The 71214-nt window shown below is 42.9% G+C and overlaps 5 protein-coding genes and 1 long non-coding RNA gene across 8 annotated transcripts; 2 read left to right on the forward strand and 4 right to left on the reverse strand.

The window, feature by feature from the left end:
- The first annotated feature begins 7985 nt into the window (after positions 1-7985).
- LOC4347936 (U-box domain-containing protein 33) lies at positions 7986-13867 on the forward strand. 2 transcript variants are annotated; one of them, XM_015759480.3, is made up of 9 exons: positions 7986-8312; positions 8472-8590; positions 8703-8812; positions 10861-11299; positions 11395-11517; positions 11689-11990; positions 12063-12234; positions 12613-13284; positions 13398-13867. In XM_015759480.3, the coding sequence occupies exons 1-9, from the start codon at positions 8042-8044 to the stop codon at positions 13551-13553; spliced, it is 2364 nt and encodes a 787-aa protein (XP_015614966.1). In that variant the 5' UTR covers positions 7986-8041; the 3' UTR covers positions 13554-13867. The 2 variants fall into 2 exon arrangements, with proteins under 2 accessions (XP_015614966.1, XP_015614965.1); XM_015759479.3 differs by having other exon boundaries at positions 11689-12234.
- An 8026-nt stretch (positions 13868-21893) lies between these two features.
- Positions 21894-23159, reverse strand: LOC4347937 (probable pyridoxal 5'-phosphate synthase subunit PDX1.2). Its single transcript, NM_001422961.1, has one exon. The coding sequence runs from the start codon at positions 23087-23089 to the stop codon at positions 22148-22150; it is 942 nt and encodes a 313-aa protein (NP_001409890.1). The 5' UTR covers positions 23090-23159; the 3' UTR covers positions 21894-22147.
- A 5313-nt stretch (positions 23160-28472) lies between these two features.
- Positions 28473-29631, reverse strand: LOC107279128 (uncharacterized). Its single transcript, XR_001540474.3, has 2 exons — positions 29456-29631; positions 28473-29348 (listed from the first exon to the last, which is right to left on the reverse strand). It is a non-coding gene; the product is annotated as an uncharacterized lncRNA (long non-coding RNA).
- A 6189-nt stretch (positions 29632-35820) lies between these two features.
- LOC4347940 (G-type lectin S-receptor-like serine/threonine-protein kinase At1g34300) lies at positions 35821-38544 on the forward strand. The gene has a single exon (XM_015759224.3). The coding sequence runs from the start codon at positions 35884-35886 to the stop codon at positions 38323-38325; it is 2442 nt and encodes an 813-aa protein (XP_015614710.1). The 5' UTR covers positions 35821-35883; the 3' UTR covers positions 38326-38544.
- Positions 38545-41323: 2779 nt separating this feature from the next.
- Positions 41324-44357, reverse strand: LOC4347941 (serine carboxypeptidase-like 15). Of its 2 annotated transcripts, none has more exons than XM_015759539.3 (8): positions 43568-44357; positions 43390-43491; positions 43214-43297; positions 43019-43114; positions 42649-42720; positions 42293-42525; positions 42142-42187; positions 41324-41834 (listed from the first exon to the last, which is right to left on the reverse strand). In XM_015759539.3, the coding sequence occupies exons 1-8, from the start codon at positions 44231-44233 to the stop codon at positions 41751-41753; spliced, it is 1383 nt and encodes a 460-aa protein (XP_015615025.1). In that variant the 5' UTR covers positions 44234-44357; the 3' UTR covers positions 41324-41750. The 2 variants fall into 2 exon arrangements, with proteins under 2 accessions (XP_015615025.1, XP_015615024.1); XM_015759538.3 differs by having other exon boundaries at positions 42959-43114.
- A 6829-nt stretch (positions 44358-51186) lies between these two features.
- On the reverse strand, positions 51187-57366 carry LOC4347942 (serine carboxypeptidase-like 2). Its single transcript, XM_015758825.3, has 3 exons — positions 57028-57366; positions 52380-52456; positions 51187-52288 (listed from the first exon to the last, which is right to left on the reverse strand). The coding sequence occupies exons 1-3, from the start codon at positions 57359-57361 to the stop codon at positions 51281-51283; spliced, it is 1419 nt and encodes a 472-aa protein (XP_015614311.1). The 5' UTR covers positions 57362-57366; the 3' UTR covers positions 51187-51280.
- Positions 57367-71214: the final 13848 nt, after the last annotated feature.

Genomic DNA, 71214 nt, shown 5'->3' on the forward strand with positions numbered 1-71214 from the left:
TAAATATGTAGTAAAATTAAGATATATAATAAAAAAATTTAAAATATCCAATCAACATTCTTTAAACCATCTTTTAATTTTGTAAAAGAAAATATACTCCCACTATCCCACAATATAAGGCGCGCACATATTTTAAGACTAACACTTTGTATAATATAAAATAAATTTTATTTGTTAAAAATATATCATTAGATTGAAATTTAAAATTACTTTCATATGGTTATAATTTTGTTACTATTAACCTTATAGTATATGAAAAATTATAAGCTAAAACTTAGTTTTGATGACCATGCCAACTTTCACCACGATTTATATTATGGGATAGAGAGAGTATCTAATTTGTGATCCTGTTGTATTTTTTAAATCTATTATATAAAAAAATCCATTATACTTTTTACAAATGTTCTACTAAATAGAGAAGTCGAAGAAATTTTCATCATTAGATCTATCAACCCATCCATAAATCCAATCCCACCCCTAACCCACCACCTCCTTGGCATCCTCTCCCCGTCATCACCTACTTAACATTCGTGCGTCCGTCCCTCCCTCTGTCTCCTATCTCCTATCATCGATTACTCTTTCCATCTTTTTGTTTCTACCCAGCAAAATTTAAGATTAAATAAAATCAAACATTATATAACTAACATATTATATTATAAGTTTAAGATTAAATAAAATCAAACATTAAATAACTAACAGCTTATAATCTATCTATCTATTATAAATTAAAAGTTTATTAAACCTTCTACAAACGCCACCAATCCGTCACGCGGTATTCCATAAACGCACCTATATCACTACATGACACACCAATGAATTAGAGAAAATCATAGATATTCTAAGAAAAATGTATTTATTTTTAGTTAAATTGACCGACCCAATATTTTAGACCATTAGATTATCATACTTTAAAAAATAAAAAAGTAATATATCCTTCCTAATCCCCAGCCGCGTAAGAGATAAAATATGTATGTTCGTAAAGTTCACATGGAAAACGTACGATAGAAAATACGTATGCACTACAAACACTCCTAAATCGTCACTCGACACTTTAATAAATTAGAGAAATCAAAGAAATTCCAAGAAAAAAAGAAAACATCCGACCTTAAATTTTTAATTAATACAGTGGATCTATTATTTTTCACCATTAGATCCATCTTTAAACAAAATCCAACAACCCATCCATAAATCCCATCCCACCCCTACCCCACCACCTCCTAGGCACCCTCACTCCATCATCACCTAAGTAACATTGGTACGTCAGTCCCTCCATCTATCTCCTATCATCTGTTATATATACTTTCATCTTTTAATTTTCTACCTAGCAAAGTTTAATATTAATTAAAATCAAACATTAGATAACTAACATATTATAATCCATGTATCTATTATATACTAAAAGTTTATTAAACTTTTTACAAACGCTACGTATCCATCACGTGGTACTCTGCAAACATTCCTACATCACAACATGACACTCTAATTAATTAGAGAAAATTATAGATATTTATTTTTACTTACGTTGATGGACCCAATATTTTAGACCATTATATTATCATACTTAAAAAAACTAAAAAAGTGATCTCTACTCCCTAATCTCCATCCACGTATGCAGAAAAAAAATGCATGCTTTCGTAAAGTTCACCGGGAAAATGTATGATAGAAAATAAGTATGTACGTAAAGTACACCACGTACATACAGTTCACGGGGGAAAAACGTTATAGCCCAAAACCCAAAACAAACTTACCTACGTATAGTATGATGGAAAAAATATACAGTACAAACAACATACGTAGTGGAAACCTGAAAATCACCATTGGATCAAAAATGAACGCATGAGATTTGTCCACATCACTACATATTTTCCCAAGTATGATTGCAAAAGAAATATGGAATTAGGATATTCCATGTAAGAGAAAGATAAAAATATATTACTTCCTTCTTTTTTTAATAATGTTTGACCATTCATTTTATTAAAAATATTAAACAAAATATATAAATATCTTATCATTATTGTATTCATGTTAGGTTGCGTATAACCTCTTACCCACTGTACATAAAATATTTATGGATGGACAGCCTCTCAAACTACATCAATCATATTAGGCTATATAGAATTTAGTGGAGCTTCATGTCCCACCCAATTCATCCTCTAATAAATCATGATAATATATATGCATTTAGAAAAAAACCTTACTTTTACTTTACCTTACTTTTACTTTCGGTGACATGTTTTCTAAAGAAAATTAGTCTACCTTCTTTTCAAATGATGAAGAAGATTATAAATAGTTGCTTATAAATATCGCTTAAATAAGATGTAATATAAAGCTAATAGGTTATAAAATTATAAAAACAATTAATGCCAATGAAAACAATAGAAAAATTGTGGCATATGTTCTCCAGTTAATATTTCACTCTTATAAGTGTCTCAAACATAGTGTACGACGCATGCCCGCGCATTCGCGCGGGCTACTTTCCTAGTTGTATGAATTGGCTATTACATTGGCTATAGATGATTTGAAGCTAGCAGTTGGTTATACTATTAAACTTGCTCTAACCCGGTGGTGTTCTTTTGTAGCTAAAAGATACGGATTTTTTCCTCGATTTCCATTAGCGTGTTTTTCAAACATTAATTTAAAATATCAAATAAATCTATTTTTTTAAATTTGTAATGATTAAAAATCAATTAATCACATGTTAATAATTTTATCATTTTGCGTACCCTAGCTTTATCTTCGTCGTAGTTAAATTCAAACGGAACAACGTGTACGTCTGCTGCCCAAACAATTAGTACGGGCTGGTTTCGCTGTAGCCTAGGGTTTAGGCACAACTCAATTAGGCCTTGTTTAGCCGGGGAAAAATTTTAGATTTGGTTGTCAAATCAGATATACGGATACACATTTGAAGTATTAAATGTAGTCTAATAACAAAATAAATTACATTAATTACATATTTCGCCAGGAAACTACGAGACAAATTTATTAAGCCTAATTAATCTGTCATTAGCAAATATTTACTGTAGCACCATATTATTAAATCATGGCACAATTAGGATTAAAAGATTTGTCTCACAATTTACACGCAATCTGTGTAATTGGTTTTTTTCCTACATTTAATACTCCACACATGTGTCCAAACATTCGATGTTAAAGCATAAAAATTTTTGTTTGGGAAATAAACATGCCTTACCAAACTCCTCCCAAGGTCAAAGTTTTTGCTTGGAGAAGCTCTGCCTTCAGCGCAAAGGTTAAATCACAGAATTTCTGATATTTCAGCCAATTGCTGTAGTTGCAACCAACCTGAGACAGATTTCCATCTTTTCTTTGGTTGTTTCTTTAGCAGACTAACCTGGAGAATTTCTGAAGCAAATCTTTCTACTGAGTACTGACATTTTCTCTGATAATGTTTCCCTGGCTCACATCATTGCTTACATTTCCTCAAATGGTTCTAATAAAATTGATCTCCATAAATCTTTGATTATCTTGTGTGGCAGCTTTGGAAGGCCAAGAATGATCTGAAATTTCAGGGCATCTTAAAGGAGCCGACCCAAGTGTGTTTTGCGGCAGAAGCTATGATAAATTCATATATACTCTTTTCTCTATAAATCATAATTTGCAGGTGGAGCCTCAGGAGGAGGTATATAAAAGAAGAATGGAGACTATTCCGGAGGGCAATAAATATTATATAGATGCAGCTTGGGAGAATCAATTCACAAAGATTGGTATTTTCTTCCACATGCCGACAACACACAAATGCTCTTTTTATTAAAGCCACAAGTGAGGTGGCTCAATCTTCTTTGCTGGCAGAATTGGCAGCATTGCAACTTGCTATGGAGATTGCCAAATTCTTCAACTTTGCAGGTACTAGTTTTTTAACTGATAATTCAGTAATAGCGGATACGATCAAGAAAATAGACTTCAGCAATGAACCAGGCCATTGAAGCCTCAGACCTTTATGGAGCCAAATTCAAAGAGACATTCCTGAAAATTTGCTTCAGGTGGCATGGAAATCTAGAACAAGTCTTCTGTCAAATCCTGTTATTAGCTGTCAAAATATTTCTCATATTGCTTACCCTACTAGACTCTCTCTTCTATCAATTGTAAAATAACTCATGTTCTATGTTTCTACTAATAATATTTCCTGGTTTTCAAATATATATATATATATATATATATATATATATATATATATGTGTGTATGTATGTATGTATGTATGTATGTATGTATGTATGTATGCCAAAATCTGGCCTATCTATACCTAATTAAAAAATACTTAAGGCTTCCGCCTTTTTTTCCTTCCGTCGCCCCCCTCCTCCCACCCGGCACCCCCATCTCTCCCCCTCCCCCAAATTCGTCCGCTCCCCCCTCCCTCCCTTGCCCCCCCTCCTCCCACCCGGCGCCCCCATCTCTCCCCCTCCCCCAAATCCGTCCGCTCCCCCCTCCCTCCCTTGCCCCTCCTCCTTCCCGCCTCTCTCCCTCCCTCTTGGCGCCCCCATCTCTCCCTCTCCCCCGCAGACCCTCTTTTCCTGGCGTTGCCCCTCCTCTCCCGCCTCCCTCCTTCCCTCCCGGCACACCCCCACATCTCTTCCTCGCTACACATGCTCCCCCTCCCCCTCGACATCTCTTCTCCCTGGTGTCCCTCCTCTCTCCTGCATTCCCTATCTCTTACGCATTTAAGAAAAACAGAACCTCCTCGTTCGGGAGCACGTTTTGAAGTACTCACTCGGTCATGTTTACCACAAGAGATCACCGTTGTTGTTTCTCTCTATCAGGACCATGTTGTTGTCGACCTCATTCCCATTGTTCTGGTTTTCTTCGTTGCCAACCGCCACCATCTATGGATGAGTCATATTGTCAAACACACTCGACCACCTTACTCACCACTGTTTGATCACTGGAGCACCGTCGTCCATCTCCCTTTCTCTTTTGTTTATTGTGTTGGTTAGGGAAGACGATAGATAATATTAGTCGGTTTCTCCTGCTTGTTCAAGGAAAACATAATCCTCTCGTTTAGGAACGAGTTTTGACACACTCACCTGGTCGTGTTCACCACTAGAGCTCATCATTGTCATTTCTCAATCTATCACGGGACTACCTCGTTGCCCCCCTACATCCCTCTTGTTCCGGTTTTTTCATTGCCAACCTCCACCATTTATGAACGAGTCACATCGTGGGATACGTACTACCACTTTCCTTACTGTCGTTTGGTCGCCGGAGCACCGACGCTCACCTTCCCTCCTCTTTTGTTTCTCGCCTTGAGCTAGGGAAAACAATGAACAACGTCTGTTGGGCATTATTCCTTCTTAGTCTACCCAACCATGCTCCTGGACCACTCACATCATATTAAGACAAATGGAGTATGAATAGAACATGAAAAATTCTATTTTATATCAATGAAAGAAGCACCCGTTCAGAATTAATGAATCAGATTTTCATACGTGGGCTAAAATAAGTTTTTTTTCAATTTCTAACTAATTTAAGTTGTTTTTTTCATTTATATTATTAGATTTAGCACTATTTGATCCACTAAAAATTATTGTAACATATAGTTTTCTCTATATTAAATTATTTATAGCTAAATTTGAAAATATGATTAAGTTATATAATTTTCCTGATATTGAATTATCATTCCCGGCAAAGTTATTTATAGTTTCATGTTGTTATTTATACGTTTATATTTCCTTCGTCATTTATGCCCAACTAAGCTTTTAGGGGTAAATAGGGGATTTTCTCCTAAGCTTGACTGGAGCCACCACCACAATGAATCTTGGAGATTGTGGTAGAGGAGGACACTAGCGGACGCGAAGATCTCATAGAGGTGGAGATCTTGGTCGAGGCTGCAGAGGTATATATCCCCTAGGAGGTTGAGCTCGCAGTGACAACAGAGGGTAAGTAATGAGAGAGAGTAGGGCAAGGGAGAGCGGGAGGATGACGACATACAGGGCCACTATTTTATTAATCTTTTCACCGACTAGATTGTCATGTAGGTGCACATAAGTGAAAACTCTCCCAGCTTGGATATTAGGGAGGATAAAGTGGATAATTATAATAGTTGAGGAGTGTTTCCTATCCCGAATTTATAGTTGAGGGGTAAATTTTAGACAAACCTGATAGTTGAGAAGTGAATAATTTTAAGTATATGTACTTTTCTCTTTCCACCACCAAGGAGATTGAATTGTCGCCATCAAACATTAATTCGATCAAGTTCTGTATGATCGGTGATGAGTTGATGGGTAACCTCTGGATCCGGATTCCAATTTTACATGCTTCTCTAAGGAAGGATTCTAATTTGGCATCTTCTCTAAGGAGATTATTCCTTGCCACTAAACTTCTCCCAAGTATTATCTATGGTTAATTTAATCGGTGCCACTACGAATTCCACAATTTAAAGATCTACCATTACTATTCACCTATTTGGAACATTACTATTCACTTATTTGGATCATACCATTACAATTCTCTCTTACATACATATATCATTTTCTACACCCTGGACACCATTGTATCCAAATGCAAGCTATTGTATTTCAAATTGCCCAAAATACCCATTCTACATCTCTTCTCTCCCACCTCACTGACATTTGGGCCCCACACATCATCCCCTACCTCTTTCTTTCTCTCGTTACCTCTCTCGTGGTCTCTCCTTTTCCATATGCCTGAGGAAACATGGCATCGTGGAGGACTAGGTGGCTAGAGGGGGAGGGGTCTCACCGCCTTGAAGATACCAACATTGGGTTGTGTGCATCTGAACAGGTTGTCATGGGGGACCTTTTCTCGTCGGAAGTGGAGGACGGGCTTGGAGTGTGCAAAGTGGAACTAGGCTGGTGGAGGGCAGCGACAGTGGGTTTAGGTTTTAGGTTCAGCGTTGGACAATGATGACGCCATGGAAGCAGAAGAGGGTGGAGGAGATGTTGTCCAAGAACCTGGTGGCGGAGCTATGCCTCTCCAGGCTCTACTCCATCGTGCCAAAGATTAGCAAAGTTTCCTTTTCCTTCTTCACTTGCAAGATTGCCTCTGATGAAAGTGATTGTGTTGCAAGTAGATGGACAGATGAAGATAAGGGCTAGGGGCATTTGGGTAGGGGGCGGGGGAAGAGGAAGATAAGGTTTACTTTTGGCAGAACTATGCCTCTTTAAGCTATATAGTATGCAAAAAGATACTAGTCCAAGAACATCCTAGCCGTATATAATGGCCAGTCTAAATTTTACAAAATACAAGTGGCACTGAGCTAGTTTGATGAACATTCGCGTTCTCGCAACGAGTACGCACGGCTTATAGCACAAACTGATGAAGATGAACAAACTAGCTAAAAACTAGACAAAAAGTAGATGCGAAATCAAAAGAGCGATTCAATTGGTTAATTGTGTTGAAGTCTATTGTTGCCTCAATTGAACCAGTCATGAATCTTATAAAGAGGTTGATCTTGTCTTCTATAAAACCCTTTCATGGATTACTCGGATAGAAATCAATTAGAATTCGAAAAACTTAACCCAAATAAGAAAACCTGAGACTGGTTAAAATTAGATTTAGAGTTGGAGTCAGTCGGTTTGACCAGCCACATGCTGCTGATTAGACCAGCCCTATGGCGACGGTCAGATCGGTCTCGTGTTGGCAATTCAGATCTTTTTTAAAATCGATCATAGTTTTCTATTTCGTGTGTAGATGTTAAATTTAGGGAGAACTTTACTCCACCAGTAGATTGGTTGGGTTGGGGTTGGGTTTGCAACTTTGCATAGCGTCGCATAAAGAAAAAAAAGATCGATCGGGATTAAAAAGGGAAAATAGAGGAAGAAATGACTCATCTGAATCTGAGAGTCGTGTCAGAGTGGAGAGGAAAGAGCAGGAGTTGACCATGAACTAGTCAACGGCAAGCACTGTGGATGCTGTGGAATATCCATGTGTTTATGCCATTTGCGTGCCTTGCCGGCGCGCAAGTCTTTGACATGCTGCAATTAATTGAGGAGGAAAGCTCCCATTAGCAATTGCAATCCCCACCGAGAAAATTGACCCAAATTGCCCAGCCAATCGATCCATCCATCCATGGAGATACTTAGCCCGTCGCCGCCGCCCAGCCCCGGCCCCGCCTCCGCCTCCGCCTCCGCCTCCGGCTCCGCCATGGATTCCTTCATCCACAGAGGTGCCGGCTGGCATTTCCCCCGCCGCGACAACGTCGACGCGCGGGTCCATGTCGCCGTCGGGAGGTCGCCGGAGAAGACGTTGGGCCTGCTGCGATGGGCCTTCCGCCGCTTCGCCTGCGCCCAAGTCGTCCTCGTGCACGTCCACCAACCTTCTCCGCTCATCCCTACCCTCTGTACGATTCTAGTGTTTCAATTCCTTCTTTCTTTCTTTCTTTCTTGGAGTATTTATTTATTTATGAGTTAATTTCTCGATTCTTCCTTCTCCGCCGCTCACGGCTCACCCATCACATCTTCTTCTTCTTCTTCTTCTTCTTCTTCTTCTTCTTCTTCAGTAGGCAAGATTCCTGCCGCTCAAGCCACCGAAGAGCTCGTGCTGTCGCATCGCAAATCCGAGAAGGACGAAATGAACAAGATCCTCCTCACCTACCTCACTTTCTGTCACAGGGCACAGGTAAGTGCTACTCACCTTCTTCTCCAACCTTTTTTTTATCTAGGAGAAACATCACAGATTCAATTTTTATGGGTGTGCGACGCTAATTAATCGGGCTTTTGCTCTGCCACAGGTTCAGGCAAGTCTTCTTGTCACGGAGAATGAACAAATCCATGATGGTATTATCACTTTGGTCAAAGATCATGGGATTACAAAGCTTGTCATGGGTTCTACACCTGATACGTATGTACTACTTCAATTTTCATCAATTGCGTGCTAACAAAACACCCTTCTTGATAGTGCCATCTCTATAAAACAATTCAAACTCTCTGTTCTACACAAGGAATTCTACTGTTAGTTCAAATATATCGCTGCTAAAATTCGTGTATCCTGTTCTTACAAACCTGCTTCAAACCAGCCGTTTTCAGTCCCCACATGCTGTCATGTTATGCATTCTTTATTAATGGTCACGGGCATATGGCTAACAGCAGGTCCTACTACCATGATTTGAAGTTTCATCTTTGGCCCCTAGCTGATGGTCCAATCAGTGGCGGCGCCAAGAGTTTTGTGAAGCCAAGGCGGGTCTAACTGAAACTATTACACTCAAAACATGTTCATTTTCCATATATCACCATTAAAATTTTCTACCATTTTTTTTTATAGAAATGTGACCCAAAATACTTGTAAATATGTTTATGGATGAAAGGATACTACGACGAGAACGTCCAAGCTTAATTCGATGATTCACTAATACGCTGAAATATAAATTTACTAGGTAAAAGCTTTTATCAATATCAATGGAACATGGAAGAAAATAACAAATACTATTCATATTCAGAGAAACGTACCCACTAATACACCTATATTGTGTCTACATGGACATGTTCAATACAAGTAAATGTCCGTGTGATTTGATAACGACAGTGAGTCTAGTACTTGTGGGGGCAGGCAGGCCATAGGCAGCTGAGGCCCAAGGCCCAATCGCCTCCTGCAGCATGGCTTGCCGTATTTAATTAATAACATGCAAATCTTTCCCAGGAATTAATCTGTTTCAGCCAAGGATTAGCGCTAGATAATATGGGTTCATCGCTGTGAAGCCTGGGCATCCGCCCCTGCTGCCCGGGAGGTGAATCCGCCTCTGGGTCCAATTACGTTGTTACTAATACCCGTTCTAACTTGCTGTTCTTGTGGTTGTCATGTGTATTCTTCATCAAAATTTCAATACTGAACAAAGCAGCTATCAGTATTGGAAAACTAGGTAGTCTAGTCCCCAAGTATCTACTTCAAGCTAGAAAAGTTCAGCCCAAGAACATAACAGAAATTGGAAATAATACTAATAACTCAAATTAATCTAATACTCTCTTTATCAACTTATGGAGCATGAAGGAAAACAAGAAACAAAAAAACTTGATCTCAGGTGCTCGATAGACTAGATATTTTTTGTGTGTATTCTACACCCTTCATTGCTCGTAACCATTCTTAGTAACAATTTCCAGCACTGGCATCTTCCAACAGCACCTCGATGGTTTTGAAACTTTGATCTCCCAACTTGATGTTAACATTGTCTGCCCCAACTTGATGTAGCACCAAAATCTTGCAACCAACATCAACTGGACAATGCACCACATGCTCCTCACCTAGGATTGCAATTTCGGATCGAAATTTTGGTAATTCCGGACCCCCCCCCACGCGGCAAGTGATTATATCGGCCGTTTTTTTTTTGTTTTTCTCAAATTTCTGTGAATTTGGTCAAAATTTAATCAAATTCAGTTAAATTATGCTAAAATTTAAAAAAAAATCGGTCCAAAAAGTGCCAAAAATCCTGATTTTCAGGAATTTCGGTAGAACCAAAATGAGCGAAATTTCGGATGAAATCAAAATTGAAAACCCTGTCCTCAACCACCTTATGTCAAGTATTCCCGTGCTCACTCACCTAGATCCATCATTATTTGTTTAACCATGCCTCATGAATCCACATAATTTCAGTAAAAAGTGAGCAAACTTGAATACAATTAAACCCATTGTCAATTACATGTCACATCAACTTGTTGATATGAGTATCATCTAACGTAATCTTACAATTTTGTTCGGAATGTATGGTTATAATGATCCCAAGAAATAGATCATCTAACTGTAATGATATGTATGCAGATGGTTCCGTAGTGTTTGTGGGATCCTATGATATGTACTAGGATATTGACATCCCATAGTGACCACTATATTCCCTTTCTTTTGTTTTATTTCGGGGTGGGTGTCCCTGAAAATTTGAACTCTCTCTACCTGTAATGCAGTTGCTTCAAGTTGAAAGCGAGCTATGGCAAAGCATCTTTTATGGCAAGGAATGCCCCATCATTTTGTGAAATCTGGTTTGTTTGGAGAGGAAGACACATTTGGACCAGAGAAGCAGCTGCAGCCATTGGCAACAATATCTCAGTTTACAATGAAGATGATGTTATGATCAGGAAAAGAATCAGGTTCAGCTCTACTAGTAACAATGCTGAATCCATACTTGATGAAGGATACATTTCATACGAGGCACAAACACCTGCTGATCGTTATGAAATCACCATTTCAGATAATGGTCAACCGAATGATTATGAATCTCTTGTTGATGCCAACCATTTCTGCAATATTATTGTACCAAATTTGCAAAATGCACAGTCTGCATTTAACTCAACATTCCAGCCTGGTTCTTCTGTAGACATGGAATCATTAGTGTTATATCCTCAGGTGCTCTCCTGCTACATTGACATGTTCATTGATAATTTTGTAATTAAAGGATGATCCTTTTTTTCAATTTAAATACTGATGGTATTATCTGTCAGGAAATCTTGGATAAAAATTTCAAGCAGGTCATTCTAGAAGCAGAGAGATCAAGGAAGGATGCTTTTGTTGAGCTTCTCAAGCGCAAAGATACAGAGTCAAGAGTAGCCGGTGTTATTGCCAGGGTATGCAAACCACTTATCCTATCTTGTATTTTAAACTGCACGGTTCCTCTGCAGTATAACATTATTGGGAAACCAAACGGAAGTTTTAGATTCTTTAACATTGATTTTGAATAATGTGGTGAAAATTACATATGCATTCCTTTGTTGATCTGGCTTGTGCTTCTTGAGCAGGCAAAAGCTTCTGAGTTCGCTCAAAAACAAGAAATGAAAATGCGGGAGGAACTTGAAGCTTTGTTGACAGCCACAAAAAAGCAGCATGAAGATCTTGCAGAAAATAAAGAAAAGGCTACAGAAGGGTTGGACTCTTCGATGAGAAAACTAGCCATCCTAGATGCACGTGCTAAAAGCATAGCTTTTCGGATGAATGAAGCTGTGGCAGAGCTGAAATTGATTCAATCTTCCATAGGAACACTCAATCAGGAAATTCCCAAAAGAGAGAAGCTAGAACTTGTACATACTGACCAGGTTGAAAGGTGTGCATATAACCACATTATGTTACCAAATTGCAGTTCAACTGTTTGTGCTGATGACTTGTACAACTTTAGAGAATTGACTTTGTCAGATATTAAAGCTGCAACATGCAAGTTCTCAGACAGCTTAAAAGTACTGCCACGAGGTCTTGGATGTGTTTATAAAGGAGAGATTATGAACAGAAGTGTAATGATTTATAAGTTGCACTCGTGTATCATTCAGAGTTCGATGCAGTTCCAGCAAGAGGTACTCTCTGTTACCCTGTTTATCATGCTGGTTGATATATTAGTGATACATAGCTCAATGAAACTGCTAAAAGTTATTTTGCAGCTCCACATATCACTTGAAACTCTATGGGGCTTGTTGAATTATGTAGGATTTGTTTTTTTTCTTCTATTTATCTAGATAGATTACTTGTTGTGTCATTTGTCATAATAAAAACCAAAAATTATCTCTTTGCACTATGACCAAGCAGGAGATGATGTGGGCCAATCATTCCAAGTATATGCTTGCTTGTCTTGTTTATCACATAACTTATCGTGCTAAGTGTTTATAAAAACCTAGGAGCATATAGCAATAGCAGTTATTTAGCAGAAGGTAGTTATTTCACATTGTTTTTGGCAGGTCCACCTCATTAGCAAGGTGAGGCACCCTCACCTGGTGACTTTGATTGGGGCATGCCCGGATGCATTGTGTCTTGTCTATGAATACGTGCCAAACGGGAGCCTTCACGACCGCCTTTGGAGCAAGTGCGGCATTCCTCAGTTGCCATGGAAAATCCGTGCACGTATTGTTGCTGAAATCTCAAGTGCTCTATTCTTCTTGCATTCCTGTAAACCTCAGATGATTGTCCACGGTGACTTGAAGCTTGAAAACATCCTTTTAGATGCCAACCTGCACTGCAAGATAGCTGATTGTGGTATTTCTCAATTATTCATGGAAGATGCCAAGGACGCAGACCCGGAATACCGGAGAAGCAAACCATTGACACCCAAATCTGACATATACTCCTTTGGGATTGTGATACTCCAGTTACTAACTGGGAAGCAGGCTGCAGGCCTTCCCAGCGAAGTAAGGCGTGCAATGTCCAGTGGAAAGCTATGGTCATTGTTAGATCCAACAGCTGGAGAGTGGCCTCTGGAGGTGGCTCGAAGGTTAGCAGAGTTGGGGCTCAAGTGCAGTGAGGCAGCAAGTCCAGAGCTGCTGACTCCAGAAACTGTGCGAGATCTGGAACAGCTCCACCTGATGAGGGATAATAGACAAGTGCCCTCCTTCTTCCTGTGCCCGATCCTCAAGGCAAGAACGAAACCTAAGAACATCGATAGGGCAGAAGCCCATAAGTAACCCAAAATATCTACTAATAATAATGCGGTAGTAATGTGTTTTTTTTTTCATTCTAATTTGTGCAGGAAGTGATGCATGATCCCCAGGTGGGGGCGGACGGGTTGACGTACGAAGGGCGCGCCATTTCCGAGTTGATGGACAATGGCCCTCCAATCACCCCCAACCACGCCCTTCGTTTTGCCATCCATGACTGGCTCTCTCAGAGATCAACTCCTTTCTGATTTTCCCCAAGGATCTGGATTTTGTATGTACACATTGTTTATTTCATAGTCAGTCTGTTTGTTAGTAGCACATGCATGATGTAACGAAATAATAATAGAGTAAATATTTCAAGTTTCATGTATCGAGCAAATGTCACTGTACATATAGAGTGAGTTAGGAGCTATGTTCAGGGCAGTCGGAGTATCTTGCTAGTTGCCCGTTTGGTCTAAGTAGCAGTTGTCATGGGGTTGACAAACTACCCCCTCCGTTTCTTTACTTATGTAAGATGCTTTGATTTTTTTATCAGTTAAAGTTCAATCAAATTTATAGAAAACATAGTTACATTTTTAACACAAAACAAATATATTCAATGTTAGATTAACAAGACATTTTGGTGTTGTAGATGATACTAATTTTTTCTATAAATGTTGATTACTGTATGTTACTGAATGAAAACATATCTGACAAGTGCATGCACAACAATCTTTCCCAAATCAGGGATATATGAAAAGAAAAACAATAGAAACCACGCCCAACATAATGAAAGTCATATTTGGAGATCATACCTGAGGTCTGGTCTGGTAGGATCCTAAGAGTACTTTAATTATGAGTTTTATTATGGCAATGTTCGTTTTTGTCTAGACTGGCCATTGCCTAAAACGTCGCAGATAAATTAAATTGTATTTTCCTAAGATGATGTCCGGGTTAAACGAAAAGGAAATGTGTGCTCGCATGAGAGCTTTTCTGATAATCTTCCACGGTCAACATGGAGATGTGGACTGAGTACGTCTTGAAAATCTTTAACTGCTCTTATGCACTGGTTGATAATTTCTTTGTGGTCTCATCTCATTGACCTTTGTGCACACTACGTCACTAAAAACGTCATTGATCATTACCTTGTGTCTTCTTGAGAAGATGAAAGAAGGTACGACGTTCAGTGACTTTCCAAGGGATCAGTGAACTGGTGGAGGGTTAGAGCAAGTTTAATAGTATAGCCAATTACGGGCTCCAAATTATCTATAGTCAATTTAATGCTGATTTATATAATAGTTACCTATAAATATATACTACACAAGTCATAGTTGGTCCCACCTGTCATTTACATTTGCATCTTGAAGTCTGTGCCGCAGCTGGCTATAAATTTGTAGCCCGCTACTCTTCTCTCTCCTGTTTTATATTCTCGAAATATGTTTATAGCTGTCTTATAGTCTGCTATTGTACTGCTCTTAAGGCAAGATAAGTTCTTGATCTCGGCCACAGTGCCAATTCAAAACAAGTGATCCACCAATGTTGTAAGACAGAGCCGATGTATAAAGCACAAAGACTCCATCAATGTTGTAAGCCAGAGCCGATGTATAAAGCACAAAGATAATATGCACACCTTATATAATGTGTGTGAATTTTTATTATAAATATTTATGTACAGGTGAATTTTCATTAAAATATTTTTTTACTATATTCTAAACTAAAATTAAACTTATTTTGTGTCCTTTGAAAGCTAGTTTATTTTCTGATAATTACCTTTGCAATATATAAATTCTAAAACAAAATATTGTATCGAAATGAAATTCCTCTGAAAAAATTTAGAGTATTTTGACTCCCCATAAGGATATTTTACAACCCCAAAACAAATCCAATAATATTAAAATTTTATTCTATTCTATTATTTATATATATATATATATATATATATATATATATTCATTCTAAAAGTCCTTGTAAATTGTTTGATTTTTTCTATTTTGAATGGGTTTTAAATACATCAACATTTGTTCAATTTTCAATTTATTTCAAGTCCATTTTTTAATTCTTTTTGAAGATTTCTATTCTATGAATCATCCATGAAATGCTTTGATATTTGCAATACGTTCTAACTTTTCTCTCATGAAATATTGAAGTAATGGTCATTGTGTTTTTAGCTAATTATCACTAAACTGGATTGTCTTATAACAAATATACATTTCTAGATTGTTCCACATCAAAGAATTTACAATGTACGTTAGCAAGTTTTAAAAAGAAAGGATATGGTCTTTAATTCCTATATGGAATCGACTTGATATATTACTAAGGTTGTTTCATTGTTAAGATTTCTAGGTGCAACCCATATGCTTATCGGTATGATGTTTAACAGACCACACCTTTATTTTCAATATGTTGTCTATAATGCTACATGAGTACATGTTATTATTAAGAAAATGATATATCACTTACATTTTTTCTCTAATTTATTAGTGACTTCATGGATCATATGTGTAATTTGGATGCTATGATCATCTTTCTCAAGAACATTTATTTATCTCCTAAAAAGATCATTTTAAAAGTATCAAGAACAATTTGTATAGGTACATAGCGCCAATATGCATGTTAAGAGAAATTAATTAGGTTGGTAGAAAGTCGTTAAATGCCTAATGTGATATAAGTAATAGATGGAGGTATGTTTCTGTTATTTTCCCATATAGATAATTTTAATTTTAATTATCAAGGAGATAAAACATAGAGAGAAAAGAATGACACACGTTGCACACGGGGCAGGGAGGGAGGGAGGTTTGGGATGTTTTTTTTCTAAATAACTAATCTAACGACCTAAAATAATGTGTCAGATGCATCATATACCACAAAGGGGAGGAGAAGGAGGGAGGGAAGGAGGACTTGGGTGTTCTTTTTAAGAAAAAATAGATTGAAAATAACGTGTCCAATTTAAGTCAAAACCAATGGTAGGAATTTTTTTCCCGAAATTTTTAAGATTTTTCTCTAATTTAAGAGGAGAGGGAGGGGCGAGCAGGAGGCCGCCGCTACTCCTCACCAGACCTCCTCCTCGCCGCTATGGAGGTCCCAAGCTCAGGGGCCAGATCAGGCCCCCACGCCTTCTTGTCCGCCTCACGGGACAGGACTAGGGTTCATGAAATACGGTTAGATTCCAAAAAAAAAAAAACCAATGTTCGGACGTTGCTCAAATGTTGTTGCTGTCTAGAAATTCGATAAGTTTCATCCTAATTTAAATTTCAATAGATAAATAATAAAAAATCCTATAAATAGTATGATATTGGTAGGACCTATTGGGATATAACTTTTTTTTAAAAAAAATATGAATTCCACGCATTTTCATAGGACATGAGAGGAGAGGGAGGGGCGAGTAGGACGGAGGAGGAAGACACGGCCGTCTCCGCCGTCACGCTGGGGAGGCACAGCCCCCAGTCCCCCATCGTGCCAGTGACCGCTGCTGCGCCGGTGAGACACGGCCCCGCTGTGCCGTTGGCCGCCGCCGCCATGTCAAGGTCTCGAGGAGCTGCTGACCCGCTGCTGCGCTGGGGAGATATGCCTAAGGCTGGCAGTGGCGTGCGTGGGCTGATGCAGCTGCTGGGCAGGCCCGCACCACTTACCCACTTAGGCCTAACCACTTAGGAGTAAGTGGGCTGATGCGGCAAGCCCACCACGTCCGGCGGCGCCACCACAACCCACATCGAGGGAGCATCAGAAAGAGGAGGGGAACGAACAAGTTCGTCGCTGTTGCGGCTTGAACCCTAGCCGCTGCCGCCATGGATTTGATGACGCCTCCACCGCCTCCTCCTCCGCCGCCTTTGCTGCCATCTCCACCTCCGCCGCCATTCCTAGTGATCTTGCAGACTTCCTCCAGCACCGCCGCTTCCAATGCGTCCTCCAAGGGACCTTCGTGGTCATCGCCGGTCATGGGCTCATGGCGGCGCACTCATCGTAGCTCATCGCACCCACTCCACCTGTTTTGTCAATTTCTGTGGGTGGTGCTAGACCAGCTTCTGCTTCAATCCTGTCGACCTCTATGCATGTGAGTTCTTGAATTTTTTTTCCCTGATGTGGATGCAGTGAAAGGGAGATGCAGATGCAGTGAATCTGAGTAGGATGAATCCAGAAAGCAAGGATGTAATTTTCAGATTCAAACCATATTTAATTTTGTAAGGATGTACGCATCACTTCACTAAAAAAAGAAGATTATTTAGCTCCTGCTTGTTTGTGATTAGTTGCTTTCGTGCATAACAATGTGCAGTTTTGATGGCTTGCCTTTACATAACATGCTTGATGGTCACCTGGGATGTAAATATGTGATATGCCTGTTTGAGAAACATCATTGAATCTTGTACATTAATCTTATATCTTTCTGACTTTGTTTTGAGTTATATGAATAGACTGTTCTATTTGCTGTTCGATTCCTGTTCAGCATTATTATGTATAAACTCGTTACTTACACACTGCTTTTTTTTCACACATGAAAACAAGTTAAAAAAATAATTTACATGTAACTGCTTCTTCTTTTTTTTTTTGACTGTGTAACTACTTTCGGCGCTCACTTTGAACACACAAGATTAGCCTTGGATAACTAAGTTTCAGCACTAAAATAATTATCTGTTTTGTTCATGAGTTTTAGAGCCCCCTAGATTTTAAGCTATGTCAATTATATAATGCAGTCGCTTGGCTGTCAAATTCCTTTTTATGACAGAAGACAGTTTGGAGATGTGCATATGACTGTGTGCTTACATTTTGCTTAGACGGGAGCACACCTTTACTGACAGACAGATGGTGATGTATTCACACCTTTACTGACAGACAGATGGTGGTGTATTTCTTTCTTTGCGTTAAGTGGATTATATTTTCATGGAATTCGATGTTATGCAATTCTGTCAGTATATGCAGGGGTTCCTGAGAAGTTCCTGGAGAAAGTCTGAACATTGAGGTTATGTGCTGAATGCAGCCTCCAAATTGTCTGAATGTTGATTTATTTTATATTCTTTGCCAGCGTAAGAAAATTATATTCTTTGCCATGAATTGCCCACATTTTTTTACCAAGTTTTGATTATACCATTCTAAACTTCCTATGCAGAACTCAATTATGTAGAAATTGCAGGTTGTTTTCTCTCTTTGGTGCCTGCAGATTCTTCTGATTCTTTATGGTTAGTAGGTTGCTTGCTAATATCCTGGGATCTTGTTTTTTTTGCTGGCCATATTTTCGACTGAACTAGTGCAAGCAACATGCATCCTTTGTTCTTTCAAATATTCACGAAGTAGTGCTTCCTGATGAAAAACTCATATATAATCATGATTTGTCAATATCCAGAATCTGAAGATTTGCAAGCTTCAACACCATCAGGCATTGAAGTAGAGCACAGTCTTGTGTTATTGATACAATCGTTAGTTTGATCTTCATTAGGATATTCATAATGTCCTATTATTCCACTCATATCAATATTGTAAATTCAGTGAGCAATGCAACGGTTCTGTGACTTCTGTCATTCTATTTGCCATCTTCAAAATCTTGGAGGAAATATCGTTGTTTGGGATTGAGTGCTTAGTCTGAATTCTTCTCAAACATTTCTTGTAATTGATGCCACTGTGGTTTACTACTACTTACAAACACTAGCACACAAATAGTAAGCTGATTATCTGATCATGCATGTTCTTTTAATCTGGACAAAGTAGAACCAGTGAACAGGTGGGCAAGGCCGCCAGAAGTTTGCGGGCTTGCATGTGGGCTGCTCGGCACCACTAACTTGTTGCGGGCATAGCGGCCACGGGGCGGGCACGCCGCAGCCGCACCACTGCCAGCCTTAGATATGCCGGCGGGAGAGAGACGAGAGAAGAATGATAGTGTGAAGGAAACAAGGGAGTGCCGGACTTAAAAAACCTGGCGGTCCAAGCGCTCAGCACGGCTCGGCTCAGCTCCGATGAGGTGTCAGTTTTTTATAAAACCAACACTTTTATCTCATGCACAGGTGTTGGTTTGTTAAAATATTCGGCACTTTTATTATTGGTGCTGGTTCCCATTAAAAACCATCACCTTTGAGGCACATTGATGAAAATGGCAACCCGTGGGCGTGTGGTCGGGCGGGATAAACAGTATAGCATTTCTATAACTAGCTGGGTGGACCACGCAATTGCGCGCTTAGCACCTAAACACAATTATAAATTTTTCGGTATAATTTTGCTTAAAATTTATTAAATAGCTATCTTGTTGTCGTAAGACTTTAAAAGACCAAATCTTATCATCTCCGTATTTCCAACTATATATTAAAATTTATTAAATAGCTATCTTGTTATCATAAGACTTTAAAAGACCAAATCTTATCATCTCCGTATTTCCAACTATATAGTTCTTAAAAGTCAGACCAGCTGCTACCTCTTACTTCTGTCATATACTTCTTTATTTGCTTGCTCGATCTACCACTATTTCTATTCATTCTCCTTGAAACCTTTAAAAATTGGATCTTATAGTTTCGTTTTTATAATTTCTAGAAGTCCCGTCAAACGTTGTCATTATGCTCTTCTACGGCCCGTCCACTGTCTTTTCTCTTTAATGTCATTGGAATTTTAAAAATTGAACATAATTACCGTTCGGGTTCATTTTTTTACTTTCTAGAAGTCCTACCAAACCGTCAGGGGCTTTGCTATTGTACTCCTCTATGGCTCGTCCGCTGCCTCCCTTCTTTATTGTCATTGAGATTTTAAAATCGACCATGATTATCATTGTTTTTTTTACTTTTTAGAAGTTACGAACCTTAAAAATTGGTAGTTTTTAGAGCTTATTGTCTTATTGGGTTTCATTTTTTATAGTTTTTAGAAGTCCCATCAAACGATGCCACTATACTCCTCTAAGGCCTATTTGCCACCTACTATTTATTGTCATTGGGATTCTAAAAATCGAACAAAACTATCGTTAGAATTTACTTTTTATTTTCTAGAAGTCCCACCAACCGTTGGCAGCTCTGTAACTATACTCATATACACCCTGTCCGCTGCTTCTACTTTTTATTATCATTGAAAATTTAAAAAACGAATATGGTTATCAATGGGGTTTATTTTTTTACTTTCTATAAGTCCCGGCAACCGCTTTGCCTATTTGCTTCACGGCCTGCCTGTCGTCCCTCCTTTTAATCGTCATTAGGATTCGATTTGGTGTTTTATTAACAGTTTTTATATGTCGTATTAACTGCCACCACTCTACTCCTTTGTAGGCCTGCTACTTAATTTATCTCGTCAAATGTTTTAGATGGTCTTGTACATGCATAGATCATACTGGCGAAGATATTGTACCTTAAATTTTATTTGCCATGTCTTATAAAATACAAATATGCTTAGGCCAGGGCGACCGACGGGGGTGGAGCAGGATCGAGCGCTCCCCCCCTCCCCGTGCGCACGTTCCCCTGGCCCCACCACGTGTCTCAAAAAATATTTCACTTAATGTACTCATAATATTTCACAGATCTAATGTTGCAGTGAATTAAAATATTATTTTACAATAAATCACCTACATATTTTAAAAACCCTCTATTAAGGAAAGTCGTTTTATTTTTTTGTTCCACTAAAAATGTTTCACCTAGTGTACTCACAATGTTTCACTACGTATAGATCTAATGTTGCAGTAAACGAAACTTCTTTTGCAACAAATCACCCACATATTTTGAAAATTCTCTATTAAGGGAATTCGTTTTTATGTTCCACAAAAAATGTTCCACCAAGTGTACTCACAATGTTTTACTATGTATAGATCTAATGTTGCAGTGAACTGAAACATTCTTCCGCTATTTGCTAAAGTATTATTTTTATATAAGGTGAAATAACGCCCGATTTAATAATAAGCTAAAAAAATTTCGCCGGAATATATCCATGTGTGGTCTTGTTTTGAATATTTAATTGCAACGAATTTAATGATGTAATCGGATCATGATTTGGATAAATAATTTAAGAGAAAAAATAGTTTAAAGTGGTTTTGCACGCATGCATGGCTCTGACGTTATGCTGACGTTAGCGTCCGATTTTTTCATGCTTGGATGGGGCGCCCGATCGGTAGTCTCGTCCTATAAAATAATGTATATCTATGTTGATTTCTTCGTAGCATACTTGTTTTGCTTCTAGATCGATTGTGGGCTATCTCCGCCCAATGTCTCTGCTATCTTGGCATGTGCATACGGCATGACATGCATGCAGTGTTCTCCCTCTTTACTATCAATGGCCATGTATGTATGGCACGTATATTTTCCAGCCACATATGAAACGTAGATCACTATAGTTCAATTTGCACTCTAATTACCATCTAAACATAGATTAATGTAATTTGTCTGATTACTGTCCATAAGACCATAGCATCCATACTCAGACAACCTGTCCGACTCCTAATCAATCAACATGTCCGACTTCTATTCATTCAACATGTCCGACTCCCATATTTCCTATTAGATCAAAGTTGCTTTCTATTTAGACTCAATATTGTCATGAATAATCTATACCACTAAAATCTAGTACAACTACGATCTAACGGTGTAAATATTTATCCTTTTATCCGATTAATGTGGGAATTTCTAATCCCCACAGTAAACGTGGTGTCTTCTTTTAAGGCTGTTTTAATAATATAATAGATAAATAGATAGATAGATGTGCATGGTCCTTTAGTGATGTTAGGGGCATATTAATTACAGCCGTTTACATTGTGGAAAGGAGGGAGTATATAGTACTATATATACACTATGTTTGTTGTTTATTTTCAATATATGACAACCATCGATCACAGATATGGCAGTAATTATGAGGAAGGAATTGGTGGCAGTGGTGGCAGGGGACGGAAAGGAAGGATGGCACTCTACGTTGCTAGCTAGTCGGAGCGGGCGGCGAAGCGCTCGACATGTATCTTGGGGTCGGAGAGGTTGATGCCAACCATGGCCTCGCCGAGCCCACTGCTGACCTCCGCCAGAATCTTGGGATCGCTGTAGTGGGTGACAGCCTGCACGATGGCACGGGCGCGCAGCGCGGGGTCGCCGCTCTTGAAGATGCCGGAGCCGACGAAGACGCCGTCGCAGCCGAGCTGCATCATGAGGGCAGCGTCGGCGGGGGTGGCCACCCCACCTGCCGCGAACTGCACGACGGGGAGACGCCCCAGCTGCTTGGTCTGCATGACCAGGTCGTAGGGCGCCGCGATGCGCTTGGCGTAGGAGAAGACCTCGTCGTCGTCCATGCTGCGGAGCGCGCGGATGTCGCCCATCACGGAGCGCACGTGGCGGACGGCCTCCACGACGTTGCCCGTGCCGGCCTCGCCCTTGGTGCGGATCATGGCGGCGCCCTCCCGGATGCGGCGGAGCGCCTCGCCGAGGTCGCGACAGCCGCACACGAAGGGGACGCGGAAGTTGTTCTTGTTGATGTGGTGGGCGTCGTCGGCGAGGGTGAGCACCTCGCTCTCGTCCACGTAGTCCACGCCGATGGCCTCCAGGATCTGGGCCTCCACCAAGTGCCCGATGCGGGCCTTGGCCATGACCGGGATGGTGACGGAGCGCTTGATGTCGCGGATGAGGCCAGGGTCGGACATGCGGGCGACGCCGCCCTGGGCGCGGATGTCGGCGGGGACGCGCTCCAGCGCCATCACAGCGCAGGCGCCGGCCTCCTCGGCGATGCGCGCCTGTTCGGGGGTGACCACGTCCATGATGACGCCGCCCCGCAGCATCTGGGCGAGGCCCACCTTGACGGAGAAGCTACCGGACTTGTGCGAGAGGCCATTGGCGCCGCCGTAGAGCGCCACGACATCGGTGCCGTCGGAGGCCATGGGCGTCAGTGTTTGTGTTTGTGTGGCAATAACAACTCAACGATAGATCGATCCAGCTCCGCCTCTTCTTAATTACTAGCTAGCTTCTTCCTCAGCAACTTATATATATATACCGATCCGATGGACAATACTAACGAGAAGCAAGCAGAGCCACACACACACACGAATGAAAGTGTGCGTGTGCGTGTTCGTGTGACTGGGACGACGGCTACGTTCCTCACGTTCCTACTACTAGCTAGTACGTCTACTTGTTAGATGGACATGTATGTGTGTCATCGATAGGGGAAAAAGCAGGAATATGGATGGGCTGCGCTTGGCTCAGCTGCCTCCACCAATGCTCGCTCCCTCCTTCCCTCCCTGCTGCATCATATCGCACGCATCCACAGCCACGCTAGCAGATTCCATCCCATGCACATCACAACAACAACCATCCCAATCTTAGCGTCGTCACTTCATATATCACAAAGCCAACTATCTTTGGGCCTTCCCTTCTACTTGCACAATCAAATCGGGCCCAATTCTTGCTACAGAGTATTACACAGGAATAAGTTCACTTTAGGTCCGCCATTTGAACGTTGAGTTTCTTAAAACGTATTACCAGATATAACGCGTCCATCAACTTACAATACCAAAAGATGCACGAAGATCTAAGCACTAGTGCACTACTATGCCCGGTTTCAACTAATGTGATGAGGTTGAATCGATTGAGTCAGCATGAAACCCACGTGGATCTAACACGTCAGCTGCCTAGTGTTATGTTCTCAATTCATCCTCAAAAAATCAACACCAGAAGGAGAAGCACCAATAACCGATCCAGAGAGTACTGCTCAAGTATTGAATACAATTAAGGGGAACAAGCAAGTAGATTAGGAAGAGAAGTAGAGAACGGGAAATCAAAGAACATAGTTGGAGAGAAGAAATCAGCAGGAAGGAGGAAGAGGTCGGAGTAGGGAGAAGTAGGCTGCAGCCTTCAATCTGTTTATCATCGATGCCTCTTCCTGGTAGCACTTGCATTAATTCCTTTATTTTTGCCAGGACGGCCGAAGGATGAGTCGCCAAATTTTATTAAGAAGAAAGAGGGTATTACAACTTTTACACGATCGACATTATACTGTCGAGAGGGACGCTAGCCGGGACCTGCGCCCCCGAAGAGAAAGGAAAAACCGCAGAGTACGACTGTTCCACTATGACGCCTCTTTTAAACTCTGCACTTGTTACAAATCTAACCTACTTAAAAAATCTGTAATTTTCTGTTCGTCGGATCTAGGTTTCGTCCGCCTCGTCCCGCCATCAAATCAATTCCGCCAGCGCACAACAATTTTGGTCCGGACTCGGTGTTGCGCGCCTCTCTTGCTAATCTCATGCCAACCCCGCGCCCCAGATCCGCCCCCCCCCCACCCCACAAACAATGCCCACCCATAATGTACAGATCGTTGCTCAGCTCAAGTAGCGCATCGCTCATCCTCATTCACGTCGCATGCTCTCTTTCATCTATCGTGATCGACCTCCTCCGCCAGCCACTGCGACCTTAGTCGTGCGGTGCCGCTCCTCATCCCGTCATCTGCCCCTTGCCCTTGCATATAGGCCGCCTACTCCTTCCCCATTTCCTCGCTTCCCACCTCATAGAAAGCCCTCAACCATGCAGTTCTCCGCCGAAAGTGGCAAAAATGGGACCTCCTCATTCTGCTACCACATCGTTCTTCATATTCTCTGGAAAGTCAGAAAGTCATCCGTAACTGCCATGTACCTACCGCTTCAAGCTCTACGGTGCCACGGATGAGAGAAAGAAGGGAGGAAGAAGAAGGGAGAGAAGAGAGACCGACATGTGGGCCTCGCATGAGGTGGTTGCCATAGCTGCGCGGCATCACAAATATCCCCATCCCTATTTTCCTGAGGCATCATTCTTCCTCCCCGAGCAGCAGCAGAACGACGCAAATTTTTCTTCGTGAATGCAAGTGCATGGAGAAGAATCCTCGCAAAAAAAAAGTGTGTGGAAAAGAAGAACAGTAACTTTTGGGCGTTATTGGGCCGAAAGGAAATATGGGACCTATGGGCCGACTTGTGTAGTGTCCTGTCACACCCCGAAGTTCTCCTCCCAAGCCTAAATTTAATTTATAAATGACCCCAAGAAAATACAGGTGCAAAGCAAGAGTAAACCCTAAGAAAGTAATGCAAATAATAATCGGATTTGGCATGTGGAATTTTTCTTGAGTTCTACATGTCGAAATTCACTAACAGGATTTTTAGTGGAATTTTCAGAGCTTTAAAAATAATTTTAACCAATTAAAATTGAGCAAGCAATATTTTAATTCCAGGGAAAATCCTTTTTCCTTTTTCTTTTTTTTTCCCTCTCTTTTTCCTTTTTTTTCGAATGGGCCGTCGGCCCATTCTCTCCTTTCCTCCCCCTCCTCCCTGTTGGGCCGGCCGCAGGCCGAGGCCCATCCAGGCCGTCCCGCCTCCCTCCTCTCTCGGGGTCGCCGACAGGTGGGGCCCACCTGTCGGGCCCGTCTCCCTCCTCCAGCCGACGCCGCGCCCGCAACCGCCGCGCCCGCAACCGCCGCCGCGTCCACGCCTCCGCCTCCTCCGGGCCACGTCGACCACGCCCGCGCGTGCGCCGCGTTTCCCGCGCCCACTCCCCTCTCTCTCCCGCCCGCGCCCGCGCCCGAGATGGCCGGGATTCGATTTTCGAATCCCGCCTCTCTCTCCTCCCCCACTTCCCCCACTTCGGCCGGCGGAATCCCGCCTCTCCCGGCCACGTCCGGCCCTCCCCTCCCCTATTTAAGCTTTCCCGTCGCTCCCTCTCGCTTTTTCCTTTTCTCGCCGAACTCCCTCGTGCTCCCCATTGCTCCCGCGCCGTGCAACCACCCGCCGCCGCCGTTTCCGCTACTCCGGCCGCCGCTAGGCTCGCCGCCGCACCGCGTCGTCGCCGCCGTCGGGTTCGCGTGGCCGAGATCCACCCCGTCCACCCCTCTTTCGTCGAGGTCCGTCGCCGGAGAGCCGTTCCCGTCGTGCGACGGTGAGGGTCGCCATGTCCGCCGCCTTCGGCCGACATCCCCGCCTCCTATGGCCCCTCTCTTCCTCTCTAATCTCTTTCGTTTCGTTCTTTAGGTCGTCCCGGTCGCCGTCCGCCGCGTGTCGACTTCCCTCCGTCGCTCCTCGTCGCCGGACGCCGTCGTCCCCTTCGGTGAGGACTCCTTCCCCTTTCCTTTACTTCCTCGATTTCCCCGTGCGTCGCCGCCGCCCGCGCTCGCCGTCGCCTTTGGTCGTTGCCGCCGTCCACTGATGCCGCTTTCGCGTCGCTTTTGCGCCGTCGCCTCCGCCGCCGGATGCCGTCGCTGGCAACGCGACGCGCGCGTGCCGCCGCCGTTAGCCCCGGGTCGGCCGGTCGGCTTTGATGCCGAGCCGAGCCCGGCGGCTGCCTCCACCGCCGCCCGTCCGATCGGCCCGAGGGCGATCTGGGCCGTCGGTCCCGTGGACCGGCGGTGGACCACCCGCGTGGTCCCGGTCCACGGTGAACCGCTCTCCCCTGAGCCGCTGACCAGTGGGCCCCGCTTGCCGGCGCCGCCCCGCCTTGATGACGTCAGCCCTGGAATATATTGCGCAATAAATAATTTAAGGTTTTTCTTGTATAGTAATAAACACAGTGAATCTTCTAAAATTCATAACTAATTCATCCGAGCTCCGTTTAAGCCCATTCAAGTCTCAGTAAATCAAGAAAAATGTGTAGAGTCCATTAAAAATGGTTTCGTTCTCTGTTTCAGTAGTCTTATAGCCTGTTTGCAATGTTTGCTTTGTATGTCGCTACATTCCGGTTCCTCCGACGCTCCGGTGTACTTCGAAATAGTCGCCGAGGTTCCTCCAGCAGCAGAGCAAGGCAAGTCATGCTTGTCACTTGAATATGTTGATCCTATATTGCAAATGCTCTATTGCTTTCTGTCAAATATTGCATTGTTTTATAATGTTACTATGGGTTGTTTACCTATTGTCGTAGCCATGCTATTGTTGTACCTTGTTTCTTTGTCAACTTGGGGTTCTAACATGATTAGAGTTAGGACTAGGGATTGCTTAGCCATGCTTAGTTCAACTAGTTCACATTGGGGAAAATCCTATTAACGTTTAGACTGTTGGTTCTAATGGTTTTGTTGGATTAGTGACACCGCTTTGGTGTTGGTTAATTAAAATAAACCACATGGTGGGCTGTGGGTGCATGGTTTTGCTGGTCGCACCCATGGCAGTTAAGGACCGGTTCGCGGGATGCCCTGGAAGAACTTATCGTACTTACCACAAGCCAGCGTGGGCAACGGCTGGGCTTGTAGTATAGCTTTCCTCTAGTCGACGCATCCAGGCAAGGGTGGGCGTGATGGAGCGGGGCGGGCCCTGCGACGGCCTCTGTCGCTTCCGGATTCACCTAGGCACGAGAGGGGACTGCCCGCTGCCTTGCGAGGAGTGGGTGTGAAACCTGAGGTGTGGTGTGCTTGGCTAGAGGGGGTTATGCGAAGGGTCCTGTCACGGCCTCTTTCTGATATGCCGTGGTGGCATGTCGGCGCACGGAAACGTGTTGTGGGGCTGTGTCTTGTGGGTACAGTTGTACACCTCTGATCAGAGTAAAACTATTCGAATAGCCGTGCCCGCGGTTATGGGCGGTCAACCAGATTCACCGTGATTAGTCTCACCCTAGTGTAATCTTTTGAAACTGGATAGTTTAGGTGGATGGTTGGGCCTGTTGCAACGTGGGATAGCGTTGGACAGTGGATAGTTAATATTAATTAATTATTACAACTGTTTAATCTTTCAACTTCTGTTTATAAATGCTCGCTTTATGCAAATGAACCACTTTAGCTCTTCTTTGATGATTCCCTGCATCATGCCTCTATTCCGGTATGACTTGCTGAGTACAGTGGGTAGTACTCAGTCTTGCTCTACTTTTCCCAACCCCAGAGTTCGAGTATGTGTCAGATGAAGGTTTCTCCGAGGAGTAGGCTTCGTCCGTGCCGTCGAGGATGCCTGTGGAGTGGTGATCCCGCTGCGGTTCTAGTCAAGGCTTAGCTCCTGTTGTCTCTCTTTCTTTCCGCTGCATTTATGTAAGACTTTTATGATGTTTGTAAGACGTGGATCTGAATGTCAACATTGTCGTTTGTGTACCCCGGCTGGTCCTGGACGGGGATTTTAATGCACATTCTGCTTGAAATTCTATTCGGGAATTTCTGGGCGTGACATGTCCCTAGGGAATAAGTTCATTTGAGGTCCCTTAACTTGTCAACGAATCCGATTTTCGTCCTTCAACCGCAAAACCAGATATAACGGGTCCCTCAACTATCAAAACCAGTGCAGATGAGGTCCCTCGGTGGTTTGGACGGCGGTTTTGGCTGATGTGGCGCCTATGTGACTAATTTGACTAGATCTTCGTCCCATGTGGCATTGACGTGGCGCTTACATGACAATTCGATTTGAAAAATAATAGTCATGGACCCACACGTTAGTTACAAAAAGATAGTAATTTAAAATGGTGGGGCCACATGTCATTCTTACTCCCCTCCTCATCTTCCTCAGCTCTTCCAATCTCCCCTCTCTTCATCTTGTCTTGTTCCTGCTCTTCTTGATGATGGTTGTTATGCAGGAATTCAGAGACGAAGAATTAGTGCCCTGCAGCTGCTGATTATGATGATGATGATGAGCAGTTGTGGATTTAGGGCTGGATATTTGTAGCAGGAGATATGCATAGGCCGAGAGTGTTCTTAGGATAATTGTATCATCTCGATGTAATTGACTGAGTTAAATAAAAACTTCCATTATCTAAAAAGGATACTCTGCTGCTGCTACTACCGTTGACGGTAAAAGAGTAGGCGGCTCGCAGATGCTGCCGATTGGTGGTTGAATCGGGTCGATGTCGTCGTCGCACTGCCGGAGGGGAGCACGGTCATAGCAATGCACGTTCATGTGCCTACCAAGCGCCTGCTAACCGGAACTCCCACCGGCAGAAGCTGCACATGTAGGAGCACGGCGGCCACAAGCAGCCGCCGAGGTGCTCCGCTGCGTCCTGCGAGAACACCTGTTCCTCCCACGACGGCTTGACCCCTCCGCCACTGGCATGAGCTACCGGCCAGCTGGATCTAACGCCGGCGTCGCTGCCTGCGTCCCACAGATCCCAGCAGTGCTTGGCCATGCGCTCCATCGCGACAGCGTCAATGGCCAGGCCTCCCCTCTCCCCTCCTATGGGTAAAAAGCCACCGATGGATGGAGAGGTCCTTGCTGTTGCTCTCTAGCGATAGAAGAAGAACATGAGGAGCGTGTGAGTGGGGAGTGAGTGGCGCTGGATTTGGGGGCGAGGCTGCAAGCGGCGGCGAGATGTGGCGGTGGAGTTGGTACCTAGGATTGGAGTAACGGGGGAGAGGACGAAGCGGAGGAGGAGAGCTCATGCACGATCTCAGCGCGGACGACAGCTAGGTACCGCCGTGCTTGTCGCCGGGAGGATGGAGGATGGAGGCAGAGGATTGGAAGAGAGGGGAAGAGGGTGAGGTGTAGGAGGTGGGTCTCACTATTTTTTATTCTGACATGTGCGTCCGTATATTTTGTTTTATTTCCAAATTTTTATTTTGTTCCTTTTATTTTTTTTTCATCAAATAGCCACGTAAGCGCCACGTCAATACCACGTGTGATGAAGACATGGTTAAAGACGCCACGTTAGTCAAAACCAGAGACAATAATATCGAGGAATCTCGTTTGCACGGTTTTGTAAGTTAAGTGATGAGTTGTATCTGGTTTTTCGAATAAGGACAAAAACCAGGCGACGATTTAAGAGATCTAAAGTGAACTTCCTGTCGCTGGAGGCTGCCCTCTTCCTATTTTTCCAATCCTCTTCACATCGGGGAAAGTTCCGTGTGGTTAGACCTAACTGCTCAATGCTTCAAATGAGATCTGGGAGCGGCCGGTAGCCCTGGCGTCGGGCTGGGACCGGGAGGTTCAATGCCTCGTCAAGGCTTGAAAAATTAGAAAACAAAATTGCGAAAAATCAAAAGAAAAATCAATGCTTAATTAGTAAGTACCTAGAAAAAATGTCCATTTGTTGCAACGGGTAAAAACATTTTTTACATTATACTTTTTATTCTGAGGAAAAACTCATTTCCTTTTCAGTCCCAGTCTAACCTGTTACCTCCGTCTGTTTGGCTTGCCTCTCTTTGGCTAGCCTACAAGTAAAGCCGTAAGCCTAGCTCGCCTAATCGACTGATGTCTTCAATCTCTGGAAGACAATCTCGTGTCCAAACCATCCTAGAACCGATCCTCCCCATCAATATGTGACTGTCGTCTTCAATCTCTGAAAGACAGATCCTCCCCATCAATATGCGACTGCCGTCTTCAATCTCTAGAAAGATATTTTCGTCACCATACAATGTTAGAACCGATCCTCCCCAGATTGAATTTTTCTCGATCTCCCAAAATTGATTGTGGACTTATGATACACTCGTACTATTTTCGTTTTTATCAAAATCGAAACGAATCCATAAAATTCAGGATAAAAATGAACTTTTAATGGAGATTACATGGTGACTTTTAAATGGAGATTAGATCTGGTAAATTAAAGCGGAATTGAAAGAAACAATAGTGGGGAAAATAATGAGGGAGTAGTGAAGAATCTTTTTTCAGTCAATTGGAGGAGGGAATGTATGGGGAGGAACCTAAACCCTGAACCCAGATTAACGTGGCAGCGACGCTAGGGGTTAGATAAAAAACGAACGAAAAAAGAGCGGATGAAAATGAGGCAGAAAAAAAGCCGGATGGAAAAAAGAAACGAAGAAATAAAAAAAAAGGGACAGAAAAAAAAGAGGCGGACAAAAAACACGAAAAAAAGAATCGGAAAAAAAAGAAAACAGCGAAAAATCACGGGAAAAACTGAATCGGAAAAAAAACAGACGGAAATTTTTTTATGGAAACCTTACGTATTTTTTAGTTAGATAGACTATAAAGAATACCCATGCGTTGCAACGGGTGAAGGTTATTTAAATTTTATTATTGTTATACGGTTTAGTTAATGTGAAATTTACTGTGAGAATTCGCTTGGATATGTATTTTTCTAGAAAATCATGAACTACAATTAGGAGTCCAATCATCTCAAGTTAGTATACGAGTTTTTTTTAAAGAGATTTCTTATACGACTCCTTATGTATTTCCCAAAGCGAACAATCTAGAAACCTGACTCAAATAGATATCCGTATTTCCAAAAGCGAACGAACTTAAAAACCGACTCTTACACGGATAACGTACCAAAGTGCCGGCAAAAACATCTTTAATTTTTATAATAGTAGAGATATAGATTTGGCTTTCTTTTATTCTAACTTATCGTCCAACTACTAATTACTAACTACGTGCGTACGTGTCTTGAAATCTTTGATTGCTCTGTTATATGACTGTGGGCTACAATTGTTAGGCCCCACTCATTCTATGGCTCTTTGTACCATTGCTACAAAATATCAAATAGATGTTAGCACAATAGATACCGGAAGTGTTAAAACCGGTACCTATAAGCATTTTCCCACCTCTACGGTCCGAAAATATAAAAAACCGACACCTTTATTATAGGTGTCGATTCTGTAAAAAAAACCACCTATACTAAAGGTGTCGATTTTTTAAAGTAAAACGACACCATTAATTAATTATAGATGTCGGTTTTTTAATGAAATGACACCTATATTAATTAAAGGGGCTGGTTTTCAGAAAAACCGGCACCTTTAGAATCGAGCCGAGCCGAGCCGGAGGAGATATTTCTTCTCCCGATGGGGCCCACACATTTCTCCTAATGACACATTTGAGTGGATTAATAGGAAAGATTAAAATTGATTTCACCCGTAACAACGCTTTTGTGTGGTGGAAAAACTGAAAATAGTCATTATTAGCCTTTCTTTATTAATTATCTCGATCCATCGGCTTACCTTTTTCTTCTGTGTATCCTTACGCTGCCGTGGTCGATTGATTGGTTATACTTCGATGCATGCTACAAATTATATTTACCCGTGCGTTGTAAGAAAAACTCTTAATCATCTTTTTTTGGGCCATATACAAGAAATGATGTTTTTAGGGCCCATTTAGTTCACGAAAAGAATACTTTTGTGTTACACACATGTTTGACCGGATATTAGAAGGGGTTTTTGGACACGATTAAAAAAACTAATTTCATAACTCGTCTGGAAACCGCGAGACGAATCTTTTTAGCCTAATTAATCCGTCATTAGCATATGTGGGTTACTGTAGCACTTATGGCTAATTATGGACTAATTAGGATAAAAAAAATTCGTCTCATGATTTCCCCTCTAACTATACAATTAGTTTTTTAATCTATATTTAATGCTCTATGCATGTGTCAAAGATTCGTTGTGATATTTTTAGGAAACTAAGCCAGGCCTTATCTGCTGAGTTGGACTTCCTCTTCGTTTTTTTCACGCAATTCGATTTAGGCTCATTTGGTCTGCTCTCTATTTTTATCTATCTATTATATTATTAAAACAGCCTTGAAAGGAGGCACTAAGTTCGCTGTGCGGGCTAGAAATTCCCATGTTAATTGGAGAAAAAGAAAAGAAAAGTCCAAGTAAAAATATAATCTAAAAATAGCTGAAATTCGGAATTAAAAGTAAGCAATATTGAAAAAAGAGTCCAAATAGGAAAGTAATACGAGATTAATCAAAATTCGGAATAAAAATAAAATAAAATCTGAAATTAGCAAACCTTGAAAGGAGGCACAACGTTCGCTGTGGAGGCTAGAAATTCCAACATTAATTCGAGAAAAAGAAAAGAAGAGTCCAAGTAGAAATATAATCTAAAAGTAGCTGAGATTCGAAATTAAAAGTAAGCAATATTGAATAAAAAGTCTAAATAGGAAAGTAATACGAGATTAATCAAAATTAGCAATAAAAATAAAATAAAATCCGAAATTAGAAAAAAAAAGAGTCCAAGTAGGAATACAATTTAAAAATAACTAAAATTTGGAATTAAAAAAGAAATATTGAAAGAAGAGTCCATAAAAGAATCCAATACGAGATTAATTAAAATTCGAAATAAAAATAAAAAAAATCAAAATTAGAAAAAAGGAAAAGAAAAGAAGAGTTAAAGTAGGAGTACAATTTAAAATTAGCTGAAATTCGGAATTAAATATAAGCAATATTAAAATAAGAGTATGTATAAGAACCCAATAGTAGATTAATTAAAATTCGGAATAAAAAAATAAAATGAAATCCAAAATTAGGCAAATTAAAAAGAGAGTTAAAGTAGGAATACAATTTTAAAACAACTGAAATTAAAAATAAAAAAATAAAAATATCAAAAGAACACAATATGTAAATAAACTAAATTCTAAAATGAGAAAAAGAAAAAAAGATTTCAACTAGGGATACAATTTATAACTAAAATTAGTGATAAAAAATAAAGATTATTGAAAGAAAAGACCATCTGAAACACATGATGAGATTAATTAAGTAGCAAGCCTATACAGGAGCAGAGTGGTGGCGGTTGATGGGACATCTAAAAACTATTAATAAAACACCAAATAGAAATTCCAAATGACGATTAAAAGGAAGGACGATGGACAGGTCATGAAGCAATCGGTCAAGGCGGTTGGCGGGACTTCTAGAAAGTAAAAAAAATAAACCCCAATGATAATCATATTTTATTTTTAAAATCTCAATTAAAATATGAGGCAGCGGGCGGGTCGTATAGGAGTACAATGGCAGAGCCACCAATAGTTGGTGGGTCTTCTTGAAATTAAAATATGAATTCCAACAATAGTTATGTTCGATTTTTATAATCCCAATGATAATAAAGAGTATGCGGCGAACGGGTCGTAGAAGAGTATAGTGGTAGCGTTTGATAGGATTTTTTAAAGGTTCGGGCTTCTAAATATTGTAAAAAAAAAGAAACCCAACGAGACAAAAAACTGTAAAAACTATAAGGTCCATTTTTAAAGGTTTGGGCTTCTAAAAAGTAAAAAAAAACCAATGATAATCATGTTTAATTTTAAAATCTCAATGACATTAAAGAAGGGCGGCAACGTGTGAATCGTAGGGGAGGACAATAACAAAGTCGCTGACGTTTTGGCGGAACTTATAGAAAGTAAAAAAATGAACGTAAACGATAATTATGTTAGACTATTAAAATAGTAATGACAATAAAGAGAAGATGCAGTGGACGGTCGTAGAGGATTATAATGGTAGCGTTTGACGAAACTTCTAGAAATTATAAAAAAGAAGCCCAACATGACAATAAACTCTAAAAACTATAAGTTTTTATATCCAAATTTTAAAGGTTTCAAGGAGAATGAATAGAAACAGTGGTTGATCGAGCAAGTAAATAAATAATAATATAACAGAAGTAAGGGCTAGTAACTGGTGTGACTTTTAAAAACTATAAAATTAGAAACACAAGTATGCTAAGTTTTGGTCTTTCAAAATCTTAAGACAATGAGACAACTATTTAATAAATTTTAAGTAAAATCATATTAAAAATATATAATTTTATATATATGCTAGCAGCGTAATTGCGCGGACCACCCATCTAATTTCTCTGAGCGTATGCTGTCTAATCTTCCTATCCCAAACATTCAGAATTGTTGGGATTTTATTTCACCGGTAAATTTGGGTAACCGTAAAATGTAAGCGTACATGTAGTGTTAACAAAGGGGAAATGATTGAGATCACGCAAGGAGGCAGGAAACAGCGGTCAGGTTGGCTGCTTAGGGCACCCACAATGGTTATCTATAGGCTCTCTATAAGATATCCATGTCAGCATATTTTCCTACTTGGAAGAGATTAAATGAAGAGAGAGAGCAAAGCTATCTACTAACCTGGAGATAGTCTATAGAGAAAAACGAGACAATGTATTAGAGAGCTATAGATACCTATGTAGACATACTATTGAGATGGTTTACTTATTAATCTAGTCTATTGCTGAGATGTACATGTTTTATAGATAGCACCTTACTTTACCATTGCGGGTGCTCTTAGCAATGCTGACTGGTCCGATCAAAGTCAACGGTTTCGTGTCCAAGTCTAAATCTAGCTTCCTGCAGCATTGTCCTCATCGCCACCACCAGACCACGCACAGCACAGCACAGCACAGCACACATACTAGTACTATATGACAAGTCCACGGAGAGCATCTCTCTCAATAATGTAACCACCAAACCGGAGTAGCGAGTGGCAATTATTTTGCAGTAAAAATGGAGAGTAACAGAGGTTTAAGTTAGTTATAGTAGCATGAATTTGGAAGCAAGTCAGACGGATGGACGAAAGCATGCAGATGCAGTTAATATATTACTATATCGCTGTTTACCTGTATTACAAATGTTTAGTAGTACTCCAGTAATTATATTCCCTCCGTTTCAAAATATTTAACACCGTTGACTTTTTAGTACGTGTTTGACCATTCGTCTTATTCAAAAAAAAATTAAAGTAATTAGTTATTCTTTTCGTATCATGTGATTCATTGCTAAATATACTTTTATGTATACATATAGTTAAACATATATTAAAAAGTCAACGGTGTCAAATATGTTGAAACGGAGGGAGTATTTGAGAAAGCGTTAATATTGATTGTGATTAGCCGCCGTGGGCAACAGGAAAGGCACATGGATTACGCGCGCGATTGAAGAAGAAATTCCAGTCCACAGTCAAGGCAATGAATATTCAATTTACATGATGGGCAAATTGGCTACAGTGTTGTTGACTAGACTCGAGGTGAGGAGAGTCGTCGGTTCGATCCCAAATCCAAAAGCAAGAAATCCAATTCCCTTCCCCAATCCAGCAAGCACAACCATGGCGGCCGCTGTCCTCCTCCTCCTCCTCCTACCGGCCCTCGCCGCCGCCCAGGCCCAGGCCCAGCAGATGCGGACCTTCTCCGCCAACGACACCAATTGGAGCCCCGCCGAGAGCAACCGCACCCTCGTCTCCAACAACGGGGACTTCGCCGCCGGATTCCGGCCCTCCCCCTCCTCCCCAGCCAAGTTCTGGTTCGCCGTCTGGGTGAGCGCCAACGCCAACGAGTCCAGGCCGGTCGTCATATGGTACGCCCACAACGACGACCACTCCGCCGTGGAGGGCGACGCCAATTCCGTGCTCTCCATCGACGCGGCGGGGAAGCTGTCGTGGAGCGACAACGGCAACAGCACCACCCTTTGGTCCCGCAACTTCAACTCCACGAGTGCCCCTTTGTCTCTGAACGACTCGGGGAGCCTCGACCACGGCGCCTGGTCCAGCTTCGGGGAGCCGACGGACACGCTGATGGCGTCGCAGGCCATCCCCAGCATTAGCAACGGCACCACCACCACCACCAGCATCACCCTGCAGTCCCAGAACGGCAGATTCCAGCTGTTCAACGCCCTCACCCTGCAGCACGGCTCCTCCGCCTACGCCAACATCACCGGCAACACCGCCCTGCGCAACCTCACCGCCGACGGCACGCTGCAACTCGCTGGTGGCAATCCCTCCCAGCTCATCGCCTCCGACCAGGGCTCCACTCGCCGCCTGCGCCGCCTCACCCTCGACGACGACGGCAACCTGCGCCTCTACAGCCTGCAGTCCAAGAAAGGGCAGTGGCGGGTGGTATGGCAGCTGGTGCAGGAGCTCTGCACCATCCGGGGCGCCTGCCAAGGGGAGGCCAACATCTGCGTCCCCCAAGGCGCCGACAACACCACCTGCGTCTGCCCGCCGGGGTACCGCCCGCAGGGCCTGGGCTGCGCCCCCAAGCTTAACTACAGCGGCAAGGGCAACGACGACAAGTTCGTGCGGATGGATTTCGTTTCCTTCTCCGGTGGCGCCGACACCGGAGTGTCCGTCCCCGGCAAGTACATGACCAGCCTGACGCCGCAGAACCTGGCGGACTGCCAGAGCAAGTGCCGGGCCAACGCCTCTTGCGTGGCCTTCGGCTACAAGTTGGGCGGGGACCGGACGTGCCTGCACTACACGCGGCTGGTGGACGGCTATTGGTCGCCGGCGACGGAGATGTCGACCTACCTGCGGGTGGTGGAGTCGAACAACGACCCGAACAACTTCACGGGGATGACGACGATGATCGACACGGTGTGCCCGGTGCGGCTGGCGCTGCCGGTGCCGCCGAAGCAGGGGCGGACGACGATCCGGAACATCGCCATCATCACGGCGCTGTTCGCGGTGGAGCTGCTGGCGGGGGTGCTGTCGTTCTGGGCGTTCCTGCGCAAGTACTCGCAGTACAGGGAGATGGCGCGGACGCTGGGGCTGGAGTACCTCCCCGCCGGCGGGCCGCGGCGGTTCTCGTACGCGGAGCTGAAGGCGGCGACCAAGGAGTTCTCGGACTTGGTGGGGCGCGGGGCGTACGGGAAGGTGTACCGCGGGGAGCTGCCGGACCGGCGGGCGGTGGCAGTGAAGCAGCTGGACGGGGTGGGCGGGGGAGAGGCGGAGTTCTGGGCGGAGGTGACCATCATCGCGCGGATGCACCACCTCAACCTGGTGCGGATGTGGGGGTTCTGCGCGGACAAGGAGCAGAGGATGCTGGTGTACGAGTATGTGCCAAACGGATCGCTGGACAAGTACCTGTTCGCTCCAGGCACCGGCACCCAAGGAGACGAAGAAGAGAGCAACAAGCGGCCTCTGCTTGACCTGCACACCCGCTACCGCATCGCTCTGGGCGTGGCGCGCGCCATCGCGTACCTTCACGAGGAGTGCCTCGAGTGGGTTCTGCACTGCGACATCAAGCCTGAGAACATCCTTCTGGAGGACGACTTCTGCCCCAAGGTGTCCGACTTCGGGCTGTCCAAGCTCACCAGCAAGAAGGAGAAGGTGACCATGTCCCGCATCCGTGGCACCCGCGGGTACATGGCCCCCGAGTGGGTCATCCACCGCGAGCCCATCACCGCCAAGGCCGACGTCTACAGCTTCGGCATGGTTCTGCTTGAGATCGTCTCCGGCCGCCGCAACTACGGCTTCCGCCAGGACTCCGTCGGCAGCGAGGACTGGTACTTCCCCAAGTGGGCCTTCGAGAAGGTCTACGTCGAGCGCCGCATCGACGACATCATCGACCCTCGCATCGTCCAGGCCGAGGCCTACGACGACGACCCCGCCAGCCTCGCCACCGTCGAGCGCATGGTCAAGACGGCCATGTGGTGCCTTCAGGACCGCGCCGACATGAGGCCCTCCATGGGCAAGGTCGCCAAGATGCTCGAGGGCACCGTCGAGATCACCGAGCCCGTCAAGCCCACCATCTTCTGCGTCCAGGACGACTGATCTCTCCTAGGAGTACTCCACTTCTTGCCACGAGAGACACACAAATTATCTTTCTTATTTATTATACTAGTACTAGTTCAGATCAGATCAGAGCAGAGCACTGCATATCCTGCGTTGTCTGATTTGCCTGCTGGGCTCACGACAGCAACTGAGCAAGGCAAATGTACATGATGAGTGGATTACGCTTCAAAATGATACGCACCATCAAATTCGTCGGCATCTCTCTCGTAGGCTCAGCGCAGATATCATGACATATATTTACCTTTTTTTTATTAGTAAATTTCATAAAACTACATATACTTTGACTAAATTATCATAAAACTACATATTTAAGGTCATATATCATAGAACTACATATTTAGCAACAAATTTATCACAAAACTACATAATTTAGAATAAAATTATCACAAAACTATAAATTTTAGGATTTAAATCCTTTGCACTAATGTAATGTTTGAGTTATAAATATCCAAGTTTTGTGATTAAATTGACATTAAACATATATGTTTGTGATAACTTTATTACTAAATCTGTAGTTTTGTGATATTTTACCTTAAATCTGTAGTTTTGTGATAAAATTAGTGTTAAATCTGTAGTCTTGTGATACATCTTGTTAAATCTGTAGTTTTGCGATAATTTGATCAAAGTATTTGTAATTTTGTAAAATTTACTCCTTTTTCTAGGATTTTGCCCCTTTGCTTTAAAATAGGAAAACCGGGTTTTGACCCGTTGTTCGCCAAACAGGTTTTACGTTTGCGTAGACGAAGCCGCAGTAATCGACGAAGAGCTGTTCAAACTTCAAAGTCTCTACGCTCCCCTCATTTAGCATGTTGATCATATTTTTATAAACTAGTATGTTGACCTGCGCAGATTGTGCAGCTAAAATCATTATATTTTCTCTCATATAATAACATACATGTTTTCTCAATGTATTATTCAAATATATTAAAATGACAACATAATTTTAAATTTTGTATTAACTTTATGAAACTACTAATGTGTAATTTTTATATTGTATTTTATATACGTGTTAGTTATTAATTATTTTTAATATTAAATTTTAGTTATTTGTAAATTATATTCGACTCTAGACTCGTCTTTCAATATTTCTTTTTTGAATTCCAAATTTTCGTTATTTGTCAATTGTATTTCTATATAGACTCTAGGCTCTTCTTCCTATATTATTTATTTTTAATTCTGAATTTTTATTATTTCTAATTGTATTTCTATGTGAACTCTAAACTCATCTTTCAATATTCTTTAATTTTTAATTTCGAATTTCAGTTATTTCTAAATTGTATTCCTATATTGACTTTAGACTCTTCTTCCCATATTTTCTTTTAATTTCGAATTTTGGTTATTTGCAAATTGTAGTTTTATATGAACTCTAAACTCTACGTTAATTTTATTATGTTTATTTGGAATTTGAGTTAGTTTTAAATTTCTATATGGACTCTATACTCTACTTCTAATATTCCTTATCTTTAATTCCGAATTTCTATTATTTCTTAATGGCTTTCTACATGGACTCTATACTCTACTTTTAATATTCCGCATTTTTAATTCCGAATTTCTATTATTTCTTAATTGTATTTCTATATGGACTCTATACTCTACTTCTAATATTCCTTATTTTTAATTCCAAATTTCCATTATTTCTTAATTGTATTTCTATATGGACTCTAGTCTTCTCTTCCAATATTCCTTCGAATTTCAATTATTTCTAAATTGTATTTCTATATGAACTCTATTTTTCTTTTTCTCCGATTAATATGAGAATTTCTAGATCGTGAGAGCGAACGTGGAGGCTCCTTTTTCTATTCCTTTAATAAGTTAATAGATGTATTGATTGCAAATAAAGTTGCATGCTACTTCATCTGTTTCATATTATAAGACTTTCTAGGATTTCCCACATCATATATATGCTAATGAATCTAGACATATATGTGTGTCTAGATTCATTAGCATATATATGAATATAGGCAATGCTAGAAAGTCTTATAACATGCAACGGAGGGAGTAGTTATAAAGTTCGTACCTAAACTTGATTCTGAGCCACCTTAAAATTATTATTCATATTCCTTGCTGTCTTAGTCTATTTATTATTACATGGTCAATTATTAACATAACTTAGTATTGCTTGTTTAGACAATTTTACACTCCATGTTTGGTATATGGATGTGAATGTGTTGGTCAGTCGATGTGAGTGATTGTTGAAAGACGGGTGGAGACATGAGCATCACCCGCAACATAAGACTTTTGCAAATACCAAAAACTTAATAAAACAAAATAATTTCGACTGGGACGACATGGATACAATATGTGTGGTTCTATGAAACAACAAGCCATCGATTGTAGTAAGTAAAGGACCGAGTCAAGAAGCTACGCAGGAAACAATCAGAGTATGATTCCATTGCTTGAGTGGGTATAGACCTGATGCATTAGGTAACCTGAGTGGGGCAGCACCTGTCATGGTAGTTCTGCAGTTGTTACTGTTTGTGATGGAAGATGTGTTCGATTGATCAAATGCCATGACAAAAATCTAAAAGGCACCTAAGTATATATATTGTGTAATCCTCCTAGTACCTCGAAATACCAGGAGTCCTTGCAGTGGGTGTCGCAATGCAAGGGTGACTGAAAAATAGGGTTGTGACAAGTCTCATGTGTTGTGTGCGTCACGGAGTGCGGGATTAAAAGCGTACATCCCTTGCAATGTGAGTAAACAAATATATTCGAATAGTCATGCTCGCGATTAAGCGTCGGGACTTGTATTACTCTTGAATAGCCTTATAAATTTTAATCTTGCTTTGAATAGTGTTGGGAGGGATTGTGTGACCCTGCCTAATGTGCGGGAAGGTTGGAATGGTGAAGAATACGGAAAACTGGATGCAAGGGTAAACCGGATGAAGTGAAGCTTAGGGAAGGTGGATGAACCCTCGTTGATAATCGAGGATTTCAACTTAACATTGTTTTCAGTTAAAACTGCTAAGTCATAGGGTTGTAAAATGAATTATGAAATCTAGCTTTATACAAATAAGTACTGATGATTCAGAGAATGATATCGTAAAACACATTGGATTTCCGGTGTACAAAACTGGGGGCCACACTGACGGCGTAATAAAATGTTACATGTCTATTTACATTGACGTGTAGGAGTATGCTCTTCGATCCATCATTTGCACTGTATTGAACCATGTTTTGTTCTCACTCTCCAGATCTTACACATGGGACAAATCTTCATGCACTTCGTGAAGAAACAGACATATATAATACACGCGCGAGTATAGTCTCCGCCGCAACCCAAGAGAAAAGCATTCAACCGTGATGGGGAAAAAAATGTCGCCACAATTTTAGCAAAATCATAAATTTCTTGTGATGTAATATCTCCATCCTGGAATTTTCTCTTACACATATATGCACCATCGTCAAAGAGGATTGCCAGAAACCCACCTTGCAAGCATAGCAAGGCATTGCTTTGGCATGTATTCTGGAGCAGTATGTCCACCACCCTACACAAATTAACACCAAAATACTCTTTTTAGTTACTGAGGGCCTGTTCACTTTGATGCCATTTTCAACCATATTATTTTTTTAAAGTTATAAAAAAAATATCTACGTTTAGTTTGTTGCCAAATTTGGTCAATACATAAGAAATTCTGCCAAAATTTTGACAATATTGCCATCTTACCAGAATTTTAGTATTGCCAAAACTTGATAATATTTATTTTGGCTACAATCTAAACAGACCCTAGATCATGCGTACCAAGATATTAATGTGTTGCATCCCTTGAAGGAAGCTAAAACGCTGGCACATACCTTGACAGTTGCGAATGTGAGGTTATTGGAGTATGACCTTATATATCTGCACATAAGACAGACGGATAATATATCTGGTCAGAGACAGACACAGTACTCGCACACGTACTCAATTAATTTGATGGTATCGATGAATACTGTGTGTCCTCACCCTGCAACTTGTCCATCCACAAACCATGGTCTCCACTCATCCACGACAGAGAAATTCAGAGATCTAATCCAGGCTTGCGTGCCGATGAAAGGGATAATCATGTCATGATCACCACTGTAAATTAGGCTTCTGTAGCCTCTAGTTGTCAAATCCAGATGGTATCTTACTGAACTTTTGATGTCATAAGTGTACAGAATGTCGTAGTTGCATCTTTGCCACGAAGGAACTGTTCCCTGCATTGCAGAATGAATACAGTGGATCATTGCATTGTGTTGTGTTATGCTGTGTGACAGAATGATCGAACCTGCATGCAAATTACTGTTCAATTGAATGATGATGAAGAGATGTGTATATACCTGGTGAATTCCAAGGGCCTCTCTTACTGTATCATTGTTGGCCCATATTCTGGACATTGTATATTCTGCCGTCTGCATGACATGAAGAAATACCAAATGGTAAGATTTGGTCGGCTAACCAATACTACCCACTAACATATACTCTCACAGTCCCATATTATAAGATATTTTGAGTGTATATTATGGGACGGAGGATATATTTTAATTAGATAGGATATATTAGTACAAGGCTGTTCAGATTTTTTGGGACGGGAGGGGTAGCTAGTACTCGAAGAAGATTTGATAAAGAAAATAATTAGGGTCCACTGACTCTGCATTCTGAAGAAATCTCAGACAAGTGAAAGTCTTGGAGTTGGAGTATCTGCCGTACCCCTGAAGTGAATGGCTTATCGATGCGCGGATTATGCGGGCTTGCAAAAGTGCAGTAAGGCTCCAGAATGTGATTTCCGTATATGTCCTTGACACACTGCACAATTAATTCAAGAGACAGACCATTGATTATTAGTGGTCAGCATCACTGAAACTGAACAACAAAGCAGAGTAAGTAATCCTACTAAGTACATGCCTCATCTATGGCATCAAGAGTATTTGTGCACTGAACGCTTTGCTGCTGGGTGTTGTGCTTGACACTGCAGCTCTTCTTGTATGCCTAGAAATCATACATGATTATATACGTACGTAGTATATAGTAAGATGCTGGTAAAAATCCGTCGTGAAGTAGGATATATGGATGCCAATTACCTGATACAGTTGGTCAGATATGAGACCCATCCCATGGGCAAATGGAATTTTGGATGGAGCATCGAAGTTGTGATCAGTGACTGGATTGCCCAAAAGGTAGCCCTGAAGATGACGATGTGGCAGGGTATCAGTTTCAGTAAGTTGTACTCCTATTTGTATCTTTAAAAGTAGCTAGTACCTTGAGATTGAGAGATGGTTTGGGTGATGAAGTGGCGATTCCGAAGGTGACAGCCGGCACAATCATCCCAGAGTAGGAGTCGCCGGCGATGTATAGAGGATTGGAGAGGAAATCGGGGTGCACCTCCTGAAACCAGTTGTTGAGGAAGACGAGAATGTGGTGGACAGCAATGGTATCGCCGGTGCGGAATCCGGCGTCGGTGTCAGCGTAGGAAAAGCCAGTTCCGACAGGGGAGTCGAGGAAGATGACGTTGGTACGTTTGGTCCACGACTCCGGCTTGTACAAGAGCCTTGGCAGTTGTCCATGTCCATGGCCATGGACATCGAAGGTGAGGGGTCCGACCTCGTAGACGAGGCCGGAGAAGGCCGAGCAGCCTGGCCCGCCGGTGAGCCAGAGCAAGAGGGGATCGTCGGCCGGGCTGCTCTCCGAGCGGATGAAGTAGTAGAAGAGGCGCACGCCGGCGATGCGGTCCACCTCCACGTACCCGGTCTCCAGCTCGAAGGGGAGCGCCCCATCGAACCCCGGGAGATGCCTCACCACTCTCCTGCTGCTGCTGCTGCTGCTATTGCTTCTCTCTCTCGCAGACAGGCAGCTGCAGGTGACCAGGAGAAGAAGAAGCAGCAGCAGCCGCCGCCGTGTTACCGCCGCCTCCGTACATAGATGCATCGAGAAGTAGATAGCTTCACCTATTTCTTGTCCTTGTCCTTCATCCCTCACGTTTTTGTTTGTGAGATGATCGATCCCTTCATTTTGGAGAGCGAATATGATTGATTGCCTAGCTAGCTTACCTGTCTGTCCTCTTCGCTCAGCAGTACAATATCTAGTAATCTTCTATTCTTCTTTTTCCATGCTGCTCCTGCCTCCTTAATTACTTGTCTTCCACTTGCTAATTATTGTTGCATCGTTGACCCAAATCAGATTGATATGGCGGCTTGTTTGGTAACTTGATGAAAAGGGATTGGAAGTTTATACGAGGAAATTGATGATGAGATTAAGATAGGAATTCGATTTTTAATTCCAATACATTGTTTGGTAGAGGTGATGAAAATTGATAGGGAGTTTAGTTAGAGATTATATCATTAATAAAAACGGATGGCTGAGATTTGCTTAGATAAAATAGAGGAGGAATTCCCTCCCAATTACCTGCCCCTACCCAGGTATTAAAAAGGAGGGAGTTCCTTCCTCAATTCCTCATCCCCATCCCACCAAAGTTCCCATATCTCCCAACCAAACAAAACACTTAATAGTCTCATCCCTCTAAACTCCCAATCCCTTCTAAAAACTCCCTCCAACTAAACAGGCCGTGGGTAGATGGATGGGATGTGTACGATCACGAGGGCATTATTATTTTTTTGGGTTTTGCTATTTAACTTTTTATCAATTTTTTAAGGTACAAAATTAATAAAAATTCTGAATCTCAGAAATTTATTTGTCTTTTCCTCCCTTGCATGTTTCTAAAAGAAACGAGAAAAAGAGTATATATCCTTGACTTGGTGGGAGTGGGAACGTGACGTAGCATCGTTCGATGCCACTAATTAATTAAGCTTGCCCAGCACAGTAGACGCCGCAGCCCGCACTCTTATAATTAAAGGTCTGTTCAGACAGTCAAAATAAACCTCATTAAATTTGGATAAAACCAAAATTTTAGTAAGTCAGTAATATTACCAAAATTTTGACAGGATTTTTTTTATATATTTACCAAATTTAGCAACAAACTAAACGCAGACATTTTTTATAACTTTTCAGGAAAAATGGTCAAAGTAGCATGTTGAAGACCGTATCGAAGTCTAAAAATATTTATTTAACTCTTTTTTAAAAAAATCATTTAAACAATATAGCGTATAATATATTGATTTATATTTTTCATATAGCAGATAATATATTTTTTTGAAACCGAGCAGATAATATTTTTCCTTGTCATATGCATATTGGTTAGTTCTCGCTCCGTACTCGTAAAGGAAGTCGTTTAGGACAATGTTTAATTCAAACCTTGGGAATATAAATCATGAATAACTCTCAAGTTGTTGAGTTTGAAAATGTAAAAGTTATATAAATAGATTTGTCTTGAAAAATACTTTTATAAAAGTATACATATATTACTTTTTAATAAATATTTTTATAAAAACAAGAAGTTAAAGTTGTGTTTTGAAGACCATGTTACTGTTCAAAACTACTTAGGGTAATCAGTGAAAGCTAGTGGCTCTGCTTTTGCTGCAACCCGATAGCTCTGAGTATGGGGTTAGACCAGCTGGGCTTGTGCTCGGTTGGAGCAGGTTAAGGCATAGGTAGGTTAGTATTTAGGTCATGTTGTTAATGTTTGAAGTAAAAAAAGCACAAAATAAGTTCTCTCATGCTAGTTCAGATTGTTGTTATATTCTTCTTCTTCTGATGCTTGAAGTTGATGGTCTGCTGAGGTTTATATTTCTCTTTGTTCTTGTTTTGGGCCTTGTGCACAACATTGGCATTAGACTGCCCATCATTGCCCTTAGACGCGACGTCTTTTTCCTGAGCTTTCTCCTCAACATCAAGAGACGCTATAAATCCCTCAACGGAGTATTCCTGTCTCTTGTGTTTAAGTGCAGTACCAAAACTTCTCTAAGATGGAGGTAGTTTATCAATAATGCACCCGGCCACAATTTTATCGAGTAAGACACACTTAAGGAGTTCGAGTTCCTTAGCCATGGCATGTATTTCATGAGCCTGCTCAAGTACAAAACGTTTGTCAACCATCCTGTAGTCATGAAACTGCTCCATGACGTACAGATCATTGCTAGCATCAGTAGCACCGAATTTGGCAGTGCATCCCACAACTCCTTAGCGTCAGTCATGTGCATATACACCTCGACTAGACGATCGATAAGAACGCTACGAATCCATCCCACAAAGAGAGTAGTGGTCTTCTCGAATTCTTTCTGCTTTTCAGCAATGAGAACTCCTTCAGGTTTGCCATTATTAATCTAGAAGCATTTCATAGCCATCAACCACAGAGTAACCCTGATCTTCCATCTCTTGAAGTGCACACCGATGAATTTATCCGGCCTTAGAGCATGGGAAAAACTAGTCATAGTAAAACCACAATGCCTATAATAAGGTTTTTGGATTGTTGAAAATATTAGCACATAATTATTTCATTTATTCCATAAATAAATCATGACATTGCAAATGACATAATCACATCATACGATCTACACATGTAAACTAGACAGTAAAGTATGAACAGATTGAATATGCGGAATATGTCGAATGCATACCGAGGGTTTTGGAAAACTGGCTGCTCAGCAGGAAGGACTCAGGGTACCGTGCATTGACGATGGCGCGCAACACGCCAGCGAAGAGGAAGATGAGCCATTGTGGACAAACAGGGAGCAGTCGCGCAAAGCATTTTCCAAAAACCTTATTGCCGCCTTCTCCCAGTGCAAGACATCGAAGGCGAAGGTTCCGGAGACCTGCTCTCCCGATTGCCGGTGCACGTCAGCGAGCAGGATGGAGTAGACTATGAGCGACGGCGCAGTACAGAGGAGGAGGCAAACCCTAGATTGATTTCACGTATATTGCGTGGAGGCAGCCGCTCAACTTATATAGAAATATTAGGACGCTTGATCAGGGCACCTGCACAATCTTCACTCCGCGTAACCGAACCGGATAAGTCTCGTGTAACTTATCCGGACTCCACGTCGTTTCACGCATCGGATTATTCGAAGGGTTTCCAAAAAACGAATTCGAAATTTCTGCAGCAAAACAAAACTGCGAAAGGAGATCGTATCTGTGCAAGGGTGAGGAACCAATTTTGGGGACCATTCGACGCGTACGTTGTGCACGGGTGCCGCCATGCTAGGCCAGGCGAGCGAGCGCGTGTGTGTTCCCCCCGTTCTCTCCACCTCACATGCCTCAAGTGGCTAGGCGAGTATCCTCCCTTATAAGGAGGTCTTCCTCTTCTAGAATATGAAAGGTGGTACTAAAGTCCCCGTGCATGCCATCCCAGGTGGGCTTTTGTGATTTTCCAAAGAATTAATCTTCGAATGGGTTAAGACCCATCTATTAATTCTAATAATTCCCCACCAAATCTCAAAATCCTACTGAGATTTGCCTTTTTCCAATGTACTGTTTATATACCAACTGTTGATGGAGACCGATTAAGATTGAACATCCACCTAGAACTTCAAGCTACACTTACTCACAACTTGAACAATGGACTATGCCTTGAATTGCAAGTCTTGTGCAAGCAAGTTTCACACAGAGTCTTATCTGGTACTAGACCGTCAGTAGACTGCTCCTCGGGTAGAGTGTATAAGTCATACTCATTGGTCTCTTAGTAAGCTTCCTAGAAGATTCACCTAAAATATCAAGAGTACAACCAATAGTCAAGCTCACAAAGGTGTGTTCTTTTAAGAATGCTCTACAGGATAGCATCTTTGCTAATTAAAGCTAATAGAACTCATTAAGGCATATAGCCAACCTGCCTTGCAGCTCATGAGAGTACATGCATCTTCACTTAAAGAGGATTTAGATTGGTACTCTCCTCCAGTTGACTAATGGCTTGTTCTTCACAGGTTCTAATTCACGGGATCTCCGATCATATAGATTGGGTTACCGCCATAGTATAACTCACATGGGTTTCAAACTCATCTCCTTCGATGCATTGTCTATCACATTTCGTGATAGTTACTTCGTAGATGGATTTGCCAGGTTTCTAGCTATTTCAGTGTAATTCAATGTTATAACCCCGGAGTTTCTCAAATTCCTGACAGACTACAATTGTCTTTTCACATGTTTAGATGATTTCATGTTATCCTTATAACTGTTCACTTTCACAATTACCGTTTGATTGTCACAGTTCATAAGAATAGCTGGCACGGTTTTTCAACCACAGACAGATCAATTAATACATCACTTTTTCAACCATAGGCAGATCCATCAATAGATCACGCAGCCATTCTACCTCAACAGTAGCAGTATCTAGTGCTGTCAGCTCTGCTTCCATGGTTGACCTCGTCAAAATAGTTTGTTTGCAAGACCACTATGAAACAACAGCACTAGCTTTTTTGAAGACATATCCACTAGTGATTTTGATCCCATCCACATTAGAGATCCAATTAGAATCACTGTATCTCTCAAGTATCGCAGGATACCCAGTATATTGAAACCCCAATTGTAAAATCCCTCCCTACAAGATACACAGTATATTGAAGGCCCAATTGTAACAGCCCTTCCTCCAGAACCACGTAGTCAGTTCATCCGACAGATATACCACTCCACTTACACTTGCGTTCTCGCTTCCTGTAAAAGGGTTAACCTGAGAGTGACATGGTTGGAGGGAAGATGCCTTATAAATTGGTTTCAACCTTGCTAAATTCATGGGCCACACAGGCCAAATCCTAATTGGGCCAGGATGTCACATACACCCTCCCTCAAAGGACCCGACGTCCCCATGGCCCAACTTACCCATGTAGCTACACAGGTATATAGGCAAATGTCCAGGAACACACCCCCTCTTTAGCGCATGTCTGTATGTCTAGTGCCGGCGCCATACGCCATGCCATGTGCCTCACACAGAGCCCACAGGTGCCATGCTTCATATGCCCACACATTGACCCGTATGTGCAACCACGAGGGTCAGCTCTGATACCATTTGTAACAGTCCTCCCTACAGAACCGCATAGCCAGCCCATCCGACGGGCAAGCCTACTTACACATATGCTACGTCCAGAAATTCCCGAATATAATTCCGAGTAAGATGTGCATTAAACCCCTGTCCAGGACCAGCCAGGGTACACAAACGACAAAGTTGATATACAGATCCACGTCTTACACACATATAAAAGTCTTACATAAATGCAACGGAAAATAAAAGCGAGCTTATTCTAGATCTTGATGCTAACAGCGGGGCAACACCATTCCACACGCATCCTTGATGGAACGGACAAAGCCTGCTCCTCCGAGTAGCCACCATCTGACGCATACTCCAACTATGGGATGGGAGACAGAGCAAGACTGACTACTACCCACTGTACTCAGCAAGTCATACCGGAAGAGAGTATGATGCAGGATATAACCAAGGAGAGCTAGAGGGGTTCATTTGCATAAAGCTAGCATTTAAAAGCATAAGTTGAAAGCAGTAAAACTTTTGTAGTTAAGTAAAACTTTTGTAGTTAATTAAGCAATATTAATCATCACTGTCCAACGCTACACCACGTTGCGATAAGGCCCAACCAACCACCTAAATTAAACCAGTTCCATTAAGTCAAATTATTATAGACGAGTCTAATCATGGTGAATCTGTTTGATCGCCCATAATCGCGGGCACGATTATTTATGATCAGAGTAAAACTATTCGAATAGTCGTGCCCGTGGTTATGGCGATCAACCAGAATAGATCTCATCTAAGGGTCGAGGGGGAGCCGCCCCCCGCGGTTTTTAGGGCAGCGCCCTAAAAAGGTCACGGGGTACATAGATCTTATCTACGATTCGCCATGTGAAAACCTTAACAGCGTAATCAAATTATGCCGAAACCGAGGCAATCTCATTGGCTTGTCTTTTCTCATTGGCGTGCGGTTCCAATGGACATCGGACTATCCGATGAACACAATCGCGCTCGGCCATGGTGAGTACCAGACATTCCAGTGAAGTCACCAGCACATATACCGATTGATCTCATCAACCCATGTGCCTATCGGTCCATCTCATGTTCTGATCATCTAAGAACTCATCTACTACATAATAGATCTTATACTACGCCCGCATATCAACAAGTACTCCCTCCGTCTCAGAAAGAAGCGACTCCTGGAAGGCCAAGGCAAAATTAGCACAAGTAGCTAAAGACCCAAATACCCTCGTAAAGTACTGCCATTAATTGACAGTTATGTAAAATCAAACCAAGATTCTCTGCAAAGTAGTACTAGTGCTCTGGAGTAGTACTAGCATCCAGCAAGTGTGAACAAGTGTGAACGTAGTTGTCTTTATTTTTTTCTCACCCATCGATGCTAATTAATGAGCCGATTGAGCAGTCACTTCGTAATCAGCAGCGGTTGAATGCTTCTTGTTTTTGTGTAGAAGTCGCCTTTTTACGGGACAAACTCTTCTCGCTAGAAATCATCTCTTTTCAGGACGGAAAGAGTAGGTAGGTAGGAATAAGATTGACAAGGTACCAAGTGACCACCAGCTCGCCACTGCTGTTACAGCCTAAAGATTATGTTCGATTTGCTTGGAACGAGCTCCTCCTCTTTTTATATCCTTTCTTGGTTTGTTTGAGAAAAAAATGAGGCTTGAGCTTGCAACCTGGTCTGGACCGAATCGTCCCTATAAGGCCCATTCAAGTTTTTAACAGTAAATTGGGGAGAAAATGAAACATGGAAAGTGGGTGCATGTTCTAGGGATTAAGAAGACGCGCGTCCATCACAATGAGTTTGGTTCCGTATGGAAATAGAATGGAATCAGACGCGTGAAGAGCTACACGTGCGTGAGGGACAAATCCAAGAAATTTGCCGTGCAGGAAAAAAAGGAGGGCCTCGTCACTCTCGAAATGGAAACCGAGTGGGAAAAGAACGACAGACCACACAAATGCTCCGAATTTTGTAAGTAAGTGTGTGTAGTATAGGCTAAGAAAAGAGAAAGATAAGACATGATAAAAGATAAGTAGATAAATTATGAAGGGGGTAAGATTTCCCATAAACGGACATATATACGGACGGTGATGAATTAGTATAGTAAAGTAATTCAGAGCTCGCCGGCCGGAGAGGTCCATCTGTCGAGCATGTCGAGGCACTCCTTGGGGCGGTACTCCGGGGCGGTGTGGCCACCGCCCTTGACGGTGGCGAAGGTGAGGTTGTGGTCGTAGACGGTGGTGAAGCCGGCAACCTGGCGGTTGGAGTACCACGGCCTCCAGGCGGTCACCACGTTGTAGCCCAGCGTCCGGATCCACTGCTGCGTGCCAACGAACGTCATGTCCAGGTCGTGGTCGCCGTTGTACACCAGCGCCCTGTAGCCGCGCTGCGTGAGCTCCGCGTGGTAGGGGATGGCGCTGTCCACGTCGTGCCGGAAGAGCGGCAGCGCCGTGCAGCGGCTCCAGGAGGCGATGGAGCCCTCGTGGATGCCCAGCGTGGCGCGCACCTCCGGGTCGTCCGCCCACAGGTACGACAGCCGGTAGCCGTTGTCCCTGCACTCCACGGGGAGGCCCAGGCGCAGGCGCTGGTCCATCGTCGTCTCAGGCATCGCGCGCCCGCGCAGCGCGAATCCGCATATGGGCTCCAGGATGTGCACCGGGTTGATGGCGAAGGTTGCCATGCTGATGGCCTGCAGCGCGTTGGCGCAGTCGGCGTTGGTCGGGGTGGACACGTAGTCGCCACGGCAGCTGCTCCGCGCGGCCTCGTACATCTCGTCGGAGATGAGCCCCATGCCGTGCATGAAGGGCACCTTGCCCCCACTGTCGTACTTGACGTCCGTGGCAGCGTTGCCCACCAGGTAGCCCTTGAGGTTCAGCCGCGCCCGGGCGTCGTCGTCGTTGGCGATCTGGAGCGCCGTCACTGGGACGGTGTAGCCGGAGTAGGAGTCGCCGCCGATGTAGAGAGGGTTCGAGGCGAACTCTGGGTGATCGCCCAGCCATTTGGTGAGGAACACCACCAGCTGCTGTCCCGTCTGTGTGAGGGTGACGTTGTACCCTTGTTCCTCACGGGCGTAGGAGAACCCCGTCCCCACCGGCGCGTCCAGAAATATCACGTTGCTCACCTAACATCAAACATATATCACTCTTCATTATTCATGCAATTTATTTTTTTAGGCAAAATATATTCCACATACTTGATTCATTAGCTAGTACCTTGGTCCAGGAATCTTGGAAGTAGAACAATTGAGGGAACCCTTCCGTGTACCCAGCTACGTCAAACTTGAGAGGGCCTGTATATATGCACGTGTACTCATTACCTTTGAAAATCATTTTCCTAACAAAAAAAATTATACTCCTATTAATTATATAACCGACAGGATCACGAGCTAATTTCAGCAACCATCTGTGGTAGGCATATATACGCACTGGCCTTTTTGTCTGGCTAGCTAATTGAAATCCTTTTCACTAATTCACTTGTAAAAGCAATTCTTTTTTTCTTCAAACGAACCGGCACATGATTGTGCCAATTTCATTGGATATAGCAGAAAAAATATACAGGCTATAATAAGGAAAAAGTTAAACAAAAACACACCACCACCCCGTGCTAACAATTCCAAATACACTCCTGGAAAAAAGAACTAGGACGAAGCCAGCGCCGATATGCAGGACCGATTGCTGCTAGTCTACATGGGCTGGAAATGCGCCACCGAACACCTTCTCCAAAACAAAACATCATCAGCGGGCTCCCAGTCATCCTCATGGAGAAGGGTTGGAGAGGGAAAGGGCGAGACAAAAGAAGATCCGCTTGTTCCTCACACCTACCCGGCGATGACAACTGAGAAAACATTGAAAACCAAACTGAGAGAAGTCCGCGTCAATAGGAAGACGAGATCTTGAGGATGATGCCTCCAACGAGGTCATGATGCTGAAAATACCACTATCATCTGTCAAAAGGGCTTCATTTTCACCCGAATAATCTTACCAGGGGAGGAGGCGTTAGCTCGAAAATGCCCTAAAGGGGGGAACAACCCTAGACGTGGTTGTTGGCCCAGAGAACTCCAAGCATGGCTTTTGCATGTAGATCCCTCTCCAAATTTGTCACCAGCAACCTAGCACTCCACCACTCAACCGGTCTCCGCCACGCTAGCAATCCTTTGCTGGCCAGCCACATTCAACGCTACCAGTTCTGCCAACCACCTCGTCATGGTGTCGGCCTCCTCCTCGGCCATGGCCTTGTGCACCACCGGCCTTCACCTCATGCTCCCATCACGCATCGCCGATCTCCTCGCACGCCCCCTGCCACCTCCTCATAGCACCAACAACCGCCTTGCTCTGCTATCTTCCCGGCCATGGCCACACGTGTCGTGGGTCTGCGTGCTGCCAGCCTCCTCCTCACGAGTCGCTGGCCACCTCCTCACGCTTTGTCAGCCTCCTCGTTGTGTGCTTGCCGCACTGGCCACCTGCAGGCGCTACCACCTAGGCCTCGCCCTTGTAAGTCGTGCCTCCACCCTTGCGCAATCTAGTTTCTCCTCTCCTCCTTGCTGGTTCGTCGTGCATCCTCCCCATCACCGACTGCTGGGGCGGCAGATCAGAAGAGGACTAGAGCCGAGACCCAACGATGCCGGTTTGGCCGCTGATACCGCCACTGACAGCCTTCCCTTCGATCTTGGCAGTGCCTCGGACTATCGCAACCGTGAGAAGAATAAGAGAGCTTGCTGCCGTTGTCCTTGTGCCCCCTCCCCCGGCTTTGCCCACGATAGCTCAGGCGGCGGTGGCGAGGCGGAGGGGACGACGGCTAGGGATGGCGATAGTGCTGGTTGCCGCTTGTGCTATCCTAGCTGGGGCCGAGCGATCACGTACGAGCTCTGAGTGACCTTGCAAAAGCATTAATTTCATTTTATCTTCCCTAGATCTGCATTTTCCAAAGGATTTATTAATTGTTGGATTTAGTCTTAGACAGAGTACTTACTAGTGTTATCACACTAGTGCGTCATGCATTAAGGCCATTCCCAACCCAGAAATTATCAAGTAGTTTCCATACTTGCCATGTCATATAGACACTATGTGTAGAAACTATATATTCAATGAATGGTGTCTTCAAATTAAATTATCATACAATCACCTCTTTTCTCTCTCTTTTTATCCACCTATCACCAAGACCGGCTGATCGGTCTAAGTCAGTATAGCAGGCCACTCAATGGATAGGTGTTGTTCATGTTTCGAGAGTGGCCAAGTTCATAGTATGAAATTAATATCATACTATATACCTTCGTTCTAAAATATAGCAACATTTAAATCTAGACATAGTATAATATAAAACTAAAAATAGCTCAGCTAAGACAAGCCCATGTAATCAATTATTGTTATATATGTAATGCTTTTCGAGCAATTATATTAGTACTTAAGAACCATGCATAGTACATATGGGTGGTAATAGGTCTAAGGCACATAGGTTCTTTCATAACCTTACCTAAGCCCTTAAATATTTTAAAGTCAAAAGTGAATAAAATTTTATTCCACCCGTTTTAAACCAACCCTCGAATTTTATATTGTAAAATGCTATATCGCTTTACCGCTTGTAATTATATATGTATAGTCCATAAGCTGAAATGAACGTAGACAAATAGTTGTGATGTATTAGCAGCTAGCCCAGCTAGCTAATGGCTTCTGCTCTACTTTATTTTGAGCAATTGGAAAGTTAAATGAGGCTTAGTCAATTCAATTTAGGCTGTGTTTAGTTGGTGGAAAGAGTGGGAAGTTTGAAGAAAGTTGGTAATTTGAAAAAAATTAAAAGTTTATGTGTGTAGAAAAGTTTTTGATGTGATGGGAAGTTGGAAGTTTGAAGTTGGTGGAGGGAAACTAAACACGGCCTTAATTTCAGGATGTTCCCAATCTTGGGCATATTCGTTCTGTATTAATTTAAATAAAACCATTCAGGAAAACCAAATCCCTTCTTGAATGTCATTGACAAGCTACTCTAACTTCTGGTATATTTCCTTCACCTAAAAAATGTTCATAGCCAGAAATCGATTCTGTTTAGGACACAGAGACTCATATATAGGAATTAATTATTTTATTGGGGCCAGGGTGGGTAGGGGGAATATATTAAGGCTGTGTTCTTCCCCCACCTTTCCTAACTCATCTCTATCGTGTTCCGCGCACGCTTTTCAAACTGCTAAACGATATGTTTTTTTTGCAAAATGTTTCTATACAAAAGTTGCTTTAAAAACCATACCAATCCATTTTTCAAAAAAATAATTAATCATAAGAAAATACATTGCTCCGTTTTGCGTGCGCGGGAGGTGAGTTTCCAACCTCACCTCCTGAACACAGCCTAATTGGGAATGCTCCAACTTTTATAGAAGTATATAGGAGTGTGAATACTAAGGTTGTGTTCAATGTTCCCTCGTTTTTCGTAAGTGCATTTTCCAAACGGTTAAACGATGTTTTTTTAAAAAAATACTATAGGAAAATTTCTTTAAAAACATATTAATTCACTTTTCAAGTTCTTTTAGCTAATATTTAATTAATCATGCACTAATAAATTACCTTGTTTTCCGTGCATAAGAGATGAGTTCCGAAACTACTCGTTCGAGTGCAGCCTAAGGTGTACTTCCTCTGTTTCATATTATAAGTTACTTTAGTTTGTTCCATGTCAAATCTCTTCAAGTTTGACTAAGTGTATAGGAAAATAGGATAATATTACCAATACCAAATAATTATACTATAAAGTATTAAATGTTGGATTTAATGAAACTTATTTGGTATTATAGATGTTGCCATATCTTTTTATTAAACTTGGTTAACTTAAAGAGGGTTGACTTAGGATAAAAACAAAGTGAATTATAGTGTGAAAAGGAGGGAGTAGAATTTTTCTAAGAAGATAGGTCACTGGCAATACAGCAAGGGAATACCTACACGGCAAAATATCCACAATATTGTGAAAGACCTCTCAGAACGGATAGATATATACAGTGGAAGGAGTCTATTAACTTGGCAGGTTTCAACTTTAATTAATAGTGGAAGGAGCATTCAACAAATTTGAGGCCAAATAAAGACTTGACTCATCGTCAGTTTTTCTTCGGCAACCATCTATATACAATGTGCCATGCTTGTATGATGTGGACAGGGGAGATATTTCCAACGAAAGAAAAGCCGTTGTTGATAACGCCGCGAGCCCCAAGTTGTATTGAGAAGATCGATTAATTATATTATGTAGTATTATTCTAACTCAATTGCTTTGTCATTTCCGTAGACCAGCAATATTATATTGCAAGTTAATTTGAACTTTTGTAAACTACTATGTTGCATGGTGGCAGTACTGGCCGGCAGATATATATGTATATATAATTATATAAAGGCCAAGTCTTACATATATACTTAATTAACCTTTTGCTGTTCGCAGATAAGCTTGTTAGATATATATAGTTGGATATATATATATTAGTAGTTCTTTTATTACACTGAAGACATGCATGCCACCATAGGTACACACACCTGAGAAATTAACAGTCTCCTGATTAATACGTACGTATTTAGAGAGAGAAACGAAGACTAACGGCCAATACTTAGTCTCACTAAAATGAATATCCTAGCTAGTTGATATGTATGAAATATTCGTTGATAGTATATATTGGGATTGAATCCTAGTGCAAGGGTGGAATTAATTAATTATATGTACGGCGCTTCACCACCATGCATATACCGGGCGGGGTGCTTTAATCAATGATGCTTTGCATAGTTAATCGTACGTGTGACAAGCTAGCTAGCTAGAGTAGATTGATGAAAACTCCTATATCAGTGGTTAATTTATTGGGCGATCGAAAATGAATGAAGAAATAATTAAGATAGAGCTGGGTACCAATCTCGAAGAGGAGGCCGGAGAGGGCGGAGCAGCCGGGGCCGCCGGTGATCCAGAGGATGAGGGGGTCATCGGCGGGGCTGCGCTCCGACTGGATGAAGTAGTAGAAGAGCTCAACGGTATTGGTGTTGTCCACCTCCACATACCCCGTCTCCAGGTGGAACGGCAGCCTCCCTTGGAACCCCTTCACGTGTGTTATCACGTTCCTCGCCCGACTCGTCGTCGGCGCCGATGCCGCCCATGTTGCCGAAACCAGCAGCAGCAGCAGCAGCAGCGTCGATGTGGCCCTGGTAGTCGCCATTGGTATCGACGATGAGCTAGCTAGCAAATGCATGAGCCAGGGCAGCAGGGGCCCCCTTTTCTTTCTTAAATAAAGGTCCTCCGTCCGTCCGTCCGTCCGTCTTTGTCTGGCTACCATGCTCTTGTCCATTTCTTAATTTAATTTATTTACTGTGCATGCCGCCCGGCCCTGTGGGACAATAATTAAATTAATTGATTTCTTCACGAATTTTATTAACGAGATCGATGGACTTGTTTACAAGCACTCCCCCCACACACAAAAAAAAAAGCAGTCAAAAAAGCTTTACACTGGAGATGAAGAGAAGAGATCGAAAAAGGTAAAGGTAGCTAGTGACCCGGGGTGCATATATGCGGTCAGCGATTGCGTGAGCTACTCCGTCCGTTTCCTTTCCCTACTGCGCAAGAGTACCAGGCCAGCTCTCCAGCTGATCGATATCATATGAGAGGCTGCGACGCATTGCCGTCATCTAACTTCACCCTAGCTAGCTGCACCACACGTACACGAATCTACCTACCTACTGTAAGCTATTAGCTACTGTACAACTATATCTCCTCTCGATCGGGACACATGCCCAGCATGCTTCTCAACTCTTTCCAAAATATAACAACATTTAATATTAAAAATTTATCTCATAATATATATAACAGTTTCATCGCTATTTAAATTTTTCATCTATTTTGTTTTCTCGAGCAATGAAAATCCTCTCTTATTTAATCTTATCTCTTTTCTTAATACCTGTACTTATACTTAATTAAAATATTTCATATTTTATTTTGGAATGAAGATTGTAAAAGTAAAACACGAGCACATTCAAATTCTCCCACGAGCTAGACATAGACAATTCAACAAGGAAGAAACACATATCGGTGAGTACCTACAACATGACAAAAGTCTAGCTAATAAAGTCATCTCGTAGCCGCTTGTTATTTCTGTGTCGGCTACTTCATCTCATTCGTCACGTTCCTTTGGCAGATAGCTAGCTAGCTATACTTTTGCTACTCACCTTAATTAATTGCTAGCTTATTAACTCTGTTAGGTGTGGAGACGGATCGATGCATCTGAATTCGATGCTGAATTTTTACATTTGTGTACTTTTCAAAATCTTATTTTACAAATAGATCCCAAAAAACTTAACCTAACAATGCTCTTTTTTGGTTGCGCCGGAGGGGATAGCGCCACCCTCCAACATGCACTACAATGAAAAAGCTTTTCGCTGGTGGCTATTTTATATTTTTGCTGTCGGCCAGTGCAGTCGCCAGTAAGAAAACCCAGTGAAAATAGCGTATTTTCGCAAGCGGGAATTAGCCGCCAGTGAAAATATATTTTCACTGGCGGCTACCTAAAGAGAACCGCCAGTGAAAATCACACCAGCAAATCCAAAATCCCCCACCCCAAATCTCAAATCCCCTACCCAAAAATCCCCCACCCCAAATCCAAAATCCTTGGACGCCCTAATCCATTCACAAAATCACAAATTCATCACAAATCTCATAATCAATTGAACAAATTCATTCACAAACATTCCAAACCATTCACAAATCACAAATTAAACTCACATTCATTCACAAATCACAAAAAGTAAAAAAAAATTGTCGTTGTCGCTGCACTCCACAACGGCCACCGCACCTATCGCCACTAGCTGCCGCCGCCGCTGAGGTCATTGCTGCACTCCACCGCAGCCGCCGGACCCCGCCGCATGGAGCTCGACGTCGCCGCCACATGGAGTGGGGAGGAGCTCGTCGCAACAGCGGGGAGGAGCCCGTCACGGCTCTCCCGTGGCCGGATCGGCTGCCCGCGGCCCAGTAGTGATTATGTCGTCGTCGCAGCGGCCTCCCTACCCTATCGGGCTCCCCCGTCGTCGTGGCGGCGGATCCGGCCACCCCCCGTCGTGGTAGCGGCGGCTCCAGCCTCCCCCGTCATCGTGGCTACGGATCTGGCTACCCACGTCGTCGCGGCGGCGGATCCAGCCACCCCTGTCATCGCAGCGGCAGATCCGGCCTCCCCCATCGACGCGGCGGTGGTGGCGATGGCAGCCCTCGGCGGTGGTGGCGATGGCAGCCCGCGGCGGTGGAGGAAGGAGAGAGAGAAGGAGAGGAGGAGAGACTGAGGTGGGGGCGGTAGGTGGCTAGTGTGGTGGGTTTATATATTCGCCTCAAAACTTTTTTCGCAATGGTCCCCTTTACCTAGCTTGGCCGCCAGCGAAAATCAGTTTTCGCTGGCGGTCCGTAACCCCCTCCCCTCATTATATTTGTGCTGGCGGTTTTTGCATATGGCTGCCAGCGAAAATTAAAGGGTAACGCCAGGAAAAATTGTTTTTCTAGTAGTGATGGTGGCGCCAGCTAACCTAGCGCCGTCACCATGCCACCTCGGCAGAAGGGCAAACGTGGCTGGGCTGACGTGGCAAGGGGGCACCAGTTGTGCTGGCACCGTCCCACTCCCCAAGACCTTTTGCCTCGAGCTGCTGGCTGGCGCCGCCCGCCGTCTCCAGACCTTATGCCTCAGGCTGCCGGTTGGCGCTGCCGCCCCCCCAAACCACGGTGCCAGGGTGGCTGGCGCTGCCCTTCACTCCCTAGAACCTTCTGCCTCGGGCTACCGACTGGCGCCACCCCCCCAAGCACGGTGGCTGGTGCCACCCCCTCCCCCCAAGACCTAATGCCTCGGGCCGCCATCTGGCGCCACCCACTCAACCGCCGCGCTAGGGTGGCTGGCGCTAACCCCCCCAACCCCTCGACCTCCTGGTCCTTCTGTCTCTGCCTGCTGGTTGGCGCCGCCCCTTCCAACACGGCGCCTAGGTGGCAAGCGTTGACAATTCACAGTAAACATACAATGCAAATATTTGGACCATTTCACAGTAAACATACAAAACAAAACAAGTTCCACATCAAACATCACGTAGTCCACAAGTTAACTAAGTTGACAAATAAGTCCACAAGTCCATCACATAGTCCATAAGTTCACAAGTCCACAGGTCCATTAAACAAGTTAACACATGAGAAATAGTTGAACTTCGTAGAAATTACTTCTTGCATTGACACCGAAGAGCCTGCCAGCCTAGAGTGTACATACATTTGAAAAACCAATTAACAAAACAATTACAAAACGAAGCGAGGGAAATCAAATAGCACCTATAGGGATCCAAACTGAGACTCTTTTACCAAATCAAAGTAAATTTCCCATTCCAACTGACCTAGCACATTCAATATATACTTATGCCCTTTACCAACATCGTATCGCCCATAAAAACGAATCTCCACATTATCCTCGGTCCATTCAAGAGCTTCTTTCACTTGTGACCTTAGTTCATCTAGAGTTGGGCGGGCGGGAAACAAAATGGTCTTGAATGACATATCTCAAACTCAACATGTGCACCAACGTAAGGTTCCACCACTCTACCACTGTACTAAACACGAACAAGTCTATCCATCTACACCAAAAAAAATTGTGACTTTATAACTAAAATCACATCTTCCTTCCTAAACGTAGTCCAAACTGACATATTATAACCAATGCATAACTTAAATTGTCCCAAAGCTACTACTTCACGAAAAGTATTTAATCCACATCCAAAAGTACCAACAAGTTAACTAGTGCATTAAACATCAAAATATTACAAATACTCCGTCATACAACCCAACCAACTTCTAATTAACAATAATAAATTTCTATAATGCTACCGAATTCGGCTCCCATTCATATAATTCATACCTACAAATTTAACCTAAAGCCTCTGGTCCATCAAATTAATAATTCAACGTTGCCTCAAGTTTATTTTTTCATCCATCTGTCCAACCAAACCATCTAAAAATTCACATTACCACATATATAATTCAAAAAATCATGGCACTACCGAATACATTGCACACATGTATCACTATAATAAGCAAATCCCAAGAAAAAATATTGAAAATCACAAATTTGGTTAAAAAGGGGTTCTGGGATTACCCTTCGATCTACAAATTCAACTGATTAAAACCAAAAAAAGAGGGGGGGGATGGAGGAGTATACCTTTCTCGTTGATTTCCAAAAAAATCCCGTGAAAAACACCTTCAAATTGAGTGGATTTGAGATGGAGAGGTGAGGGGGCAGAGAGAGAGAGAGAGAGAGGGAGAAGAACTGCACTCGGGCTTGGGGCTAGCACTGGGCGAAAATGAGTGGGGGAGGAGAAAGGGGTAGGCCCCGCGCGGGTTAAAGGCGCGGCCCACCCAGGGAGAGTGCACCAACCATGCTGGCGCCATGGTATGTGGGACGACGCCAGTGTGGCTGACGCCCCCCTTCGCCACGTCAGCCCAGCCAGGTTTGCCCTTCTCCCGAGGTGGCACGGTAACGGCGCCAGCCTCTCTGGTGCACCAAAAAGGACTATTCCTGGATTAAGTTTTTCTAGGGGTCTATTTATAAAATAAGTTTTCAAAAAGGACCAAAATGTAAAACTTTCAGATGCGTACTGTACTTCAGTACTGTTAGTCACGTTGCGAAACTTTTGGGTAACACATATTGTTCTATTCGAATGCTTCAGGAACCGACTCTTCCCTGGTCTGCCAAGTTGTGTCCTGCCTTAAGCTCTATGATGTACCCGAATGTGGAGGAATACGAAGGACAAATAGAGCTGTCACCACCTGCTGCCTACCTCACTTTCCATGGAGCACACAACAAACGAAGGTAATTTCTAACCTAGACACTACGTCTAAGTTATTAGTTACTACTCTAGCCTTACGCATGAACTTCCTTCATTATCTAGAGTCCTAGTACTAGAGCATTCAATTGCACATTAAGTGACGAACCCACACCAATGAGAATGCACTACTACAAAAAAGCTCATAGAGATCGGCACTATAGGTGCCGGATCAGCTAAAGCCGGCACCTATAATGCTTTTATCTCCTCCGTGGACTGAAAACACATAAAACCGACACCTTTAAACAACTATAGGTGCTGATTCTAAAGAAGAACCGACACCTATAATATAATATAGGTACCAGTTTTCTAAAGAAAAACCGACAACGATATTATAGGTGTCGGTTCTTCTTTAGAACCGGCACCAATAATAAACTATAGGTATCGTTTTTTTTTAAAAAAACCAGCACCTATCCAAGCCGAGCCGAGCCGATCCAGGCTGACGCGTCAGCCTATATGAGTCAATATCGCCGAGTCTTTATCTCTATCTCTCTCTCTTGCCTCTCGTCTTTTCTCGCCTCCTCTCTCTTGCTTCTCGTCTCGTCTCTCTCTCTCTCTCGTCTCGGCGGTTGGGCGGCGTCCTGGCAGAGGCACAGTCAGCGGTGGCAAGATGGGAGGCAGCAGGCAACGAGCTGCATCGGCGGCACCTACAGCGGCGGTGACCTTCGATATGCTTTTGGATAAGCATGAGAAGCAAGGTGGTGAGAAAGCTCGCAATAAAGGAAAAAGACCAAGATCACCTCCTAGGGAGCGATTTGGTCATTCACCAAGACAGTCGGGATCACCTACATATCATTGTTCTCAAGACATGTCATGAGGGTCTTATCCAATGCCACCGCCGGGTTATCCCTTTCCTTATTACATGCCATGGGGGCAACACCACTAATGTTCAATCATATGCCTCCAATGCAATACAATCAAGGATAGGGAGGACCAAGGAGGCCAGCTCATGAGCATTTGTCTTCACCAAATAATGGCCGGTTTTGTGCTAAAAACCTCGTTGATGAAGGAAAGAGGGAATGAAAGCATGTTAAGGTGGAGACAAGGACTTCGGAGGTGATTACTATCAAAGTAGGGTCTCATAATGTGCCAATACGTTCTGGAGATGAGGTTGGGAGTCTTCAAGTAACAAATCCGAAGCCGGGATCAGTTCATCGCAGTCGGCCGGTTTGACCACAGCCCTACGGCCGGTCTGACCGCCGGCCACATGCCGGTTTGATTGGCGTCTCTGGCTGGTCTGACTGACGGCCTACGTCCGGTCTGACCGGGCTCCAGCGCCGGTTTGATGAGAGGTTTACAAAGGATAGCTCGGGGGCTTCATCGTCTTCAGGTAGAATCAACAGGGGGCATTATTTCTCTCCTGGAACAAAGCCGAAACCAAGGTAGATGCCTAAGGATTTAACGGCTACTCAAAAAAGAAGGTTGCAATGTCTTTGGGCCCAAGAATTAAAAGAGAGAGAGAGAGAGGCCGAAGAGCAAAGAGATAGAAGATTCAATGAGTTGCGACCACCGCCTACAAAGGTGTGGAGGCGTAAATCCATAGGGGGAGAAGAATTGGTTGTTGTGCAAATGGGGAAGGAAGAACAACCGGTTACTAAGGACGAATCATCTCCAAAGGACGACATGGACGTTGACATGGTGTGTATGTTGCATATGGAGTTTTGTGCTATGGATAAAGCCGAAGTTGCTCAATTTTTAGTAGGTCCTAAAGATGCGGTTTTTGAGAAGCCCGATGAATCAAATCGTCATATGAAGCCTCTTTATCTCAAAGATCATATTGATGGGAAGCCGGTCTCTAGGATGTTGGTGGATGGAGGTGCCGCCGTGAATTTGATGCCGTACTCATTGTTCAAGAAGTTGGGACATGGAGATGATGAGTTGAAGAAGACTAACATGATTCTCAATGGTTTCAATGGTGAACCTACGGAGGCGAAAGGTATCTTTTTGATGGAGCTTACCGTGTGAAACAAGACGTTGCCAACCGCTTTCTTCATCGTCGATGTGCAAGGTAACTACAATGTTATTTTGGGTCATTGTTGGATCCATGCCAATTGTTGTGTGCCTTCTACCTTGCATCAATGTTTAATTCGATGGGACGGTGATGATATTGAAATTGTTCAAGCGGATATGTCGGCCAAAGTTGCAATGGCCAATGCGACATTAGAGTGGCGTCATGGGAATATTCAATGCTTATCGGGGATGGATCTTTCTAGCTATGATTTTATTAGTATTTTCGATGGCAAATTTGTACCTATCTCTGTAAAGCCAGCTAGTGTAGCACGGTGTCAGGTCCTGAAACTAATGATTCGGAAACCGACATGTTTAAACTGTATCAAGCCCTGGATTAGTAAATTGGTACATGTTCAACAATCTGGATCTTCATTGCATACGTTTGAATAAGACTCCAAAGGATATATTATTACAAAATATATGGGTATTTAAAAACTTGTGGCTAACTAATACAGCAAAAGCTATAGAATGACTTAACTCTAATGTTTGGCTATAGACCTAAACCATCTATCTAATCTAGACTTGAGAATTAAGTTAGAATGAAACTAACTTATGTGATTGAACTCCCAGCTTTGGCAAGAACTCCAAAATGACTCTGAAAAAGGTGGGGTTGAAGCAAGGGTGAGTACAACGTACTCAGCAAGCTATTATATTCAATATGAATGTATGAAATAGTAGCATTTAAGTAGGGCTAGATTTAATTGCAGAAAGCAGAGGATGTAGAAGAAGAAAGCCTGTAATGACTTTAATGCAACAGTATTTAGTAAAATCTTGAATTAGGTTTCTAATCAAATACCATATGAGTCCCGGTACTCAATTCCGTGAGCACGACTATTCGAATAGTTTCATGAATATTCTACTGCAGTAGATGTACGCTTTACCCGCAGTCCACGACTTGCCAATTCATTAGGTTAGTCATGGCCTATTATTAGGTTATTAACAATTGTGGCACTTGTTCCATGAACTCTAGTCCCCATGCGCTCTGAACGTAACGTTATCAGCAGCGAGAGGAGTTCTGGCGTTCCCGGGGTCTTTAGAGAGAACTGATCGTATGACACCATGTCATCGCAATCAGGGTTCACAAACAGACTAGTCATCATAATTTATCTCAAATATTTACCTGCGCCTCAGTAAATATTACAATCGCCCTTCGCGGCGTAAATTTGCCTCCTGCGCGAGGACTTACAAAAGGAACCACTGTACAGAGGTACCACATTGTTAATTAACATAATATCTAGGTCTGTCCCCATTCTAGAAGCTGCGGTCGTACTCGTTCGTTCTTCACAAGTACTTGGGCAGTCTTATGTCGGTTGGAATAGTACTAGCCACCCGGAAATCAACCATTTTTTACCGTACTGTTCCAATCTAAGTTCATTATATTTTATGCAGTCTAACTGGCATGGCTAAGCAAAAGCTAGCATATCTGGTTTGCTATATTCAGTTTATGCATTCGAAATCATGAATGACTAATGCATAGAATAAAGGTATAGAATATAGGGCATTTATGTTCAAAGGAGAGGAATAATAACTTGCCTTGCTCCAATGCAAATAAATCCGTGATAGGCAACCTGATTATCCGATCCTCGAAATAATACAGGTTGCCATCCAAAATAAAATAGACTCTACTAAGAAAGACGAAGAACCAAATTCAATAAAAATCATGAAATAGCAAGAAAACAATAAAGAGCGAGAAAGGCTGGGTTTGGGGGTGTAAATATCTCCTTTTTATTGGGTATAGGGATTATTGGGCTAATATTTTGTGTGGAGGTTCTCGAGGGTTGGAGGCTAAGGTAGAGAAGGGATCAAGCAACTAATGTCGCTATATTTCATGTGTGGGTTTTGGTTGCTTGGAGAATAAAGGATATAACTGGTTAAGTGAGTATGTGGCTAGTATTGGCTGGTGGTAGGTTTAGGTAGTATAATATCTAGGGTTTGGTTATAGTTAAGTTGATTATGGAATAGGATAGCGTATCAACTAGGCTCTATAGTTTATGTATAGGTTCTGGTAGGCAGAGAGTATGCTCGATGGGTGGGTATGGAATTTGGATGATGACTGGAATTTAATTAGGAAGGCATCGGCTAGGGTTTGGTTGTTTGCTAGTCATTGCTAGAGTCGGGCAGTATAACAGCTAGATTTGGTATCTTTTCTAGCCGGTGTCAACAAAAAGGATAACGACTAGAGGAATAGGAGATTTGTGTAGGTTTAGTGGGGTGGAAGTGTTACTCCGACAACCGTGAGTGGCGGCGGAGCGGCTAGGATCACACAGAGCCAGAGAGCTAACTGTGCGGCGTGCTGTGGAGGTCGAGGGGATAGTGAAGCTCCGATCATTATACGCATCAAGGCGTAGGGTGCTAGGAGCAGCACTTCGACCTTGGGTTTGAGTTTTGCCGGGCTTTACAGCCAATGGTTCGACGTCGGGGCCTAGGTGACCGCAAACGTCTCCATGAAAGGCGTAAAGTTTCAACCAGCGGCTTTTTAGTGGCTAAAGGGTATTTTGGATTAAAAGGAAATATTTGAAAAGGCAATTATAAATTCAAACGGTATTTGAATAAATTCAAATAAAATTATAAAATAGCAAATTTGGTATCAAAATATAGGGTTTGAATTTAGATGAATTTAGGTCCAAGTTTCACTAGATTCGGATCTACGGTTTAGGAGATATGAGCTTCTAAAGATTGGGTTTTGAATTAAATAGGAAAATTATGAAAGTGAACTGTGCAGGGGCCCACCTGTCAGTGTTTCTTTTTCTTTTTCTTCTCCTTCCTCCCGTCTTCTTTCTTCTCCTCTTCCGTTGGCAGCGAGAGAGGGAGAAGAGAGGACGAGCGGGGCGCCGGCCCTCCGGTGGCCGAAACGCGGCGACGTCGGCAACATAACATGTTCCCCGTCGACGCGCATCCGGGGACGGCAGAGGTCGGCAGTGGAAGTGAGATATGAAGCCGGAACGGCGGCGGCAAAAGCTTGCTCCGGCCGGTAAAAGAAGTGGCTATAGTGGCTTATAGGACGGCTAAGGGAGAGGGGAAACTAGAAAAATGGGTTCACCTCATCAAGGCAAGCCCGGTGGCGCGAGGGTTTGTCCGGCAATGCTCCGGTGAGGGAGATCGGCAATAGCCGGTGGTGGCTGCCATGGTAGAAGAGAGAGAGAGCTTGGTTTGTGGGGGAGAAAAGGAAAGGTTTGCCGTCTATTTATAGGGATCGAAGGCGGTGGAGAGAGGCGGTTCGGAGGAGAAGGTCGACGAAGACACGGCTGCGGCGACGTGGAGAAGACAAGCACGTCGCCGATTTCTTAGCGACGACGGTTGGCGGCGGCGTGCGCCGTGCACGGCACGCGCACCTGGAGGAAGGCGGCTCGGCTGAATTGGGCCGGTCTGGGCCGAAGGAAGAGAGGGAGAATTCGGCCCAAATGAATAGAAAGGCTTTCTAATTTGTGTAGGGAATTGACGGATGGAGTTTGAATCCAAATTAATATTTGGAAGAAATTTAAGTGGCTAACCTTTGAGATGAATTTATTTTGGAGATAATTTCAAAGAGAGATTTCCTAATTATTTGAGTGCAATATTTTAGAAGTAGTATATAATGGAATTTATTTGGTGCACTCAAATGAAAGGGTGAGAGATATATGAATAAAATTTAATATGTAAATAGGAAGGTGGGAAAAAGATAATTGGAGAAGGATAAATAGGGTTTTAGCCTCAAAATATATGGCATGGGTTTCAGAGAATTGTTTGAGGCTAATAGTAAATTTGGATGACAAAGATATAATCTATTTTCTTAGCACAAGAGCAATTATTCACAATATTCGTAATAATTTTATTCTTGTGCCGAGAAGGAAATCAAACCACAGAAATTAAATTAGTGGCTAGATCAAAAAGGAGGAATTTGGATATTTGGATTGAGAATCAAAGGATAGGTTTAAAATCAAAGGATGGATTAACAAATAATTCTAATGAGATTGGAATTATTTTGGTTTAGGTTCAAGGGCAAAATTGGGAAGGTTTCTTGGACCACAATTCATAAAAATAATAAAAAGGGGTTTTCAAGCAAAATTGACTAAAAGGAATTTTAGTCAAAAGAAGGTTTTGAACGAAATCAAGAAATACCTCAATTTAACCAAAACATATTTTTAAATGAAAAACACAAAAGAGATTAAATACCATAGAGGCTTTCGTACAAGTCATTTTTAGGAGGTCCCGCTAATTATATTTTCCTAGGTTTAGAAGGTTATTAAGAACATAAGAATCAGCATGATGCAAAATTAGCAGACGGCTAATTTTTGGGTTGTTACACACGGCTAGGCCATATCACTTTGTGCAATGAGTAAATAAGCTAATTTAGAGTGGTTGCAAAAGAGGGTGCAAAAATATCGGTCTACAAAAAACGATATTGGTGAAACTATTGAAGATTTTGATAAAGTAGAAAAGCTTGGTCAAGGGTTTACATCGGCCGATCCGTTGGAGGAAGTAGACATAGGTGATGGAACTAAACCAAGGCCGACTTTTGTAAACAAAAAAATGAGAGCCGATTATAAGGTTAAAATAATCGAGCTACTTAAGGAGTATGTTGATTGCTTCGCATGAGAGTATCATGAGATGCCAGATCTTAGCCGTGAACTTGTTATACATCGGTTTCTAATTAAACCGGGTTTTAGGCCTTATAAATAGCTACCTCGTCGTTTTAATCCTTTGCTATATGACCGGGTCAAAGAGGAGATTGATCGGTTATTGAAGGCGGGGTTTATTAGGTTATGTCGTTATGCAGAGTGGGTATCTAGTATTGTCCCGGTGGAGAAGAAGAGGAGTGGTAAGATTAGAGTTTGCATAGACTTTAGAGATTTAAATAAAGCTACTCCAAAAGATGAATATCCTATGCCTATAGCCGACATGATGATTAATGATGCCTCGGGTCATAAAGTGATTTGTTTCTTGGATGGTAATGCCGGCTACAATCAAATCTTTATGGCGGAGGAGGATATGTACAAGACGGCGTTTAGGTGCCCGGGATTTATTGGTTTATTTCAGTGGGTTGTCATGACTTTTGGATTGAAGAACGCCGGTGCAACATATCAAAGGACAATGAATTTGATCTTCCATGATTTGCTAGGTATTATCTTAGAAATCTATGTTGATGATATTGTTGTCAAATCAGATGGTATGGAGGGACATATAGCCGATTTGAGGTTAGCTTTTGAGAGGATGCGCCGGTATGGTTTGAAGATGAATCCACTCAAGTGTGCTTTTGGTGTGTCGGTGGGGAAGTTCTTAGGGTTTATGGTGCATGAAAGAGGAGTTGAGATTGATCCTAAGAAGATAGAAAAGATTCGTGATTTCAAAGCACCGACATGCAAGAAAGAAGTTCAAAAGTTGTTAGGTATGGTGAATTATTTGAGTAGATTTATTTCTAACCTAGCGGGTAAAAATCGATGCTTTTGTTCCTATACTTCGCTTGAAAAAAGAAGCCGATTTTACTTGGGGGGCAAAACAACAAGAGGCGTTTGAGGGGTTGAAGTAGTATTTGTATACTCCACCCGTGGTGCGAGCGCCTAAAGCCGGAATGCCGTTTCGGTTAGATATTGCCTCCGAAGACAAGGTCATTGGTGCCGTTTTGACACAAGAGGAAGATGGCAAGGAGTATATCATTACATATTTGACCCGCCGTCTTTTGGATGCTGAAACGAGGTATGTCTTCATAGAGAGACTTTGTTTATGCCTTTACTATGCTTGTACCAAATTGCGGCATTACTTGTTATCTAGTAGATGCATAGTTGCTTGTCAAGCCGATGTTATTAAACATATGATGCAAAGGCCAATTCTAAGTGGGAGAATTGGCAAGCCGATGTTATTAAACATATGATGCAAAGGCCAATTCTAAGTGGGAGAATTGGCAAGTGGGCATATGCTTTGATTGAATATGATTTGGCTTATTGTCACGCCCAGAAATTCACGAACCAGAATTTCTAAGCTGAATGTGTATTAAACCCCTGTCCAGGACCAGCCAGGGTACACAAACGACAATTGTTGACATACAGATCCACGTCTTACAAAAATATGAAAGATTACAAATGCAGCGAAAAAGGTAAAAGCGAGCTAAGCCTGAAGACTTGACTCCTGCAGCGGGCGACTCCATTCCACAGGCATCCTTGACGGCAGCGACGAAACCAACCTCTTCGAGACATCTTCAACTGAGAAGAACTTCAACTCTGGTGTGGGGGAAAAGAGCAAGACTGAGTACTACCCACTGTACTCAGCAAGTCATACCGGATGAGGAGGTATGATGCAGGATATAACCAAAAGAGGCTACGGGGTTCATTTGCATAGAGCAGGCATTTAAAACCAGTAGTTGAAAACAGTAAAAACAGTTGTAGTAATTAAGCAATATTAACCAGTCACTGTCCAACGCTACGCCACATTGCAACAGGCCCAACCAACCACCTGAACTACACCAGTTCATTAAGCTAAACTAGGGGTGAGACTAATTACGGTGAATCTGGTCGACCGCCCATAACCGCGGGCACGGCTATTCGAATAGTTTTACTCTGATCAGAGGTGTACAACTATACCCACAAGACACAGCCCCACGACACGTTCCCGTGCGCCGACATGCCACCACGACATACCGGAAAGAGGCTGTGACAGGACCCTTCGCATAACCCTCTCTAACCGATCGCACCACACCTTAGGGTTCGCCCCCGTCCCCAGCAGGCAACGGGCAGCCCCCCCTTTGGTGCCGCGGTGAATCCGGAAGCCGATCAACCGGACACCCCGGCCGACCCAACTCCATCACGCCCACCCTCGCCTGGGTACGTCGGCTAGAGAAAAGCTACACTACAAGCCCAGCCGTTGCCCACGCTGGCTTGTGGTAAGTACGATAAGTTCTTCCAGGGCATCCCGCGAACCGGTCCTTAACTGCCATGGGTGCGACCAGCAAAACCATGCACCCACAGCCCACCATGTAGTGTACTTTAATTAACCAACACCATTGCGGTGGCACTAATCCAAAGCTATTGCCAATAATCAAAGTCTATGCTTTAGTGTGATCCCCTTTTGTGCATTAGTTGAACTAAGCATGGCTAAGCATCTCCTAAACCAACATCTAGTCATTTTGATACCCAAGTTATCAATGGCGTAAGGGAAACAACATATAGCTGAGTAATAGGACCCATCCCACATGATATTGTAAAACAGTGCAATATTTAATAGAAATGCGGGACAT

Source organism: Oryza sativa, chromosome 10, assembly GCF_034140825.1.
Source record: "Oryza sativa Japonica Group chromosome 10, ASM3414082v1".
In the NCBI taxonomy this organism is placed as follows: Eukaryota; Viridiplantae; Streptophyta; class Magnoliopsida; order Poales; family Poaceae; genus Oryza; species Oryza sativa.

Excerpts from the sequence above, each read along its gene's own strand:
- LOC4347937 (NM_001422961.1), bottom strand. The coding sequence starts at position 23,089 with ATGGCCTCCGACGGCACCGATGTCGTGGCGCTCTACGGCGGCGCCAAT.
- LOC4347936 (XM_015759479.3), top strand. The coding sequence starts at position 8,042 with ATGGAGATACTTAGCCCGTCGCCGCCGCCCAGCCCCGGCCCCGCCTCC. Across the intron at positions 8,591-8,702 it reads CTTTCTGTCACAGGGCACAG|GTTCAGGCAAGTCTTCTTGT; the intron begins GTAAGTGCTACT and ends GCTCTGCCACAG. Across the intron at positions 12,235-12,612 it reads CGATGCAGTTCCAGCAAGAG|GTCCACCTCATTAGCAAGGT; the intron begins GTACTCTCTGTT and ends TGTTTTTGGCAG.
- LOC4347940 (XM_015759224.3), top strand. The coding sequence starts at position 35,884 with ATGGCGGCCGCTGTCCTCCTCCTCCTCCTCCTACCGGCCCTCGCCGCC.
- LOC4347942 (XM_015758825.3), bottom strand. The coding sequence starts at position 57,361 with ATGCATTTGCTAGCTAGCTCATCGTCGATACCAATGGCGACTACCAGG. Across the intron at positions 52,457-57,027 it reads CGGCCTCCTCTTCGAGATTG|GCCCTCTCAAGTTTGACGTA; the intron begins GTACCCAGCTCT and ends GCATATATACAG. Across the intron at positions 52,289-52,379 it reads TCCAAGATTCCTGGACCAAG|GTGAGCAACGTGATATTTCT; the intron begins GTACTAGCTAAT and ends GTTTGATGTTAG.
- LOC4347941 (XM_015759538.3), bottom strand. The coding sequence starts at position 44,233 with ATGCATCTATGTACGGAGGCGGCGGTAACACGGCGGCGGCTGCTGCTG. Across the intron at positions 43,115-43,213 it reads CTCTTGATGCCATAGATGAG|TGTGTCAAGGACATATACGG; the intron begins GCATGTACTTAG and ends TTAATTGTGCAG. Across the intron at positions 42,526-42,648 it reads AGGCCCTTGGAATTCACCAG|GGAACAGTTCCTTCGTGGCA; the intron begins GTATATACACAT and ends TCTGCAATGCAG.